Source organism: Nyctibius grandis, chromosome 5, assembly GCF_013368605.1.
Source record: "Nyctibius grandis isolate bNycGra1 chromosome 5, bNycGra1.pri, whole genome shotgun sequence".
NCBI classification, from domain to species: domain Eukaryota; kingdom Metazoa; phylum Chordata; class Aves; order Nyctibiiformes; family Nyctibiidae; genus Nyctibius; species Nyctibius grandis.
The window spans coordinates 27569355-27630302 of record NC_090662.1 but is presented as its reverse complement, the minus strand read 5'-3'; the positions used below and the strand labels follow the sequence as shown (position 1 = coordinate 27630302).

General features: G+C 40.5%; 1 protein-coding gene across 2 annotated transcripts; it reads right to left on the bottom strand.

Moving 5' to 3' along the window:
* Positions 1–1596: 1596 nt before the first annotated feature.
* Positions 1597–37240, bottom strand: FAM3C (FAM3 metabolism regulating signaling molecule C). Of its 2 annotated transcripts, XM_068400990.1 has the most exons (10): positions 37115–37240; positions 18415–18475; positions 15565–15669; positions 14504–14533; positions 13957–14080; positions 8902–8960; positions 7477–7527; positions 6873–6957; positions 4319–4445; positions 1597–3239 (listed from the first exon to the last, which is right to left on the bottom strand). In XM_068400990.1, exons 2-10 carry the CDS (start codon positions 18425–18427, stop codon positions 3150–3152), a joined length of 684 nt encoding a protein of 227 aa, XP_068257091.1. In that variant the 5' UTR covers positions 18428–18475; positions 37115–37240; the 3' UTR covers positions 1597–3149. The 2 variants fall into 2 exon arrangements, with proteins under 2 accessions (XP_068257091.1, XP_068257092.1); XM_068400991.1 differs by lacking the exons at positions 18415–18475; positions 37115–37240 and having other exon boundaries at positions 13957–14155; positions 15565–15612.
* Positions 37241–60948: the final 23708 nt, after the last annotated feature.

Genomic DNA, 60948 nt, shown 5'->3' with positions numbered 1-60948 from the left:
CATCTAGAAAGCAAAACATGCTGAGCAAAAGGAAGGCTTTTCCAAATTAGCACTCTGGAAACTAAAGCCATAAAAGGCTCTGCTGTTTCCAGAGGATAAGAAAAAACAGTTTGATTATGGAAGACACTAGGAAAAATGCAGAGGGCATGTCAAGGCAGAGAACCCCTTTAGCTTCTTTCTTAAGAATCCTATTATCCACATAAAGCAACACTAGCACAGCAACTGAGAACTGTGGTTTACCATGAAGAAAGCTTCAGGTGGCTGGGATTCTAGCTGGGTGCTCCTTGGGGAAAATGAAGGTACAACCCTCTTGTGTCCTCCCCCACCTTCTCACACCTGCACTTTTTGAGATAGACATCCCCCCATCTTTCTCATTCCTTCCCTCACTGCTCTGTTCTCAACAAGTGTGCAAGATGCTGCACATGTTCCCATCATCTTGTGTAGGAAAACATGCATCCTGGAGCTTTGTCACATACAGGTACTGTCACACGAAGGTACCTGTACAACATGCCTTTATCTTTGCAAACAACAACTTTCTATCACCACCTGTGGGAGAGACCAGAAAGGCCATAAAAGTAAACTTTGTGCTTGGTAACTCAAAGGAAATGCACATGGAATATCAGAAAGTCTCGCTTCTTAAGAGTAAGCATCAGAAAGTTTATCTCCACAGGGGGGGATACTGTAACTAGCCCACTCAAGACAGTAGAAAAGAGATGGCATGACTAGATCTTGTGACAAGTCAACAGACCAGGATGATTGACAAAGCAAGGAGACCCCGTTTACATGACCACTCCAGTATGAGTTTTATATACTTGAAGAACGTCTTATTAAACATGATATGATACAGCTGTGAGGGCATGGGTTAGAGAACAAGATTTCCATCAAAATCACAAGAATCAAATTATTTAAGGAGCTACAAAAATAATCCTACCATTTTATTGCTTTAAAATCGATTGTTTAAAAGGATTGTGGCAGGTGCAACTTTAAGGGGTTAAAAAAGTCATAATATATTTACTTAATTCAGATTGCTGAAAAAAAGGCACAAATTTAAAAGATGCAAGGGCTAAGAGGTCTGCCTTTAGTCTTATTTCCTCTCCATTTAATTTTGTAGAGGAAATTTGAACTTTCTAATTTGATGAAAGATGAAATAATCATTGAAATTCAAAATCAAAAGAATGAAGAGTAGTCCAGGGAAACTATTAATGCATACAAATGTTTTTCTCTCTTAAGACCCTGCCAAGCAGTTTCAAAATTATTCTGATACTATTCTGAATAGCAGCATAACCAATACTGGCCTATACACCAACAAACCTGTATTTCTGTGAAAATTCCAGGACTTAAACAATTAGTTTTCCACAAGCCTAATGTTATGAAATATAAGTTATTTTCTAATTGATAGAAACATGGGGATTTACTTCGATGAAAAAAATATACATGATTTTCACGTCCTCCTACACAAGAAGGTCTGAAAGATTTAACAAAAGCAGTTTTACTGTATAAGGTGCATTTATTGCTCTTCTACATTAAACTTGAGGGAAAAACACATTATTTAACAAGCTAGTTAAACATACAGAATAACTCAGAATTCAGTCTTACTCTGGTATCACAGGTTATTTATTTGACTTACAAAGTAATTCCCAACATTGCCTGAAATTTTTAGTGCAAAGAATTGAATTTCTCTCAGAAGACATCAACAATAATAGTATTTTGAGTGCCACTGTGTTCAACTTGCACTGTGGGTTCCTGAAAAATCCTTTGTGGCTTTTGCCCCATGGTACTAGCTATAAGTTTTTGAAGATTATACCAGAACTCATGACATAAAGCTCCAAGAGACCACACCCGATTCTGTGTCAGCCCTTATTTTGTGAATACCATCGGCTTTACCATACTAACTCTAGTTTCAGCAAAAGTTCAAGCTAGCCCTACTTAACGGAAGCAGAAGTTTCCAAAGAAAGCAACGTTTTCTGACAGCTCTGATATGAGCTAAACAATAAGGCCACTTCAACTTGGTCCATTTTTTTTCCATTTAAAAAAAAGATGAAGGAAATATTGTCAGTTAAGTTCTGATGTCACGCATTGCATAACCTAAGATACAATGCTTTCTCTAACATCTCCCTAAAAGAACAAATTGCGTCAGCTCGCATTAGATGTAACATAGGTGGTGTAAAGGTACACAACTGCATACCCTGAAACAACTCTCACCAGAAGGCAGACTGCTTTCTAACAGGCTTTTTGTGATGGGAAATTTATTCCTGATGTTAGAACTAAAAGACAAAGCTATTCCATTATGCACACTTACTTTGTGACTAGCCACTATAGCTGAACAGCTATAGGTAGAACCGATGGTTAAGCAGCAGTACAAAAACTGCCATAAAATGCGAACAAGTCAGCCACAGCACTGCTGCTTAACATGCCAAATCTCTCCTACAAAGTAAACATTATTTTCAAGTTAAGTACAAATCCTTCCAAGCTGCTTTTAAATACCATGCACACTATTTATATATTTACTTTTGTTTTTCCTAATAAAAATAATTTGTATTGTGCTTCTCACGGCATATCTGTGCTACACTATCATGTATTCTTCCTTTGCTGATTATTCAGTTTTCATGGGGGACTACAAAACAAATTGATGGAGTACTTGGTATTAGAATAACCAAATAGCTTTAATAAAAAGTGATGCTGCCATTAAAAAGGCAGAGGATAAAAAAAATTAAAGCTCTTTATTAACTTACCACTAAAATCTACAATATTCCACAATGGTTACATACTCACAGCAACATTACGCTGTTAAGAGGACATTACAACATTTGTCAGGATCTGGTTATTATCCACATATGCAATTTAGTAGCCAGTTGACATACAAGGTATTATTTACCACAGGCAAACTAAATACTGTGCTTTTCAGAAACCTGCATAGAAATGATTAGATGTTTCTTTTATTTTGGACTTATTTACAAGAAGGATTTCTATGTGTGTTAGCAATAAATAATCCCAATATTCAAAATGTCAGTGCTCATGCACACACCGACAAGATGGTTGCATGCTTTAAAAATATTATTTACAGTACAGTCTCCTTCATAGCCCTCTCCCTAATAATAGCAGAAAGTGCATTTTCTTCTATATTCGTTCTCCTTTCCTTTTGTTTTCATTTAATCTTGCTTCTGAGGGATACAGCCTTCCATCTCAACAACTTCTGGCCAGCCTTCATACTTGTTTGTGTCCTTGTTGTTCTTTATATGCTATAAATAGAAAACATAAATCTACTGTTAATGTAAAGTAATTTTTATCCTGTTGCTTTAACTCACAGCTTTAAAAGACATTTTCTTTACTTATTTTCAGGCCATGGACAAAGAGAAGACATCACTATTAGCCTCTTGTGCTTTGTATCAAATATAACAGTCTCTCAGTATTCACCACTTAATGTAACTTGCTCAGACGAGTGTATGCTAAGAACAGTTAAGCCATACTGGGAAAACATTTTAAAAACTTACTATGGATCTTTATTTAGGAAGAGAGACAAGCAAGAAAAAGACCAACAGCATTAAAACATGAAACACTAGGAAAAAATAAATAAGGATACTAAATTTACAAGGCACTGAAAATGAGTAATCAGAATGTTAAGAACAGTATTTAATGTGGAATGTTTGGGTTTTTTTTTTTTTAAATTAGGGATTTATTTTTCCACCAAGCAACTGTCTGCAGTCAGGTAAGACATTACTGCCTCCAAGAGTTTGCCACTGCTCCTGCCCTAGTTCCCACTCCCTTGTAAATCTGGCAAAAGAGAACACACCTTCCTTACTCTCCTAGTACAAAGCTACCTTTACTGGTAACTAAAGGCAACAATGACACATGTTGAATTGTAACAGCCAAAGCACAGGAACATATTCTATTTCACAAATTTTGCTATGGCAGCAATAATTTTTGCCAGAAGAGCAAAGTGAACAGCTGGGAACACCAACACCTTAACTACCACTTACCTGTCAGAGGTCTACCATTGTTAGTGCATCTAAAATACAAGTGTTAGGCCGTAAGATTTTAATTCTTCAGTTTAATTGGATTCCTTAAAAAGGTAAGTAATCTAGGTATCGGGATACTAACATCTACCCCATATAAGATTTTTTTCTTATTTGTGAATCACGAAAGAATCTTTTTTGTACATTTAAAAGGAGGAGGCTAGTCAAGGAATAAATTTGAAAATAACACTGTGTGCCACTACTGCAATAGATACCCATCTGAACAAATGCATGGCATTTATAAAACACGCTATGCCTTTATTAATGTGAGCTGTTAAACTCCAGTAAGTTACAGAACCACAGACCTGTTCAAATGGACTTTTAGTCTTAATTCCTTTTCCACCGCAGAAGACCCAGTTGTCTCTAAAGCCAAGATTAGCAATAGATGTACTTCCTAATTCAGCGATCAGTTTCCGTGCTTCCTCATTAAGCCTTGAACAAAACAGAAGTTCAGTATGTGAAGAAAATACATGTCGTTAGAGCTTTCATTGTTCAACAGACCACTAAACTTTAATCTGATTAAATACAGTTTAAGTCAGTCAATATTAGGCAAGATCTATCTTTCAACATCAGATAAGGCTAGTTCTGAAATCACCTGATCTAACGAGCTCTGCTCTTTAATATTACAATCTCAAGGAACCAGCATACAAACCTATCAGGACACCAACAAAAGCCAAGAAATCTCTCCTGTGAGAATTTATACATACATCTCAAGTCATGTTAGCAATTCTTCAAGCAACTAAAAAAGTCAACCGTTAAAGTAAACATTGTTTGCAGGCTCAAGCTGAAGTCTAGATAAAGTAAAAGCAATTTTAGATAAGAAGAATGACCTAAATATATGAAAGAAGTTCTTGTGTGCTTGGGTCAATTAATTAAAAATTCAGAATGCTGCCCCACAGCACGGTTCAGTGCCTGTACGTCCAAGTAGGATAATTTCAGATGGAAGGGAAAATGATTCTGTAGGATGATAAGTTATCATTTCAAAACCTCCAAATAATAGCCCTTTATTTCTTCCTTTCAGTTACTGTATTTGCCCAATTACTAAACAACACACACAACTTCTGATTATTGCTACTTACTGAGATATAGTTGTACGACTCACTTTAGCTACAATTATGAAAATAAGTACTTTGGAGATATTTGCACCACCCATGCTCCAAGTTTCTAGAGCATTAGGGCAGCTTATATTTTTTAAAAAAATTATCTTTTAAACATGTTTGTTCTTCACAATTTTAATTGTTTTCAAGAACTGGAATTTATGATTACCGTCAACCACCAGTAGTAAGGTTTTGGCTAATTATGTAATATGACTAATAAACAGCAGTTCCTGGCTGTCAGAGTGAATGGGACCAAATTCACCTTTTTGTTTAGCTGATATCGTATCTACGTATGAGCTTTCAAAAACATCAGCTGCAACATGGTTATTGAAACAAACTAACTGTATTTATTATCTAAGAAAGAAGAACGGAAAAAGAGCAAAGAGAAGAAAAGTAACAAAACAAGTGAACAGAACAAGAGACAAGAGATCCAGCCTTGGCATAAAGAAACATTCAATTGCTTTCTTCCCCTAAAAGCAGTGAACGTATAGACACTTAAACTATTTACTGCAAATATCACACACTGCAAAGTCAGGACTCTGTCACAGGAAAGCTGCTCCTATATAAAAAATACAGACAAGCTGTGGAAAACAAATTGAACCAAAAGAGAAAAAATGTACAGAACACATTAGAAAAAAGTTAATTATTATTAAAACAGAGGAAAAGGAAAAAAAAAAATCTTAATTTTCATTATGAAAAGCAATCCTTTGGACAGGATGACTTAAGTGAGGAGTAGATTACAATACAAATTCTACAGTAATGAAAGCTGACCAGAGTTGGGAAGGCTGGAAGATAATGCTTAAAGAGAACTAAAACCTCTGAGGCTATGTCTACGTTAATTAATTGAACATCTTTAGGGCGGAACAAAACACTGCGGCCAACAACTATGAGGCACACGCTACTAACCTCTCAGACTTCAAAAGGAAGGATACAGGCAAGGCCTATTGGGAATGGCCTCTGCACCCCTGTAACCACTGAACTCTGTGTCTTGGAGTTGATCCAAGAGAAGTGCTGGGTGGAACAGACCAAATTCTACCACGGTATGTTCTCACAGTCATGTTCCTATGTCTGAACATACCTGAATTTACTAGCATAAGACAGATTGAGCTATCAGCAATAGAAAAACCAGCACATCTCCAAAAAGATTATGTATCCTTAACAGCATACATTCAAGAAAAGAGGTGGGGACAAACTCTAGGAGCCAGGGCGGATAAGGGTATGGTTTAAAAAAAAAAAAACACAATACCTGACATGAAAATACATTCTTCATAGCTACAAGTAAGCAGTTTGTTGGACTGACTATATGCCCTACACTGTCTTCTTGTTGCATTAACATCTTTTCTCAGAGGAGCAAAAAAAACAACTATGTGTACTGATATAGCAATTGCTAATTAGTCAGCTATTAATCTCTAGCCTTTTCAGATTTTCAGACAACACTTGCGATATTTCTGCTAAAGGGCCTAATTTAATATCTAATTTATTGTTTCTCTGTTGTTGGGATCACAAAGTATACACCTAACACTCCTCTATGTAAATACACAGAGAACCCATTACATCTGGTTAGTTTTAATTTGATCCTCGTCATCCCCAAATCACATCAGCATTATAAAACTAATAAAGTGAAAGCATAGTTTCAAATCTATCATCTTGGAAGAATAAAACTTCATCAAAAGTGATTGTGTGATAAAGAAAGCCCTTTTTTTTAGTACAAAACAGCATATAAAAGTTTAAGCAATATTTACTGTATAAATCAATTACATACTTGGTTGCACCATCATCATATGTTGCCATTAACACTATCGTTCCATCGTGGATGGGCTTCAAATATTCAATAAATGGTGCCACATCTGAAAAGAGAGAGAACACAAAACTTTAGTAACAAGCAACTATTCTACATTTGAACACCTGCAATGCCTTCCTGAAAATGCATTCCTTTTAAGAATATTTGTAAATGTACTTATAAATTTATAAAAAGATGCTAAGTGGAAGAAAGATAAAATGCATCAGAGAGAACTCTTTCATTTTATGGAGAGAGTTTCATCCATATTGTGCAAAGACATAACCACTAGTAGGAACTACTCGGAAGAACAAGTGTGTTTGATTAACCATACCATTCCTCATTCCTCCCACCTCAACTATTTGTGTTTCTTTAAAGTTGCATACTCCTTGCAATTACAAAAGCTGGAGATGAAGCACTCCCTTAACTATCACCTTAAACCACCACAGCAAATGGAGCCTGGAGAAAGGGCACGGCAGGTTGGGGTGGGGGGGGGTGGGGGGGGGAGAGGGGAGGAGGTGCGGAAAAAGAAAAAAAAAAAAGGCATTTAAGTTGTTTCCCTCTAACCAGCTAAGGTAACTGCACCTACCTCCTCCCCACATGTCAAAGAACTTAGTGTCTAATGGTTCTCCTGTTTTACCTGGAGAAAAAGAAATATTTGGTGTCATCAAATATAGCAAAAAATATTTTACAGACAATATGCCCAACTCCTCTTAATTACTCTTTCAGAGAAAGTGATGCAGAAGACACCACACCAATCAATTACTATGGCAACTCTTATCTTTTATGAAGATTGCTCCTTAAACAGAAAAAAAGATGTAAAGATTTTGCTTCAAGTGGAATAAAATAAAACAAAAAGCCCACAGTTTCTAAAACCAATAAAGAGAATCCACTTTATATATTTGCCTTTTTTTTAAAGTTGCTTTTGCAAAAACAGTCAGTACAGCTATAAGTTGTCTTTATTGCCCCAGAGAAAGTAAGAAAGATTAAAATTACACTGTATGTTTTGCTGCAGACTGGAAATTCTTAGTCGATTTAAACATCCAGAACAAATAGAATAAAGTGGACAATATAGTAATCTCATTAGCTTTACTATTACTATGCTGTCTACAAAGGCAGTATTTGATGGAAGGCAGAGTTTTCTTCTTAATACATACATTCATTTAAAGTTTGAAAGACTGGCAGCTATATAATACAAAGGTAGGCATTTTGGTTTTGAACAGATTGAGACAATTTAGGAGGGGAAAATAGGATTAGGCAAGTATTGTCCAAGTCATGCTTTAGATGATGGAAACCTGAGTACAACCCAAAAATAACATGAATTTATATTGCAGTGAAACAACGAAGTGCTGTCTCAGTACTACGAGGAATTGCTTCCTATACATTAAGGACAAATCTGCTGGTACTGATGTTCAGCTCAGCTTTCAGGGTGACACACAGGTAAATTTGTTTGGTTTTAATGAAAGTTAAGAATCCTGAACACAATTACATAACATGATGTATTTAGGAACAAGATGTATTTAGGAACAAGATCTATAGATATGGACTAATCATATATACTGATTTCAAGCTAGGAAATAATGAACTGATCTTTCCATGTAGTAAGAGAACTGTTAAAGAAGTTTCACTGAAAATATAGCAACAGAAGAATTTAATCTATGGAGTTTTATTAGTGGTGGCAACACACGAAGTCAAAAGAAGTAGCATGCATCTCATGTCTTCCTCCATTTTATACATGCATTAGGAATTTATCTGATTTATCACAGAGATAGTAACCACAGCACTCCACATTATTATTTTTACTATAAATTTATAGAAACAAAAATGCACTTGAGTTTTTCTGCTTTCTAACAAAAAGGTGTAAGTGTCAAGTTCTGACACTATCTCAGCATAAATACGCTGAATACTTCCTTTTCTCCTCCTGCTTGCCTTTCACCATCCCTTAGTATTTCACCTTAAATTTCAGAAGCAATTTGAAAATGAAGACAATCTGCTCACTTAAGACATCACTTACCATTGACCAAGGCCACATTTATTCCTCTGCCAACGTTATTTTTAACTCCACTCATTAAACTGAAACAAAATAAAACAATTTTATTTTTAATAGGGCAGTCTTCTGATGTGAAATATTTCTGGTTTTTCAATAGGATCAATAAAATTGCAAGAGATACAGAGGTGAAAGACCACATATTCACGAGTACTTATTGAAGCAAAACCTTATCTCTGTGCTCTTATGGCACCACTGAATTGAGAACAATAATAGATCAAATATCCCCAGTTGTATCCATTTCATTTGATCGCTTAATCATCTTGGTTTCAAAGTATGTGTGTATATTAAAAATGTCACACAAAAAGTGCTACTAACGTATTTAAGAAAACTCCTTGCAGTTAAAGAGCCTGAAACAAATAACAATTTGAGGAGCTTAGCACAGTCATGTGATGAATATTTTAAGCTTTGTTGTAAGCACATGATGAACAAATATGTGTTCATGAGTTTAAAAGCTAACTGAACAGAGGTATTTAAATTTAATATTGCAGCATCACACTAAGAAACAAGAAAGTCAAAGCAGTTAGCTACTTGTACCTATATACTAGGAAACCTAAATCCAAGAAAAACAGTTCATACACTGATGGAACTTTAAACAAAAGCTGAAAATAATCTTGAAGTACAGTTACACATCCCAACAAAACCATCATAATGTATGACAGCAATTACTTGGCCAAACTCAGAGGCAAAGGAGCTGGAAAGTATAGACACGTTGTGAAATGGGAGCCCTTCAGAGCTGTAATGAAGAGCTAATGGGAACACCAGGACTGTCAGCTAGGGTGCTGTGCTGTCTTGGCCCATGATGGGTGCACCACTCCAGTGAGGGGAAGCTTAGAGGCCTCCTCATCCCTTTTCACTGGCACTGTATAAAGATCTCTGTTGCACCTCCAGGCCCCAAATATCCCAGCATTAACATTTTGAAGCTAGGAGTAAAAGAGTGAACATAAACAAGGAGAAACAGGAGTACGGGTTGAAACTATTACATAAATTAACATAATGAAGTCTTTAGCTGAGATTCAAGAAGGCACCTCAGCATAAGCATATAGGTGCATATATCTCATTAATTACAAACATGCTCTAACAGATGCTTTAATTCCACCCTGATCAGGATTTCTTTAACCTCCCTAGGCTGCTCTACAAAGGGGCTGCAGATGTGTACAACCATGTTATGTTCAAAAATGTTTTCACATTTCTTCTGCAATCACATGATTTTCAGGTCATGCCTGAACATCCATTCTAAGCAACGTTTCAGAAGGACCACATACTTACACACACGACTGCAACATCAGCTTTCTCATGCTAACTTATTAGTGATAGTCTAGAAACAAGAAATGGTCTATCACAGAAGTATGACAAAAATCTTCCTCTCAGATGCTATCTTTTGCACCCAGGATGAAGACAGAAGCCAAAATTTAGAGGAATGTCAAATTTAATAGATAACTATCAGGAACAGACTCAGTATTAGTTAGCTCAGAGAGGCCGTGAAAGACTACTGGTTAATGGTAACTCTTGGTACAGTGACTTAGGTTTTAAAGAACTAGTAATCAGAGATGAAAGAGTCCATATTCTTCTGTTAGCCCTCTAAGTTATACCATCTGCCAAAAATTCTGATTAAAATTAAAACTCTAATTCAATAACTTCTGAAACAGAAGACCTGCAATTTTCTGCTGAAATACAGAATTCAGTTCTGGTGAGTAGGGAACTCCGGAAGTATTTTAGCCACCGGAGGATCATTTCTTCTCTGATCACATCATTTTTGGGTCATGTCTGAGCATCTGTTCTAAGCAACAGAAACACGGCAAATAAAGACTGAAAACATAAATTAGAAAACACAGTGAAGTTCTGAATGCATTCCTTTGCTCATATAAAATTTAGTGGACATTTAATTTACCAGTAAGAACTTCCTTTTATTTTAACCACAGAATTCTCTGTAAATAAGTGCCAGGTAAAAATATCCAGTACTGGGGTGACTAGACACTGAAAATCCACACATACATAATGAAAGTTATAATGGATTTCAGACAACAAAAAAAATCCTGAAAATATGTATACAAGAAGTATTAGTTATTAAAGGAACGTAGTGTGACATTCTGCTATAAGGTTACTGCAGCACAAACATGCAACTGACTTGTTCATAAAAGGCATGGAGAAGTTGCTGGTAAAGAAGTATAGCAGTATCACCCCTTATTCTAAAAAGCCAGTGAAGCAGCAACTACAATAGTCAATATTTTGATGATGACTACAGTATGTTTTTTCTAATTTGGATTATGTCCTTCCAATATAAGAGAACAAGGCTATAACTGAACTTCTATACAGCAGAATTCCTATTTCACACTGAAATACCTATATAATTAAAAAGTAAAACTGAGAAATTAAATGCATTCTGAATTATATCAGCACCTTTAGTGCTCTCATAAACCAAGTGATAGCCTTATGTTTAATATACAGCAAAACACTTACATTAAAAATATAATTTTCAAATTATGAAAACTTGTCCCTGCTTCCCTGTCTTGGAAGTATGAAGAATACAAAGCAATCAGAAAACAGCATTTTGCAGGAGTGAGTTCACAAAATATCACTAAAAAAAAAGCTACTGAAGAAGAAACAAGTTCTTTCAGAGCTCTGAGACTTTACACTCAAGGCAGCTTGTGCACTAAGTCACAAGCACTATGGGCTGTAATGTGACAGTCTTCTCACAGGAGGGCAGCCGTTCATCAGTTTTAGAATTCTTCCAAAAATTTATAATCAACAAGTTAGGGGAGCTTTTGAAAAAGAAATCCAACGTCTTATGAGCAAAGCAGGAGATAATACAAAATTAATCAAATTTTCTACTGGACGTGTAAATAGACATCACAAATCCTCCTCAGAAGGAATTCAGAAGGATTTTTGCCAAGGGAAATTGGACTTAGACCCCAACACCTGTGCGCTAAGGTGAGCACTAGTATTAAAAGAATAGAGAATTTCTTGCCAGCAACTCCTTTCTTTTCATCACTTTCTTCACTGAAATATCCAGTAGAGGATTTTTTTTTTTGACAGGAGCAACAATCTCTTCTTAGTTAACCAGTAAGCAAGACATGTAAAAAAATAAAAAATCAAAAGACAAAAAAACCCCACCAAACCCTACAATCCTGAAGTTAAAATAATACTTGCACTCCCACAGCTTTTAATCAGTGAATCACAGATATTAGGCTCCTAGCAACCAGAATGAGAAGCTGGCAAGTTTCGTAACACAAACAAAAATACCATGCAGAGAGATTAGATAAGACTGTCCAAGGTCACAAAGGGAATCAACAATAAGAATGGAAAGCAAAACCTAGCAGCTTTTAGTTAGTACGTGCCAACGGTGAGCTCACGCTCGCTTTGCATGTGCTGCCCGACTACACTGTAATACTCCGCTGCAAACGCACTCCTACACAAGCGAGCAAGCTTGGGCTAAGTCGGCCTCACAGAAGAACGGCTTGAAATTTGAATGATGCTCGTGTTTCTGCTAATAACGCAAAGACACTGCACGTGTTTAGCTGTCAGGAAAAAAGCTCCCATTTCAACTTCACTACATCTTAATTGCTAGAGGTAATGCTAAAAATACAGGTTTCTCATGTAAGACCAGCCTTACAGGGTTACTTTAGAGACTAAAGTGATGGAAAATGTAAACCAACACTTTTTATTCTCTTATAGATTAATTATCCTATTTACATGGGGTTATGTTGCTCACAATGAAGTTGCCATTTGCTCTAGAATTCATTACACAGAATCACAGAATCAATCAGGTCGGAAGAGACCTCCAGGATCATCGAGTCCAACCATTGCCCTGACACCACCATGTCAACTTGACCATGGCACTAAGTGCCATGTCCAGTCTTTTCTTAAACACATCCAGAGATGGTGACTCTACCACCTTTCTGGGCAGCCCGTTCCAATGTCTAATAACCCTTTCTGAGAAGAAATGCTTCCTAATGTCTAACCTGAACCTCCCCTGGCGAAGCTTGAGGCTATGTCCTCTTGTCCTATTGCTAGTTGCCTGGGAGAAGAGGCCGACTAACTGCTGCATGTGCTATCTGAATCACTCTGTACTAGCATAGCATGGTCTGAGAAATAGCTAAACTGGAATAGTTTAAATGCAAATGAAAGGCAAAGGCTTGTTAAGTGTGGCTGATATTAAAAAATCTCCTTCCAACAACGCTAACATCATGTCTTTTCTGACATGTAAAATTGAGTGGATAGATTATGTTTAATGAAGCTGCACACTCTGGGTGACAATGAGCAGGAACAACCTAAAAGCAAAGAAAGTAAGTCTAAAAATAAATATTAATGTTCCCATTGTGGGGAACACTGACAGGTATTCAGTTAAATACTCTGGGCACAGTATCATTGATAATACTGTGTTAAAAATACAGTTATTAGAAATATAGGACTTAAAATCAGTTCCTTTCCTCATTTCACAACTATTTTAAGTTTATTAACTTTAGTTACCGTCAGCACAATTAAATAACTACTGATGATTAAAATACTGTTTTTCCCTTTTGAAGTCATCCTTTAAAGAGAAGTGGAAAATACGTTCTGACGTTGGTACTATGGAAATGGATCGTTTAAAAGATGCCTTGCAAAAGACAATTCCACAGCACAGTTTTAGCTGATGACATTCAGTTAGAAGTACCAAGAGTAATTACTTAAAAATACAGTTGTTCACTGAATTACTATTAGATGCAGAAGAACAAGTTACTTGGAGGCAAGTTTGCATCTGACTTGACAAAGTCTGGCTAATCCTTAAGTCTGTAAACCTGAAATAAAGTGTAAGCTATCTTGCATGTATTAAAATAGCATACGTTTCTGCATGTACTGCAGAGTATTAAGTGTACTTCATCAGAGATTAAAGTTATAATGCAATATAATTTTTTTCATGTGGTCAAACCATTGGCAAAACAAAACCTACAAAGAATCATTTAAATTAATGATTTTGCGTGTAAAATGATCCATGGCAGCATTTGAAAGAGATAATTAGAGACAACAGGTAAAAATACTTACACATTGTCTTCTACACAAATTTTAGGTCCAACTACATTCGCTGCTCCACTTGCCATTTTGAATGCAAAATGCTTTTCAGGACAAGCTTTAGAGATCCCACATTTGTATCTTGGAGGTTTTGTAGCTTTCAACAGGAACCAAAACAGGATTTTAGAGACAACACCACAGGTAGGCTCATATAGAAACATCAGTTAGTTTTCTGAAGGAATTCAAGGAAAAAAGCAAAGACAAACTATATCTTATCTGCAGTTTCATAGCAGCTTAAAATAATCTAGGTTCCTGCAGTACCTCATTATTCTACTTCTTGTCCTCACCCCTATGCTTGCTCTAGCACTGTCATCAAAAGCCACAAGACAAAACTACAAGTGACATGCTGGCAAAAAACAGACTTTACCAGAAATTTAGAAAAAATCAGGAAAGGAAGAAAATTAGTTTCTGATTGCACTGAAAGTATAATTAAGACTTTCTTAACTATGATAATTCAACAGTCTTTCTGTTATTAGTTAAAGCAAGTCACAGCAGTAAACACATGCATAGGAACACTCACAGCGTGCAGCTGCATCCAGTGCTGATCTAGCTAAAATGCAAAAAGAAAGTTTTACAAGATGTTACTATTAAAGTGTCATCTGCTATAAAATATGCTATAAATTCAAAACTTTTCTGTACCGCTATAAAAACAGGTTCATTGAAATGAAGTATCAAATACATCTGAACATTATCTTCCAATACAAAACATTAACCTTTACATGGTAGAAGAATGAAAGTGACCAGGGACCACACTTAGAAGCACTGCCTTAACTTATGACTCTCTGATTAACACAAAGATCCATGGAGATACATGGATAAGAAGAGACACGAGTGAGCTTATCATGGACATATCTACAATACATCTGTAATACTTAATGTCACCTGTGTCTCTTCAACGATTATTAAAGATGTCTCTGGTGACTGGTTCAGATGTCAGCTCACACTGTAGTAATCTGGAGTTAAATAACATGAACCCTACCCATGTACCTAAAATTGTTTTTTTTTTGTAATAAAAAGCCCCTTTAAAGTTGGTTCAAAACATACACTCTGAATTTTAAGTCACCTCAGCTGCTAATCCTTTTCTGTGTAGAACATGGACACATCTGAAATGTTTTGATTACTGCACATTCAATTGCACATGGTAGTGTACCTGTGCAAGCATAAAAGCTCACCCAAAGCACAAATTCTGAATTGCTTAAGCAGCAGAAAGACAGAGTACAGATTTCCAGAAACATCATTTAGGTTGCCTAGTTTACAACTCCAGACTAAGTACTAGTAAACAGAAAAAGCAGGTAAAACTATTCATCCTTGGCAAGCAAAAGAATGAAACTGATTAAAAGAGTAGGTTAAATAATTTCATACAGAAAATAATTTAATATACACATTATATAGTATATATAATATATATATGTATGTATAATATATATAAAAAAAATAACAAGTACACACATTAAAAATAAACACAGTATTCTTCTTAAGTGTAGGAACCTAAGTCAAGTTTAAAGTAAAATTAATGATATTCTTGACTATGGCTCAAGTAAATATTAATAGATGTCCATAGAAAACAAAGTCATCACTTACCAAATATATGTCCTAAGTTTGCATCCATTTTTATTTCAAACACTTGAGATATGACATAAAATGTCAATACAAATATTGCTACGACTACTACCAACTTTGCAGCACCTATTCAGAAACAGAGAAAAGTTTCAAAAAATTATCTGCAAATGATAACATTAAGTTTACCAGAATTAACTACATGAGAAATGTGTATCTAATTACATTAAGGGGAACTCAGAAACAGGATGATCATTTGTGGATTCACTAAACAGAAGTAATGTGCAAGAAATGGACATTATAATGTAGGATGCAACTGAGCCAGTCCATCAGGTTACTACAACAAATACACACTCAGCTTTCTCCAGCTTCACACTTGTCTGACACCACAGTACACCAACTCAGCTCAGCAGCCAGAAGAAACCACAGACTTTTCCATGGAAATCCAGCTTAACAAGATGAACTAAGCTGATCTAACTGGCTGCTCTCCAAAGGGGAAATTCCCACCTCCCCTCTTCCCACTTCCCTGTTCTTAGCCATGTGTACCTGTTTCCTCACTGTTCACAAATACTCCTCTTTCCCCACCTGCCCTCCTTCAAATTAAGCTACCTCTATTTTAATGTATGACCAAGTGATTAGGGATCTGTTCATATACCGTAGCTTGGCTGCTTGGGCCAGTCAGGTGTGAGCATTACATTAAAAAAAAAAACCAACCAAAAAACACACACACACAAAAAAACCAAACAAAAACAAACAAACAAAACAAACAAACAAACAAAAAAAAAACAACCAAAAAAAAAGCCTCCTCACCTCCTTTTCAACAAATTTAAATTACTGACCTTCAAAGTAGAGTCTGAAGACTCAAAAGAGCGAATTTAAAAAAGCAATAAAAAGCAGTTCCTCTTCCCTCCCTCTTTTAGCATGTTGAAGCCTCAGGTAGCTTGAAGTTTTCCAAGCCTAACTTTCTCCAGTGCTGAGCAGTCAAGCTACCTCCTGGGAGAAGAGCTAGAAGCACACTGCCAAAGCAACTTACATCTGAAATGGAAACTTGGGTGCATGTGGTGCTGCCATGAACCATTTTTTAGCATAATTTTCAATAGATTTTTACTGAATACTCCACTCTTGTCATAAAATACTGAGTGAGAGTAGAAGTTAGGTGAGGAGATACCTGATCAACATCCTGCCTTCCTGTCTCATCCCAGAATGTCAAACCATTTGGAAGAAGCAACCTTACAACATGCTTCTGTTTCTCAGATTGTCAGCCAAATAAATCCTTCAGAAAAAAAACCCAAACTTATGTACTCCTGCAGATCTCAGAGGGCTGTTCAGAAAACCTTAAAATAGACGGATTACTCAGCCTTCTGAAGGATGAGAGATGTTAATCAATCCTTCCATAGGCTAAAAAAAGATAAGGGGATAGAAAAAGAAAAGAAAGATGAAGAAAAAGATACGATTTGTTTGTAGTTTGGTCCTCCTCTTCCATGTTCCTTTCTTACATGTGTGAGCACATACATGCTATGTAAGAAAACACAGATGAAAACTTAATTTACAAATATTATGCTGGAACTCCAAAGATAATTGCACTTAAAGGGAAGTGAACCACATGTAAGCACGTGAGAAAACAGATGATTGGAACATATATTAAGAAGTGGAGAAAAGGTTTTCAAAGCAACACTGCTTAAAAAGACAAGATGGTACCAGATTTTGTAATGTGTCATCTAGCAAGTGGCACTTGGAGAGCATGTTGTTCCAGTAGATAGTAGGTGAGATGAACAAGAACTCAGCCTGAACACCAATCATCCCCTTCACTCAATATTCTGAGCCTTTCAACTGAACTGCGAGTGCTCCCTCTAAGGGAGAGGTAAGAAACCTAGAAAATTCTTTTAGCACTTGAACCAAAACCAGACTGTTTGTCACACGTTAAACACTCTACAGGAACTGCTATATCTTCTTTGTCTGTGGGTTTTACCAACAAAAGTAGTTAGATGGAAGAAAAAGAGGTTTGGAAAAGTCATTTTACCATCTTTAGGTCTAACCATCTTTAAAAATTGCATCATTTTCCAGTTCTTTATCAAATTTACTTTAGCAGGTCGCTCCCAGTTATACATATTGAGGTTAAGAAAACAACTTTAGAAGTAGTGACAAAAATCAGGACTAATGTCATGTATTAAGAAGGTTAACGTGCAACTCTTTTGGAAAAGAAGGTGTCATTCTCTCCTAGAAAAGCCAGCAGTTGCTCCTTCCGCAACATAACACTACAACTATTGATAAAAGTGCAATGCACCAGAAACTCTAAACTGTTCAATTGCCACACAGGCTATTCTACTGCAAGGAAATGTCTAAAATAATATCTTCTTGTAGTGTTATATTGGCAAAGATGTTATTTTTACAACCACTACACCTTCTGCCAAGTAAAATCAGTTTCGCAAACCCTGTACTACAGTAACTTACCTCTGTGAAAAGGCTTTTATAGCTTTCAAACTCCCACTGACCATCCAGGACGTTTCAGACACTACATTGTAATAGTGCCTAGCACTTTTGGTTGGGGTGTGAGGCAGGAAAAAAAATCACTTAAGACATCAATTGGCCATTTCTTTATTCCTTCATCATCTTACAGAATTGGCAGCCAAAGTATGTCAAGTCATGGCACCTTAACCAGTCACTGCAAATCAGCTGAAGCATTTTAACCAGCTGCTTGCTCTTAGACCATCCCAAATTCCAAAATTAGTTTAATCAAGCATCAGTTAAACGGAACAGCAATGCTTGTTATGCCAGTTAAGTTTATTTTAAAACCTTATTGTCACAACTTGTTAATGTTGTCTATAGAACTTATTTCAGAAGTGACAAAAGTCTGATTTTACTGAGTATATTTACCTGCTATTCTCATGTTTAGTCTTCAACCAGTTAATGACACTACTGCATTAAAAATAGCGACCTAGGGAAAAAGAAAAGCACATCATTGTAATTACAGCCAAATAACCACTTCTGTGACGAGTTAACAGTAAAAAACAACACAGATTTTCTAGCCAATAACATTAATGATGATTGTCCTGAATACCTAACTCTTAAAGCTCACAGTAAAGGGAAGAAGATTCAGGATGGATTTCTGATATATTGCTTCCATTTGCTACTCCATGAAGCAAGTGTTCTGAAAAACCATTAATTTAATTTCATCAAATCCATTACAAGTTCTGTTCAACTTTCAACACTTCAATCCGTGACATAAGTATTTATCAATGCTGTATCTAAGCAGTCTTCAATTTCCTAAAGCTACGTGGTAAAAGTCAACAACTCCACTGCATTGCTTCAAAGTCCTAGTAACTTTCAGGTGCATGTTGTTATTTGGCAACATAGCATAGCAAAATATGCTTTGGAGATAAAAGATTTAAGCATTTTAGCCTTTAGGATACTGCATAAACCACATTCAGTGGAACTGAAAGAAGGTTATTTTAATACTTTAATCTATGCATTACAGAAATATAACAACACATTTGTCACTCATAGCAGCACCCAGAAGATTCACTGGCTCTGCACTACAGTCATGGTTGGCCATGCTGGACCCATGCTGCACTGAGCCTGGACATCTGTGTCGAGTTTCCCCCTATTCCTGATGACCACGTACAGCCACTTGGCACCCCCAGCACTAACATGGTATCTGAGCAAATCAGGTTTGGCAAACATTGTAATCTTTACTAATGAAGTACTACATATCCATTAGAAACCCAGTAATTTATTTTGAAGCATTTAAATATAATAAGCATGTAAAAAAAATTTTTTTAATTAACTGAAATTAGAATTTACTTGGAAACTGAACAGTTCAGGTAGCGTACTATCTCATCTCTATTATCATAATAGATAAGAAAGAGCCCTCTGTTACTTTCAAAAATACATAGAGGCATTCAGACACCCCCATCACAAAAGCCACAGCATCCCTAACACTCTGCAGTCCTATGCCATGCTTTCGAAAACCATCAAACACATTATCTTTAGAAATTATTTGAAAAACTATTGTTATTAGAAGTCAGGAAATGCAAATCATTTGGAGATCACCAAAAGCCCCACGCAGTTCTCACAGTCTATGCTAGGGAGGAAAAACTGATACTACACAAACAACCTTTTGCCTTCACTTAACTCAGTATCTGTAAGTTCAGTGATTTGTGTCGAGATCCTCTGCCAAAGACACAGTCATCGTACTCTATTGCTTAAAGTTCCCAAGAAAGTGGTCAGCAGAGAAATAAACAGGAAAAACCAAACATAAGTATAGAAATATTTATTTCTGGTCCAGAAGACTTTGAAAACAAGTATCAACAAAGTCTGAAAAGCAGACAAATGTTTTTCAATGCTAAGGCTGCACTACAAGGGGAATCTCATAGCATATTATCGACATAATATATCCATTATATTTATAGTCACATATATTATACCCATATATAATATTTTCTTTCAGTGAAAGATTAGCATTTATCTGCGTTATAAAAAGGCAAAAAGAATCTGCCAGGGCAGATAGAATAATTCTGTTCACAGACTTTGAAATCAAATGAGTTTTTCTCTCCTCTCCCCACCCCCAGAAATATATCAACATTAAAATAAACACTGTCTGTAGTTTGAACAACCAGGAGCTTGTTTTAAGTCAGCACTGAAAAAAAAGTTTCCTCTTTTTGTTTGACTATAAACAAAAACACAAAAAAAATTCAAAGCATAAGAGTAAGAACATGAACAAAACCAAAAAGCAGAAACCAAGTGAAACGATCACATCATCCAGCCTTGACTGCAGAATGCCTTTATCTGAACGCCCGCATCCACCCATCTCTGTGATCATTATTTGTTGCAATCAACAAATATTCAACAGATAAGATGCATTTTTTTTTATTTTAAGTGTTTCTTTGATTTATAAAAAAAGTAAAAGTGAATGTTACACCTCAACTTGAAAGGAATTTTAGAAGTTATGTAGAGATTCTTTTCCTAAATTACACCACACCAAGAAATTGTGGGGTTTGATCTAGAGAATAAATACAGCAATGCTGCAGTACAGAAGAACACTGCACATCATTTTCCAGCCACAAGAAAACTTAATCTATGAATGCCAAGTCCTTTTCCTACACGGTATTGTCTTAATTTTTTTTTAATTAAAGACAGAACAGGAATAAAGTAGGACAGCCCATGAGCCCTTATGAATGCATACAGACCACTACTCCACATCTTTAGTATTAGACCTCATAATTGGAATTACAGAAGTATCTGGAATTTCTAATAGTGCTTAGTTTAGGATCATTTAAAAACAAAGAACACAGGACCACAACTGAGCTTGCTCAGACTCAGATGCACAAAAGCAGTATCAACAACATTCCTTCAATTGCTTTAGGAATGGGCTAAAAATCCAAACACTCTCTCTCTCCTCTTTGGCATAAGATTCCATCAGAGGCAGCAGAATTACAACCTAAGTATCTTTTTGACTTACCAATGTCCAGTAACATTAATAAGCACTTTATTAATACATTGGCATAATTCATCTCTGTCAAGCAGTACAACAAGGCTCACATTTATCACTTATTAGTCAGAGACTGAGGCAGAACATGCAGCCTACAGTAAAGTTTATAGGCAGCACCCTGATGAGCAGAGCAGAACCCTATACAGATGCAAAGGCCAAGGACAGCACCACGAAACAGGCAACAGAAGCAATCAATGTATAAGTCACAAAGTAAAACAGAGGGATTTGGGGAAGCATTATATCGTATGATTGTGAAACATGGGTTTTCTTTTTCTTCAGATTGTTTTCTTAGTGCAGAACTTAAGAGGTTTATCAGTCAAGATCTAAAATTGGTCAGTGGAAAGAAACCAAAAAATCCCTCACATGCAGCATCAAGTGCCTTGAAACAAGAAGCTATCCACAGAAGAACCTAAAACCTGTGCCTTCAGATGCTGGTTTTCCTCTGCTTCAAGAGAAAGGAAGTTGTTAGTCCACAGGACAGGCTATTGGAAGGAGAGGTGTGGCAAATTGCAGGTTTACATCTATCATGGCCAGCAGTAAAGGTACTCTAAGTCAGAACAAATTCTAGTTACAATCAGCAGAGTCAAATATCTGCATGTGGCACATGCATTCGTTCATAAGATGATCACAGTATTTCAGCTATTCTATTAAACTTCCAATATTCCTATTTGTCAAAGGAATCTCATGCAACTCTTCACGAGGCTGAAGGAGCGTGCTCTCCTTTTCCTATGATCTCACTCAATGCTAAAAGTGCGGACACATCTTCTCTCAGCAACCACATCCGAACCCCACTGCCCGTCATTGCCAATTCACAGGAGCCAGCATTCAGGAGAACAATCAGTGGCAAGACGTTCAGACCAGTGACCTCTCAACTACAGTAAGCCATATCCACATCCTGAATAAAGAGCATAAAACTACAAAGAGGTTGCGGTCTGCAGGCTGGTAGAGTCAGGCCTCTTGTCAGTAGGTGGTGGATATTTTTTTTATAAGACTTCAATGATGCTAACCTTCAGTCGAGCTCAGCCAGCCAGCCACGCTGGTCCAGCGAGATGGTAAAATTCCAGTATGCAAAGCCGTGAAATATTGAATAGTAGAAAATAAAGAAGAAGGGAATGCTTTGTTAGTTAAACTGATGCAGAAAGTTCTCTCTGAACTGGCAGAACATGATGGACTGGCCGACAAAAGTAAGAGAAAACCAGCAGACAGGCAGGAAGCTGCTGCTGCCAGATTAGTGAGTTCAGAAATTGCTCTTTCAGCACAGCCCAGCGCATGGGTTGCTCAATCCCTGAAGAATAGGAAAGAAAAGGTAGACAGCTCACTGAACCAGAGAAGACAAGAAGTTACAGGTTATAAATCCCTTTTGAACACTGGCATGTCATTGTCCAGTTCCCTGCTTGGAACTGCACATCTATTCGTGCAGAAGAGAGTTATTTATTCTGGATGCAAACTACTAGGGAGTGGAATTGTGGAAAGACAGTTGGGAGCTGAGGTTACTAGTTGCTTTTCTCTGCTCCACCCATCCTTGTGCATTGTATTTTGTCCCGAGGCAGGGGCAACTTCCAGATGCTGCGATTTCCAGTGCCAAAGCCATTCTAAGCAACCCCCATGACAGCCCAAAATGCTATACACAGGGCAACATAACAAAAATAGAAGAAAAACAGAAAACAGCAGCTTACAATAAAAAAAAGGAAGAGAAAAAAAGGACTTTCCCCCACTTCTTTACCACTTAGTTTCAGTCTTCAGTGGATTTTCAGTTTGCTGCTCCACTTGTTGATTAACTTGTGTGGGGATGACAGACTCAAAAATATGACCAATTTAATACCTACGTCCACATAGCTACTGCACATACTCTGATACATACCAAAACTAGATTCAATCAGTTAAAACCAAGTATCTGGTGCTCTAATGTGATCTATGTCTCTTAAGGAACCCTGTCAGGTACTTCACACAGGGTGCTTACATTATAACTTCATTTAGGAAAACTACGAGCCTATAATCCTGCCAAGCAAATCATCACCATGTTTAATTAGATGATATAAAGTTTCTAACACACTGAGTTCTTTCCACATTCATATATTAGATATGACTGTCATCAAGCAAGTTTTCTTCCTAGAATCAAGGTGCAAGAGGAAATTGTATTGAGGCGAGTACAGTAATTGACAAAATACACACATTTTTTATTAATACTGCCACACTGACATAACACTGAATGAAGTCCAGATTTCAGCCCTGAGCTGAGTGCAATTCAATTCAGTCAATTCTTTATCAGCCTTGCTCAACACTCTTGCCCAGAGACGGTGCCGTGGGACACATGACATCGGGCACATGTCACTCGGGCACAGCCTCTGCCCTACTTACTGTGCATGAAAGCTTTGGCTACTTGCAACGTACTTCTGCTTATAAGGGTTTTTCAAATATGATTGCAATAAATGTTTTTATGGATAATACTGAAACACGCAGATTAGTCTACTTCATTCCCAGGACAACAGTATTTCCCTTAGCGTAGATTATACTTATGAAATGGGCAAACAAAAATAAGCAGAGATGAGGTAAGAATTTAGAAGGTCAACATAATTTTGAATTCTGACCTTGGTTGATTAGAAAAAGGTCCCAAAATCAACAATGATATTTAATAAAACAGAAAGCAATACACTTTAAAAAAGACATCAAATCCAGCAAAACAGGCAGAAGTAATGACGAAAAGGGTCTGAGAGATTACACCAGCTCTCTAATATTGGGGTCAACAACATGGTACTGCTGCAAAAGTGTAACTGCTCATCATGAACTGTACCAATAGGATCGCTGTGTGTGAAACAAAAAAAACAATTATTCTCCTCTTCCTAAACAATCAAAAAATACTCTGCTCTATGTGCTATATGGACTTTTAACTGAGACCCATACGTAGTTTTTTCTAAGCCTATCTAAGCATAATCCCCAAATGGAAGAATCTAGATAACAATTACATGACCTAAATAAAACAACTAAGGGCTAAAAGAATCAGGTTTGCTTTGCAAGGAACTGTGAAAGCAAAGAGAGAGTAAGGAACATACGGACACCTTTGTCTCTTACCTCCAAGGTGTAATTTAAAAGATGCTAAGGCAGACTGTTCTCAATATCCACTGGTTGCTGCTTATCTATTTGCAGCTATAATGTTGAAGAAAAACAACTTACCAGCTACAAGGATAAACAAGAAATACAAAAGAAGGCTGTAAATCATCATAAAACTCTGGAAAAATACAAGAGACGAGTTTTCTTAACCCAGGTAGTCTGTAAGGTGTGAGTTAGTGTCCTCTTCAATATTAACCCCATATTTCTGCACTATTATATGCAAATCTGTACCCAGATATGTAATACTAAATCTGTATCAGCCTGAAATGCTTTGAATTAAATCCAGATGGAAATTTTTCCCCCCAAACAGGATTTAAAGGTTTGTATACTTTAAAAAATGGTCAAATAACATTATACTTGTTTTTATCTGTATTTGCTATCTGTTAATATGCATAGCATACAAGTACACTGTAGTTGAATTACATAAGCATTCAAAATTACTTAGTATGAAAGGAAAAAAAGGCTTGAGCTTTTATTTTTATTTCTGAATCATGAGTAGATTAGTATGGTGGTTTTTTTTTGTATCACAAACTACCTTCCTCAATGATTAGTAGACGCATTTTTTCCTGTCAGAAAACAGCTGAAAAAAAAAGCCATTTTACCTTTTCATACCTGGTAAAATGCAATCCGTGAAACAACATTTTGTTTAATCCAGCCTCTGTTAACAGATATTTCAGTCTGTTGTTTTCAACCAGTTCAGAGCAGTGGTGGTTTTCTACTCAAAATTACATGGTGAATCAGATATGCCAGGAACAGCATTAGCTATTCTTATGTGAGCTCTGGTTTTAAAATAGTGGTTGTGACAACCCGAATTACATGCCACAGACCAAACAGCTGAGACAGTCAAAATCATTCCAATTTTAAATTGGAGAAGGAATCTAGGGTTCTAATATAATAATTTTATTCAAATATAAGATGCATTCCCTTACCCAGATGATTGCTTACTCTTCTGCTAGGCTACACGTAGTTTTTCCACCATGTTTACAAAATTAATTTAATTTGAAACTGATGAATGGCAGACATAGAAAAGAATTACATGTTTAAAAAAGTAACAACTGTAGTTCAATTTTATTGTATCATCATGCACCATTTGTGTCTTCTGATAACCCAGGCTGTGTCCCAAGTAGTTGTTCCCTACATCCCTATGAATTCCTTGTGGTTATGGCAGAACTCCAGACAGGCAAAAGGTTTGTCCACACAGAACAACTTACAGACTCATGGATACACATTTTTTCATCATTTGAGACAAATATGACCATGAAGTATAATTATTAACTTCTTACAAAAATTATACCACCTAAATGGTATTCTGCCATATATGTGTAAGATTCAGCTCGGTATTCTGACAAGACTGAATGAGACCCAAAGTATTTGCTTCTTAAAATAAAATCTTATTTTACTGCTACCAACTGCAAGCGAAACCCAAACTTATTCCAAAATCAGAAGTAGTTAATGCTGCTACTGTTGCATGTGCTATGTTGCAAATAACTGCTAGCTACGTGGTTTCACTTCTAAAAAGGAAATATAGATGAGAAGAAGCATTACTCTGCCGGTGTTTTGATACCTGATGTGCAAAACAAACATTTCCCAGATGACGTGTCAAATTACTGACCATGCAGGCTTTTGCTAGTGGCATCAATCCAGTACTTTCACCTTAGGCAACACACAAACCTAGTCTGTCTCACAAACAGAAAAATTCTCCTGAATCCTGGGAAACCCAAGATAAAAGTACTAATGCATTCTTCCTGCTGAGAATTAAACTCAATCCACATTCCTTTTGCAATTAAAACAAAAACCAGACAAACAAATAAACCCAATAAACCAACGAAAAAAACAAACCTCATAAGACCTCCAGACCCAGACAGGCTGGAGAGTTGGGCAGGGAGAAATTTAATGAAATATAACAAGGGCAAGTGTAGAGTCCTGCATCTGGGCAAGAACAACCCCATGTACCAGTACAAGTTGGGGGCAGACCTGTTGGAGACCAGCGTAGGGGAAAGGGACCTGGGGGTCCTAGTGGACAGCAGGATGACCATGAGCCAGCAGTGTGCCCTTGTGGCCAAGAAGGCCAATGGCATCCTGGGCTGTATTAGAAGGGGTGTGGTTAGCAGGTCAAAAGAGGTTCTCCTCCACCTCTACTCTGCCCTGCTGAGGCCGCATCTGGAATATTGTGTCCAGTTCTGGGCACCTCAGTTCAAGAAGGACAGGGAACTGCTAGAGAGAGTCCAGCGCAGAGCCACGAAGATGATTAAGGGGGTGGAACATCTCCCTTATGAGGAGAGGCTGAGGGAGCTGGGTCTCTTTAGCTTGGAGAAGAGAAGACTGAGGGGTGACCTCATTAATGTTTATAAATATGTAAAGGGCAAGTGTCATGAGGATGGAGCCAGGCTCTTCTCAGTGACATCCATTGACAGGACAAGGGGCAATGGGTGCAAGCTGGAACACAGGAGGTTCCACATAAATATGAGGAAAAACTTCTTTACGGTGAGGGTGACTGAACACTGGAACAGGCTGCCCAGAGAGGTTGTGGAGTCTCCTTCTCTGGAGACTTTCAAAACCTGCCTGGACGCGTTCCTGTGTGATATGATCTAGGTAATCTGTGGAAAACAATAACTTAGAAGAGAGGAGTGAGTGGAGGCAAGTCTATGGCCGTGGCAAAAGACGAGTGTCCTCCTTGCCTACTTTGCCTCCACAGGTGCCTCTGAGCAATAGATATGAAGCCCTAGTGGAATACAGCCGGTCCAATGGGGATGTGGTGGAGAGGCAACCTATATCAGAGGTCCCACCACAGTCAGAAAAACCTGACAGGCGTATAGCTACCTCCTCCACAAGGAAGAAGAGAAGAGTTCTAGTGGTTGGAGACTCCTTCCTAAAGGGATCTGAGGGCCCAATATGAAGAGCTGACCCCCATCACAGGGAGGTCTGCAGCCTGCCTGGAGCCCGAATCAGGGATATCACCAGGCAACTCCCCAACCTGGTGAAGGCCACAGACTACTACCCCCGGCTGATCTTCCAGACAGGTGGGGAAGAAGCTGCATCCCGTAGTCTGAGGGGGATGAAGAAAGACTACAAGGCCCTAGGACGGTTGGTGAAAGAGTCTGGGGCACAAGTTGTTTTCTCCTCCCTCCTTCCATTTTCAGGTGATGACGTGGGATGGAATAGTAGGATTCTCTCTATTAATGCCTGGCTACGAGACTGGTGCTACAGGCAGGGCTTTGGGTTCTTTGATAATGGCTGGTTTTATAAGACACCAGGCGTGACGGTAATACATGGGAAAGGTTTATGTCGTAGGGGAAAAAGGGTTCTGGGACAGGAATTAGCAGGGCTCATTCGGAGAGCTTTAAACTAGATTCGAAGGGGGATGGGGTAGTAGCTGGGCTTGCACCACTGGGGCAACGCTCTAGTGTTGAGGTAGACCAGGAGGCCTCCCATCCCCCTGGGGTGAAATCAGTGTGCTCAGCTCGCTCCCTGAAATGCCTGTACACCAATGCGCGCAGCATGGGGAATAAGCAGGAGGAGTTAGAAATCCGTGTTCGGTCGGGGGGCTATGATTTAGTGGCAATTACAGAGACTTGGTGGGAAGCCTCGCATGACTGGAATGTGGTCATGGATGGCTATGTCCTGTTCAGGAAAGACAGGCCACTAAGGAGAGGTGGTGGAGTTGCTCTTTATGTGAGTGAGCAGCTAGAATGTATTGAGTTCTGTCCAGAGGCAGATCAGGAGCGAGTTGAGAGTTTGTGGGTGCGAATTAAGGGGCAGGCTGGCAGGGGTGATACTGTTGTGGGTGTCTATTACAGGCCACCGGATCAGGATGAGGAGGGTGATGAGGCCTTCTACAGGCAGCTGAGAGCAGTCTCGCAATTACAGGGCCTGGTTGTTGTTTGGGATTTCAACTACCCTGATATTTGCTGGGAGGCCTACTCAGCCAGCCATCCTCAGTCCAGGAGGTTCCTCCAGTGCATTGATGATAACTTTCTGATGCAAATGGTGGATGAGCCAACTAGGAGAGGAGCGCTGCTGGATCTGATCCTCACTAACAAGGAGGGTCTGGTTGAAGAGGTGAAGGTTGAGGGCAGCCTTGGTTGTAGCGACCATGAGATGGTAGAGTTCAGGATCTCATGTGGCAGGAACAGAATAGCTAGCAGAATCACAACCCTGGACTTCAGGAGGGCCAACTTTGGCCTTTTCAAGCAATTGCTAGGGGAAATCCCATGGGACAGGGTACTAGAAGGTAAGGGGACCCAAGATAGTTGGTTAGCATTCAAGGGCTGCTTCTTCCGAGCTCAAGATCAGAGCATCCCAACAAGTAGGAAGTCAAGGAAGGGTACCAGGAGACCTGCATGGTTAAACAGGGAACTGCTGGGCAAACTCAAGTGGAAGAAAAGGGTGTACAGATCGTGGAAGGAGGGGCTGGCCACTTGGGAGGAATATAAGTCTGTTGTCAGAGGATGTAGGGAGGCAACTAGGAAAGCTAAGGCCTCCTTGGAATTAAACCTTGCAAGAGAGGTCAAGGACAACAGAAAGGGCTTCTTCAAATACATTGCAGGTAAAGCCAACACTAGAGGCAATGTAGGCCCACTGATGAATGAGGTGGGGGCCCTGGAGACAGAGGATAAAAAGAAGGCGGAGTTACTGAATGCCTTCTTTGCCTCTGTCTATACTGTTGGAGGCTGTCCTGAGGAGCCCCGGACCCCTGCGGCCCCAGAAGAAGTCAGGATAGAGGAGGAATCTGTCTTGGTAGATGAGGGCTGGGTCAGGGACCAATTAAGCAACCTGGACGTCCATAAATCCATGGGCCCTGATGGGATGCACCCGCGGGTGCTGAGGGAACTGGCGGAAGTCATTGCTAGGCCACTCTCCATCATCTTTGCTAAGTCGTGGGCAACGGGACAGGTGCCTGAGGACTGGAGGAAAGCAAATGTCACTCCAGTCTTCAAAAAGGGCAGGAAGGAGGACCCGGGGAACTATAGACCGGTCAGCCTCACCTCCATCCCCGGAAAGGTGATGGAACAACTTGTCCTTGGTGCTGTCTCTAGGCACATCAAGGATAGGGGGATCATTAGGGGCACTCAGCATGGATTCACCAAGGGGAAGTCATGCTTAACCAACTTGATAGCCTTTTATGAGGACGTAACCCGGTGGATAGATGACGGTAAAGCTGTGGATGTGGTCTATCTCGATTTCAGTAAAGCGTTTGACATGGTCTCCCACAGCATCCTCGCAGCTAAACTGAGGAAGTGTGGTCTGGATGATCGGGTAGTGAGGTGGATTGTGAACTGGCTGAAGGAAAGAAGCCAGAGAGTGGTGGCCAATGGGACTGAGTCCAGCTGGAGGCCTGTGTCTAGCGGAGTCCCTCAAGGGTCGGTACTGGGACCAGTTCTATTCAATATATTCATTAATGACTTGGATGAGGGAATAGAGTGCACTGTCAGCAAGTTCGCTGATGACAGAAAACTGGGAGGAATGGCTGACACAACGGAAGGCTGCGCAGCCATTCAGAGAGACCTGGACAGGCTGGAGAGTTGGGCGGGGAGAAATTTAATGAAATATAACAAGGGCAAGTGTAGAGTCCTGCATTTGGGTAAGAACAACCCCAGGTATGAGTATAAGTTGCGGACAGACCTGTTGGAGAGCAGCGTAGGGGAAAGGGACCTGGGGGTCCTAGTGGGCAGCAGGATGACCATGAGCCAGCAGTGTGCCCTTGTGGCCAAGAAGGCCAATGGCATCCTGGGCTGTATTAGAAGGGGTGTGGTTAGCAGGTCAAGAGAGGTTCTCCTCCACCTCTACTCTGCCCTGCTGAGGCCGCATCTGGAATATTGTGTCCAGTTCTGGGCCCCTCAGTTCAAGAAGGACAGGGAAATGCTAGAGAGAGTCCAGCGCAGAGCCACGAAGATGATTAAGGGAGTGGAACATCTCCCTTATGAGGAGAGGCTGAGGGAGCTGGGTCTCTTTAGCTTGGAGAAGAGGAGACTGAGGGGTGACCTCATTAATGTTTATAAATATGGAAAGGGCAAGTGTCATGAGGATGGAGCCAGGCTCTTCTCAGTGACATCCCTTGACAGGACAAGGGGCAATGGGTGCAAGCTGGAACACAGGAGGTTCTGCATGAATATGAGGAAAAACTTCTTTACGGTGAGGGTGACCGAACACTGGAACAGGCTGCCCAGAGAGGTTGTGGAGTCTCCTTCTCTGGAGACATTCAAAACCCGCCTGGATGCGTTCCTGTGTGATATGGTGTAGGTAATCCTGCTCCGGCAGGGGGATTGGACTAGATGATCTTTCGAGGTCCCTTCCAATCCCTAACATTCTGTGATTCTGTGAAGCACCCAATCCATACCTTAAAGACTCTTCCCAAATATTACACAAAATTTACTGGTTTGTATGTTTAAAAACTGGGTTTAATTACGGTCCCTGAAATCCATACTATTTATATTTGATAAAGTAAACTGCAGCACTGCTGCTGATGTACCCGTTAAAGAGAATCTTAGCCCTGGTATTTCATAGGGTTGGATAAAATCACACAGAGAAATTCAGATAGATAAAATCCTCAAGGACAAATTGCTGAACCTCTTCACCCACTTGGTTTCCAGTTTCATCAGAGAACTACATAAATCTCACAATAGAGATTTAAGAGAGTGAGGTTTAACATTTCCTTCTGTCAAATGATGAGCAAACTATTTTGTAATTGAAGCACTCCTGCAATTACCACCTGTTGTTTTCTGTCATGTTTTTTTTTTTAACAAATCACCACTTCAATTTCATAAGAAAAGTCTATTCAGTCTTTCCACAACAGGAAGGAGTAAATAAGCTTTGCAATGCATTTATCTGCAAGATCACCAGGTCTCACTCAAGACAAGGTGTTGCCAGAATCCACTACACATTTCAAATGTACAACAGCTTTCACATCTTTGTATCAATAAAAATAATGACAAGCAGAATAATGCATCACTACCATGCATCTTATCCTGCCCCATACAGCAACAGAAATACCATACAGAGAAGTTGTGGGTCTAAGAACAATTAACATACGTATAATTACTATGACCTGATATAATCACACAGGACCACAGCAGAATTTTATCTGAGGCTATTGTTACAGTGTGTCACTTCACACTATGGCCCATTTTAAATAAAGTTATCAAGCAAGCAGAACAGGAAAGGAGTATTACAAATACTGCCTCTATAGAGCCAAGTTTACTGCAGGAAGACCGATCTGCTCCTCCACACTGTTCTTCCCCCCAGGCACAACTAGATTATAGATGGTAGCTTTAAGATGTCAGAATGAGATCATCCTCTTAGGAGTGAGACTCATTTACTGCACAGACCACCACATCAACCTCATCACAGAGCCGCACACCGAGACCGCAGACACAGCCAGGCACGGAGCTCCTACATACTTTGCAAGGCAGAGAGGATCAAGGGTAGCGATAGTAGCAAGGGACATCACCACAAGGCTGCTGCCAAAGAAAATAGTATAATACCACCAAGCATTTAAGCTTCTTTAACAAAGGCTCAGCATGATCTGAGGTTGCATGTCAGAGAAGAGTTTTAACCTTTGCTCAGTAGTAAGCTGATCTCACCAGGAAGCTGGGATGTGCCTCTGGGGAAAGTACTCTCCAGTTAGAGCCACTGCTCAGAGCACTGTTGGTATCTCTCCTTCTCTTGCTCTAAGGGACACAGAAACCCCTGTTCCACCACAGAGCCCGTTATCCACTCATCTCCTATGTCAGGCAGGGCTTTGGCCCTTTGTAGGATAGAAAGACAGTGCCACTGGCCGAGGGAAGTACCCTGCAGAGAAAAAGCATCATGCATCAGCTCAGGGCAGGGGGAGGAGGGCTACTAGCAGCAGCACAGGAAGCCCAAGACGCAGAGGGGCCATGTTATGCCTGCAGGCCACTGCAGAGTGGGATCATATTGCAGATACGAGACTGCTGTCAGTGACTAACAACCTTCACACTGCACGATGCACTCAGAATCGCAGTGCTCCTGTGGTACAGGCAAGTCATTGCTACTGATCCGTATTAGCACTGGACAGTCCATCATTTGTGAGTGATGTGGTGGAAGATGCTCAAAAATGGAGAGGAATTTGGTCAATCACGTGATCCTTAACAGCTCTACAGTGACTCACTTCTTAATATTGAAGATACAAAGAGACAGCAACAAAAGCTGCAGCCTATCGACAGGTTTCTGAGCATGAAGGGATTAGAACAAAGATCCATAACCTACCTCCTGGCTGGGTGCAATCTTCCAGCAACCAATACCAAACACATACACCATATCTGAGAAAAATTAATCTCACAGCAAAAAATAATTCTAGGGCATGTATTATTTTTATATTTTCACATATATATATATACACACACTCTATATACTTTAATTTTTAGTTAACAATTGGTACACACCACACTAAAACCCTACACAGCCATCTTCTATCCTTTGAGATTTTAAAATCTAAGGATCATCATAGTTGGAAAAAATTAAAGTTTGTGGGATGTATGTCATCACTTACGGAGAAATTTGCCACATTAAGTACATGTAAACTAATTTGAGGAACAGCATCCCTCAGTGACAGAAGGGTGCTTACCACAGCAAGCTTACCACTGAGACTCTATATGCAGCTGACATGAAGACACTGATATGCAATCATTGTATACTGTAACATCTCCTGATGCCATGCCTCTCTGGATCATGCTGTCATAAGAGAAATTCACTAATTATTACAGAAATTCCTGTAATAAACTTCTGCCTGAATTGACTCCAATGCAGTTCCAAAACCATTCAGGTGTCACCGATGTTCAGCTGACCAGCAACAAACAAAAAGCCACAGCAGTTCCCTCACCCACCTCACCTGATACTTGCAAGAATATCTGGGCTGATCCAAAAGCAGAAATAAGTGTCTGGGAGCAGGTCAGCAGCTTTCTAGAAGCAGTAGTACTAGCTTATACCAGCTTAAATGTTTGTGAAACAATGACTCAACTAACTGGTGATATCACAGAATCAACCAGGCTGGAAGAGACCTCAGGGATCATCGAGTCCAACCGTTGCCCTGACACCACCATGTCAACTAGATCATGGCAATAAGTGCCATGCCCAGTCTTTTCTTAAACACATCCAGAGATGGTGACTCCACCACCTCCCTGGGCAGCACATTCCAATGTCTAATAACCCTTTCTGAAAAGAAATTCTTCCTAATGTCCAACCTCAACCTCCCGTGGCGAAGCTTGAGGCTGTGTCCTCTTGTCCTATCGCTAGTTGCCCGGGAGAAGAGGCCAACTCCCACTTTACTACAACCTCCCTTCAGGTAGTTGTAGACTGCAATAAGGTCACCTCTGAGCCTCCTCTTCTCCAGGCTAAACAACCCCAAAACAAAATCCCAAAACAAATCAAGAAAAAAAAAAATGTCTTTGCTACTAGGAGATGGTTACTTTCTCCTCAGATAAAGAAAACTGGAGAGAGGGTGAGAGAAGGGAAGTCAGCCAGCCAGTCACAAGAAGAAAGCAAGTCTTATGAATAGAGGGGAGACTGTAAGTGCCATCTACTTTGATGTTAATTAAGATTTTAACTGGACTCTCATGAGACCTACCATGCTTTTGTACCTATAAACACATTGTGCAACTTTCTGCCATTAAAACTGACTCAATAGCAGCGCACACTAAATGCAGGGCAGAGTTTACTCCAGCAGCTCCCTCTGCCCCAACAGACTTCCAAAGGTTCTGCCCTCTCCCACAAAGTCTCTTCCATATCCTCTTGGCACTGAGCTCCAACAAGAGCTGGAAAACGCTAAGTTGCAGCTCTGTCTGAAAATGATGATACAAACTATTTTTGTATCACAGAAATATGGTACCATATATGGGGAGCAAAATAGTTGAACAATTCCAAAAGAATAACTATTGATAACTCCCTGTGAAAACTTAAGTGTGACTGGATTTCAGGAAGCCTGGGTAAAATAATATTTAATATTGTCATCAATGACTTGGACTACTGAATAGGAATAAGCTTTTTAATTTGTGGATAACATCAAGATGCAGACAGATGCAAGCAAATTAAAGGGCAGAATTAGAACTACAAATTATCAAGAAAAATCTTAAAAGAAAAAATAATCCTAAAGCCCTCTTGGGACGCATACACCATTAAGAAAAGCGCGAGGAGGCTACACTTGGATTCATGGTTAGACACAGCATTTTAGATGATGAAGCAGGAAGCCAGCAGCACCTATTTATAGATTACAGATGCTTGACCATCCATTCGAGTTCAATATTCTGGTGCTAAGAAATGAGGTTTCAAGCGGCGATACCAGTTTAAAGTTGATACCAGTTTAAAGTTATTTCCTCATCACCGCTCTTTTGTGTTCTCACTTCACTGGGCCTCAGGCCTGGATAGTACTAGGAAGCATGAAAATTCATGAGATGGGTGAGCTCACCTGCCAGGTTCCTCCAGCCCCACTTACCATTTCTCCAGCCCAGGCCACATGATTTTGCTCACTAAGGAAAGCTAACATAGTAAAAGACAATTAATATAATTTCTGCCAAATTATCAGACAACTTTTAGGAGTGTCAGGAGGCAAAGCACAGCAGCATCAGGCTGTTAAGATTTGCTCAGCCATCTCATCAAGTCTCATTGTAAGACTCTTAAGATTTCTGACACTATTGCAAATTACATTTTTCCTCAGTAATCCCGAGAATTTATTGACAGCCTTGGTTTCAGATCAATGTGAGATTTCCCAGAGGGATCCTTCCAAACCATGAAACAATTACAATAATTCCAGTGCTGTTGACAGCAAAACGATTGTCACAGGGTTGTGCAGCTGGCCACTGCCAGAGAAAAGACACAGGTTTACAATAATTAGGCCTTAAATTCTAAACTTTCTCAGCAGATTTTAGTGAAAAACTCAAAACTGAACATATATATCACTTACATTAGGGCTCATGGAGATACTGATCGCTGATGTAAGTGGTAAGACTTGCAGCCCTTACACTCACATGTCAACCCTCTGACTTCACTGGGACTGTAGGTCTAAAAAACAGAACCTAAGTTCTGTTTGAATAATAACTTCTCTTTGAACAATTTAAATCTTAAGGAACAAGTTCTCTGTGTCTGATGAAGATTCATCTTACAGACACCTAATCTTTTGGCTACAAAATGATCTGTAAGCAAACTGGTATTTTTGCAGCTTACATAATACCAATCCATCTTATGATCTTACAGAAAAAAAAAAATCCCTTTCCATATGGTATGCTAATATTCAAAAAAAACTTGGAAACTAAACATTCAGGAGTTCACTTTTTAAATATTAGCTTGCCAAAGATCCACTAAATTCTCAAATTCTGTCTATATTATCACTCTTTTATTAAAGCACTGAGAATTCTCATCAAATGTGGAGCACGTATGCCCTGAAGCACTTGGGCTGCACTGAAGAGGCTAGGCAGTAACTTGTGAGTACCATGAGGCAACTTTTATAACTATTTACTCTGCACTCTTACTGGGTGAAATGGCCAGGAAACGTTGGAAAGGAATGGAAGCAATGGCCTGCAACAAGCCAGGTGCCTCCTCCATCCCGAAGTGATTAGATGTTGTTACACAACAATACCAAGCTATTAGCTTGTGAAGAGCCTACCTGAAGGCTTAAAGCAAGTTACAAAACTTGTTCCTCCACAGACAGCTATGCAAACCAACAGATAAAAAAGATTTCTTCATACTTAAAAGAATCCCTGTGGCAGAGTATGTGCTAATGAAGACATTTATACCTTGATTAGATTCGCAGGCTTTAAAAAAAAAAACCAAACTGTCGTGCGCAGTCATTAACCAGCCATGTCTGTTTTTTTTCCTAAATAATTCTTCTATTAGTATTAAATAAATACTTTGTTAAAAGAAGAGGATCAGTCAGCTAAGTTCACCAGCAAAGAACCACCACGGGCTCTAAGCCTGTGAAGCGTTATGGGCCACACAAAATATTACAAAGAACACTGGGTACATACAGAGATCTTTACAAAAGTCTGGAGTTATTACGGCATCATTTAACCTCTTTTAAATGTGAAAAAAATTGAAAGATAAAGAAATCAGGTGAGTTACACAGCCCCTCAAGCAGCTCAGGCAAAAATGTAACTTAAGATATGGTAGCACTTAACTACCAAACAAAAAAAAAAATTGTACAGAATTACTATATTTTTTCCTACTTTACAACTCAGAGGCTAGAAACCAAAGGCACACAGGCTGCTTCGACAGGTATCTCTCTGCAAACCTAAATGCACAGCACATTCTTCCTCCTTATCAGTTCACGACTGTTCTCCATAACAGTGTACTTGGTGTTTTAGTTAAACAGGAGTTGAGCCTTACAACCCATCAGCCAACAACGTCCATGATCCGCTACTCAACAGCGAAGGAGAGGAGCACGAAACCACTGCGAAGCAGCACCATTTCCTTCTCACTGCGCTAAGTCGCTGTTTCAGCAGCGAGAGGCTGCTCGCACCCTAAACGCTTATTTAGCCGGACCGGGGCGTCCGGCTCCGCCGAGAGCCGCCGCCTCCTCCTCCTGCCCCGGCGGGGCCAGCGCACCGACGGCGCCGAGCGCTCGCACCGGCACGGGGCGGAGGCGAGGGGAGACCTCGGCTACTCCGAGGGGCCCCGGGGGGCGGGGGTGCCGCCCGGCTCTGCCCTGCCCTGCACCGGGAGCCCCAGCCCGCCTCCCCCCTCCCGGCGGCAGCTCCCCGGCGGGCCGTGGCCCTGGAGCCGCCAGGACCGCGGAGAGGTCGGGGGAAGGGCTGGGCGGCTCCAGAGAAGTTGCACGGCCGGAGGAAGCCGGCAGCGGAGGCAAGGCAGGCGGCCAGCGCCAACCCCGCGCAGGGGACCGCGATACGCGCCCGGGCGGCAGAGCCGGCGGCGGGCTCCCGGCGGGAGGGACAGGGGCCGTCCGCCGCCTCAGGGAGGGGAGCGCGGGCGCCTGCCCCGCCGCACAGCCCCGCGGAGAACGCGAGCCCCTACCTGGGCTGTGCGGGCACGGGCACGGCCACGTCGCGCAGCGTCCCCGCGTCCCCTCGGCGGCCGCGCCGCGCAAACTGCTCTGCCCGCCCGCCGGCGACGGAGCAGGAAGCCGAGCGGAGCCGCCGCCGCTGCAGAGGCAGAGGAAGGCGCGGAGGCGGTGCGCCCGCCCCCTACCGGTGGCGGACCGGTCCCGCGGCGGCACCGCCCCACAGACGCACCCCCGCCCGCCGCCGCCCTCCCCGCAGCCCCTGCCCCCGCCCCCAAGGCCCGCTGCTCCTGCTCACGGCCCCGCGGCCCCCGCCTCCCTCCCGCCGCACCCGGAGGGGCCGTCCCGGTTAGACACGGATGGGCTGCGCGCAGGGCACGGCGCGTCCGACCCGGCTCGGGGCCAGACCCCTTCCCGCTCCCCCCGGGGTTTTTCCAAGCGCCCCCCGCGGGTCGCCTGGGCTGGGCGGGCGGACACCGCCCCGCTGGGCCGCAGCGGAGAGCCGGCTCCTGCCGTGGTCCGGGCGGCCACCGCCGGTGGCTGCCGTCCCGGGGGGCGGCCGGGCCGTCCCTGCGCCTGCCAGGTGCCTTCGGGCCGTGCTCTCGGGGGCCCTCAAGGGCCCGGGCACATCCCAGCCCGAGCTGGCGTGGCGCAGTCGCTGCGCGGAGGAGGGGCGGTTGGCGACCGCAACTTTTGGGATCATTTAATGAAGGCCGATAGTCAGGAAATCCCTTACGTGTGTGCAGCCGCAGCCACGCACCCGCCAGTGAACCGCTGAGGGTGCGAGGTGTGCCCGAAAGGCAGCCCGGTGCCCCGGGCCGGGCGCGATTTGGAGCCTTTGGAATGTTCGTGCTTGTTTTCTTTAGACACCTTTTCTAATTTTTTCCCCCCCCCCAAACACGCCAGAAGTTATCTTCTGTTACCGAACAGAAAAGGCATCTTCTGCTTAAAAAAAAAAAATCTTTTTTTTTAATAAAAATCCTTTTTGATCAGTAGGACAGAGCTGATCTGTGTTATCACATAAGAAGAAAAGGTAATGCCTTTCTCTTCTTTATCCTTGGCTGTGCTCTGTGGCTGCTGTTTCTTTTTTTCCTTTTATTCCTTCCTTCCCCCCCCACACTGGTTTTCCTCTAACCCCACCATGAGCTGGTGTAGGTAGGGAGATAAGCTGACAGGACTCTAACGATTTTACTGTGTGGAAGAAGATTTCTCTTGGCCTAAGTCCCTCAGCTGCACTAGTGCTGGGGTGGGTAGAGAAAGTGCTGGGGCAGCAGCCAGACAGATTCAGCCGATCCCACTATTGTCACACCACAAAGACAGCATTTTTACAAAATCAGCGTGGCACTTCTCTTAGAGAACAAAGCTACAGCTAAAATATAGGGCATATGACACATCATCAAAGTCAGGTAGACAAAAGGAAGTTTCCATGTCTTATAACCACATGTGGTCAACAGGTCTTTCTTTTAATGGGTTTAAAATAGCACAATCTGATACCAACTGCTCCATGGTATGGGATGGTTATTTGAACATTAATCAAGTAATTTCTTTAGTAAATTCTCACAACACATTGAAGCTTCAGACATCCTGTAATCTCAAAATGAGCAAAGAAATACCCAGTGGGAGCATTGCTCAAGAAAAGAAAGACTTTATAGCTTTTACTTCTAAATGATGATCTAGATATATCTTAGTTTGGCAGTTATTTCAGTGCTTAATATATGAAATTTCACCACGTTCCCCTGATTACTCACTAGGTGACACTGTCTATGTAACAGGCTAATGAGGTCAGTATGCTAAAGGAGGTTGGCTCCTTTGATAAAATGTTTGCAACAGAAACCGACATTTTAAAAAGATTACGTAAGTAGCAGTATCAAATTATTAGAAGGAGAAATAATGCTATCTGCACAATAACCAACACCTCAGAATACATCTTTATCAAAGTCAAAGAAATAAATAAAACTTGAGAATGGCCGCGATTAAATCCAGTTGATTATTTACCTGGCTGAAAGGGTGCCACAACGCACACAGGGTGGAGAGCCACAGTTACCTGGAAACGTGGCAGTTGGCAGAAGCCCAAAGAAGAGGGGGTATGCCAGTCCCCACAGTGTCTCAAGAAGGCTCCGGGTTCCTCTTTTCCCTTTTTTTTTCCCTCTTATTTGCCTTATAATTTTTCCTTTTTTGTCATTTGCCTTATAATGAAATGGCTGTGGCAATTAAGTGGAGGTTTTCCATAAGAAGTACAAACAAGATCTATACCTGCAAGAGTTTAGTTTCCTTTTTATTATTGTCTATGATGAATTGACCATTTTTTCTTCTGTGGATTAAGTAGTTCAGTAAGAAACAGAATGTGTTTCATAGCCACATACATTCTAAATGTTTCATCATGACATAATATGTTCTAAATTTACAATTTTTAAATGCAAAATGCTTATATTTATTTAAAACAATAAAACAACAAAATAGCTTGGTTTTCCCATTAAACTGTTAAACTCTAAGAAAAGCATATACTGTAACTATTTATTCTGCAAACATCAGAAAACAAGGTGTCTTCAGAATTCGGGCATATTGGGCCTGAACAAAGATGACCTTGTTGGCCTTACCCACATCTTTGACAAGTTTCTTTGCTAGTGTCTCCAGCAGTTGACCTGAGCTTACTTTCTTGTCTCTCTCGTAACTACTAATTTTTACTAAGTGAAATTACAGCACTGCACTGTTTATTTTTTTTAGTTGAAAATGAAAGTATTTCCTTCATGTAATTACAGGAAAGCTAAAAGCTAAGTACAGGAAAGCTTATTTAGCATCCTAGGGCTAATGGGGATAAATAAAACCAAAGTGAAATACAGAAGCAAAACCTTTCAGGTGCATTATCTTTAGGCTGTTGATTATTGCCCCTGGTAACAGATGTTATGCTAATCAGTCATCAGTCTTGATTTCCAGTTCTAGTATCAAAGCAATTCCTGGTGGTTTTTAAAAGTAATTTTTTCCTGTAAGCTTAAGTTTCACATTTGTATACTGTAAACTAATACTTCTGCCCTAGCAGATCTTTTTGTGGAGTTTTCAATGAGGCAGCCTCAGACTGCTGGCAGAGACCCAGCTTTCCAAAGTCTGGGGAATTGGTGGCATAAAAGTTACTTTTCTCAACACAGTAGCACAATCACAGAAAACAGTTATCTTTGCATTTGGTAGGATCAGTATTACAGTGGATTTGAACACTTCAGACCTTTCTTGTCACTGATGCACTGATCCTGATCAATATTTCACAGATATCTCCTTTTTCTGTAATGTCAAAATAAACTCCATGTCCAAGTATTTCCTAACTTTCAGATTTGGGGGTTCTTTTCCCTTTATTTAGGTCTATTCTTATTTCAAGTTAATTGCATATGTTTATAAAAGGAAATCTGTATGTAAGTGAGCAAAATTCCACTACAGTTCAGTATAATTGCAATTACTAAAACAATGTCACATTTCGACCACAGGGTTCCTTGTTTATTTTCCTTGCTGTAAGTGCATCTGGTATTGCTTAACACTTATAGATCGACAATAGTAGAGAATAAAGTCCTCTGTAAATTATATATGCAGGGTAGGTTATAGAATCATATCACAGAATGGTTTGGGTTGGAAGGGACTTAAAGATCATCTGGTTCCCACCCCCCTGCCACGGGCAGGGACACCTTTCCACTAGACCAGGTTGCTCAAAGCCCCATCCAACCTGGCCTTGAATGCTTCCAGGGAGGGGGCTTCCACAACTTCTCTGGGCAACTTGTTCCAGTGTCTCACCACCCTCACAGTAAAGAATTTCTGCCTAATATCTAATCTAAATTTACCCTCTTTCAGTTTAAAACCGTTCCTCCTCATCCTATCACTACATGCCCTTGTAAAAAGTCCCTCTCCCGCTTTCCTGTAGGCTCCCTTCAGGTACTGGAAGGCTGCTAGAAGGTCTCCCCGGAGCCTTCTCCAGGTTGAACAACCCCAACTCTCTCAGCCTGTCTTCATAGGAGATGTGCTCCAGCCCTCTGATCATCTTGGTGGCCCTCCTCTGGACTCACTCCAACAGCTCCCTGTCCTTCTTATGTTGGGGGCCCCAAAGCTGGATGCAGTACTCCAGGTGGGGTCAAGAGGAAGAGGTGGGGTTAGAGGAAGCTTTCTTATCTTGTTTAAGTGCCTTAAATGTTACAAGGGCTATTTCTTGTGTATGATGTCCTATTAATTCCTTATGAAATATAATGGGTTTTTGTGAAACCAGGCAATTTGGTGCAAATAAGGACAGCTTATTCTGTCATTTAGACAGAAGAAGTGGAAAATGGTGATTTTTTTTGCCATATGGGATTCATAAATATTTTTCTTAACATCTGGTACATAGGTATCAGTGCAGATGCAATGAAATATTGCTGGCTGAGGTCCTATAAGCCATATGTAATGAGCTGAAGACCCACACGAAATCTGCGCGCAGTGATGAAGAGCAAAATCGCAATCTTTTGCAAAACCTACAGTCTATGGATTTGGAGAACTTATGGTTCCCGTATATAAGATTATTGAATCTAAGCAGTCTCCTAAAGAGCTTTAGAAGTCCTGAAAATCAGTGTTCCAGTTTTAGATGAGGAGTATCTGAAGAACACTTCCAACTGAGATTGTACCCATTCAGATCAAGAATAAGCATCACCAGCTGGAAACTGTAGATGTCCTGAGACAGACACACTACAGATAGTATTTTTCACGAGTTGCACTGTGAAAGGTCACGACCACCACTTTGAACATCTTGCGTTAGCATGAGAGGTCTTCTGCACAATGAAGCTCATCCAACGACAACTCTTCCTCATAGGAAGCATATAAAGCTTACTTCCAAGTTTATTAATGCTTCATTTCAGCAAGATATTGTTCCTGACCCATAAGCTCTCAACCAGCTCACACCTTTCCCAAGGCAGAGCTCCATGCGTCGCTGCTGCTCTCTTACAAAAAGAGCAATTCCTCCCCTTCCTCCCAGCCTGTCCTTGCTAAATTGCCTCTATCCATCCATTGCCCCACCCTTGTTGTGTGAGCTATCCCATGACATCACTGTGATCCCAATGAGATATTGTAGCCCTGCAACGGCATTCAGACCTCTGATTCCTCCCATTGGTTCTCCATGCTGTGTGCATTAGTGTACAGGCACTTCAGATGCAGTCGTGCTGATTTCCCAGAAAAGGTATGAGAGCTTTCCCCGTAATGCCATACTGCTGGCATTTGCTTATTGATGTGCATTTGCTTAAGTTGAGCTCTTTCACCCAGTTGTGTTGATTACACATCACCCTGCACCATTTCCTTGCCAAGCTGGTTCACCACTTCCTTGTTTGATTGAAGGTCGTCATCTCGCTCCCTTGTTATTCCTAGGTTAAAGCTCTCCTCACCATGTTGACCAGCCATTTGGCAGAGTTGGTTTTGCCCCACTTTGTCAGGTGGATCCTGTTACTTCCTAGCAGTTGTTGACCCTCAGATAGGGTCCGATAATAATAAAACCCACATCCCTGTTACTGCTGCATGATGCCAGCTAGTGATCTGCAGTGTCTGTTCACTCCTCAAGCCCTTCCTTTCCCTTCTCTGGTGGTTTTCACAAAGAAAACCTGTGGGATCAGGCTCAGCTGGTGCCACTGCTTTGCTGGACTGAGCTCCTGGCCCCTCAGCTGCTACCAGAGCACTCAGTCCATTTCGTAGGTGCAGATCTGCAGATAGAGCAGGAACCTTCCTCCTGTTGCTAGAAACCACAAGCCTACAGCCTTCATCATCATTTCTTTCCTCCCACCTGTGTAACTGCATGAGCAATGTGCTCTGTTTTTCACAACACAACTCAAATGATGAGAGAGGGACTGGTGGACAGTCTCTCCATGTCCACCCACACCTTAGTGCTTAATCAAGATAACTCTTCCTGTCTTACCAACATATAAACCATTGTCAGTAGTTGTCATGTCTGTGCTTTTCTAGTGGAAAGGAAAGAATCCCATCTTGTGAAGAAACTCTGAGGGTGATGGGGCAAAAAGATGGGGCAGCTCAGCAAATATCTGGAGCGTAAAGCCTGTACTCAACGGGGCCCTTAGGTGCTACTCTAATAAAAAAAAAATTAAATCCTATATGTCCAGGAATAGAAAGCAGCCTGTGTAATTAAGGATTCTGCCAGCTCACACAGTTGTCACCAGCATGGAATGTCCAGACCCCACCCTTCTAAGCCTCAAGTTATGAGTAAGATAAAAACTGCAGAGACATTGGTGATCACCCCATCCCAAGTGTCATGCTCGGCTAGACCACAGAAAAGAAATTGCAACCTTAGCTGTAGATTGATAGGCACAGCCCTGAAGAGGGGATTCTAGCTCTAACCACAGAGTGTTACAGAACTGGTAACAGGGGCATCTGACTGACTTTGAAAGTGAAAAAGAGAACTTGGACAGCAAACACTCTTTGTGTGAAGCAGATCCAAATGCAGCTGGTATTAGGCCAAAGGGATTTATCTAGAGACCAGACGAGGCTACATCATTGCCCAGATAGTAAAAGCAGCTCAACTATAATGAAAGGATTCCTGGCAACTATAGAAACTCCAGGAGCAGACACCTGGTGAGGCAGCAGAGCTTATGGCTCACCAGATGTAAGATCGTACTGTAAAAATGATCTCTGCAAGGACCAGGAGATACAGTATTCTGAGACTAAAATACTGAAGCTGTGTCAGGTTGGACACGGAGGTTGGATGGCATTACTTTGCAGATGTGAGGAAAAGAATCAAAACTGTGAGAACTTCTGGAATGACTTGGAAGGTGTCAACTCCTCAGTTAACCCATATGCCCTCTGATACAGTTCACTTGCCATCTTCCTATTGGTATTATGCCTCTATGGATCTCACTGCTGTTGCCGAGAGTCTCTAAGTAGCACAGTACCACTCATAGTGAATTGCAATCAGACTCCAGCTTTGCCTGCAGCTAACCAACTCCTGTCTCAAAAGCTCTTCACAGTCCAGCTGGGACAGAGGTTCAGCCTTGCTGAGTGATAAAACAAATGCAGCAGGGAGTTTCTGTTCATCTGGTCACAAGCATAGTGGTTTTCTGAGCTCGGCAGTTTAGGAGGAAAAAAATATTTCTCATTGGTTACTTCCTCCTACCACAGAGTTGAAATGGCCACTGAAACTAAGATGTCTTTGAAGGAAGCTTACCTCAATAGTCAAAGTAGTATGGTGTGAGAAGCAGCTGATTTTAACACCAGTCTCATTAAGCAAGATACCTTGTCAGAACTGACACCTCCTCTTTGTGGCAGGACACTCTCTCCTTACACATCAGCACTTTGTTTCTCATGCTGCTGGGTTTAATACTGTACAAACCTGATACCATAGATTTTTCTGACATAAGAACAATATGGCTTTCAGTGAATTTTAAAAATGTGTATTCCTGTATGGTACAACTATAGTTAAATTTTAGTTCAAATAATGACTTTGAGAGAATGCTTGCCCTGTTTCATAGTAATGTGCTGTACAAACAGCATAGGAAAGAAAGAGCTCATGAGGTACAGGAAGATGCAGCTTATAGGTAATTCAAGGCAGGCACCCTTTGGTGTCACGGGTTTTTCCCACTCTGCTTTAGCTGGGTCTGTTCACCCAGTTAGGCTTGTGTTCAAGTCTCAACTTAAATACTAGCTTGTGGATTGTCCAGGCAGCAAAATCTCCTAGATTCCCCCCTAAAAATGCAGAGGGACCCACCTTCACGAGGAAAGCGAGCTTCTTCAAAAAAGCATGAACATCTTCCTCCATCAGGCCTGCAGAGTAGGTCATGCCCTGTCTTTTGAGCCTATGTCTCTGTTGGAAATTTCACTGGTTCTAAAGGATATGAGATTGTACATGTGCCTGCCTGTGTAAGTGCACAAAATGACTTGCACTTCTTAAATAAAGTACTAACAGCCCTTTCTAGTAACACTCCCAAAACATAACGTAAGATAGCAATTTTGTTTTTTACCATTTGTATTTACCTCAGTGTGTTTTTTCCTTCTTTCTTGTTTTGTTTTGTTTTTTTTTTTTAATTTTAACAATACAGCTTGTCAAAAGGAAAATTTCTTTAGTACTTTTGAAAAAAATAATCTAGGCAAGACTTGAATTCTAAACTTTTATTACTTGCAATCAGTCTTTTATCCTGCAAATGGAGACAGCATGAAATGAAAGGAAAATACTGGAGGAGTGAGAGTCTGTTATGCTGTTGCACAGTTAGTTTCTAGACAGGACATATTGAAGCTAAAGTAACTTGATCTGCACCAGACAGAAGTGTTACTGTAACACATTTGTGTCACAAAGCATCCTTTTGATGTACTTTCCTTCTTGAGGTACTGTATTTCTGTTAAAAATTCACTGCAGATGTTTCTCCCAGTATGCTGATTTAAATTATCCCTAAATCCTTTCCTTTTAGAATACACCAAAACTGTTACTGGTGGATCAGATAAAGTCACACATATTTTTCATAGGATATTAGGCAGAAGCTAAAAGGGACCTTTAGTGGTGACCTAATCCAGCTTTCTACTTCCTGTCAGAATCATGAACCTTTCCTTACAATTGTTGCTTTATATTTATGTTATCTCCATCTGGTGATGGAGAATCTAGTTTCCATAAGTGATCCATACCATTACCTACCTATGCTTATGATCCTAAACCTTCCTTGCTGTTAGTGCAAGCTCATTTCTTCCTCTCATATACAGTGATGATGGAGAACCATGTATTTCCTTTACCTTTGCTATCAGCCTGTTATGTTTGAAGACTCTTTTTTCCTGTTTTCTCTCAGCCTTCCCTAACGAAACAGTCACACTTCCTCTAATCCTTGTTCACATGTCATGTCTTCCAGACTTGCAGTCTCCTCTGGATTACAATTTCTTTGAAACACAGTGCCCAAACCTCGACACAACTCTCCTATTTAGGCATTACCCATGTAAAATTATCTATGGCACATGGTACTCTTACATGGTGATTTTTTTTCCATTTTTGCCACAGCCATCTTGTTGAGTGATGTTCGGCTGTGGCTGTGTATGACCCCTAGATCCTCTTCTGTGGGGCTGCTACCCTGCTGAGAGTTTTTAGTCCTGTATTTATGCAGCTGATTTTTCAAACTCTAAATTGTAGCCTGTCTTTTTTATACCATTTCTGCTGTGTCAAGATCTTCTTGAAGTTAATCCTGTTTTCTAAAGTCCTCACAGGCTTTTGCAGATTGGTTGTATATGCTTATTTAACAATTAGATACTCCCATCATCGGGAGTGCTAATGGAAGTAGTGGACTGTACTAGAACCAGGACAGACCACGGTGGATAGCACAGCACAAAAGGATTTTGGCATTATACAGCTGAGTGCAGTTTTTTTCCATCAGTGTTGCACCCATGTCACAGCAGTTTTCTCTAAATCTTGTATGCCAAGATTGCTCCTGAAAATCTCATAAAAGGCAGAGTCCACAACCCTGCTACCATCAAGGTATCTGCCATCCACTGCTTTTCTTCTGTCTACATGGCCTGTTACCTTGGTTAGGTCACTCACCTAAATAATTTTATTCTTCTTTAGCATGGTAGGGCCTCTGATGATTACCTGAGGAAAGAAATCTGGTCTTCATGGTATTCGAAGTAACATTTCTCCTGCATTAACAGAATCTTCATTGATTTCACTGCAATGAGGCAATATCTGCCCCTCTAACCACAAAACAGATTTCAAGTCACAGAATGATTGCTATTTACATATTACCATTTTAAAATTGAAATTACTAGAAAACGCTACACTTTTTGAAGCTGCTTGAGGGGAATTAGATTTTATTTCTTGTAGCACTATTACAAGCTGTGAACAGAAACTGCTTGCAGAAATATATACCAGGATTTCCATAGGAAATCTTCCCTTCCTATATTTAAGACTAATCTGATATTAATGTGTATCTTTAATCAGAGGCAGGCCTCTAGTTCGATTAATTGTGCAAGGCTGTTCTGAACTTAAGAGCACTTATGGGCATATAAGAAATGTAGCTGTAGAGAGCAATTGCTTATCTTTTGGTAGCAGTGTGCTTCTCTTGATACAATTTTTCTAGGTGATGCCTGAATGATGGAGCTGGAACTTAGATTTCAACCAGAGGGAGGGGTTCCTGGAGTAAAACCTCAGAATCAAATGCCATTGCATGTCCAGAGTGCTTTGCTCATTGATCTGATCCTACCAAACCATGTGGGAGTGTAAAAAAAAAAAATCCATAAAATAGCTTTATCTACTTCCAGCAGTGAACAATCTGGCTAGAAAATTTCTGATGAAAAATTTTCTCATCAGGATATGCCATTCATTCAAATCAAAATGTTCCACAAGAGAACTTCCATTTTTGACCAATTTCCAATGGAATCCAGGCAGGTTTCCAAGACAACTGAGCCTGCCTGTTTGCCTGTCTGTCTTCTCAACAGCCCTTCTGGCTGGTTCTAGGGGATCTTGGGCTTATACACTCCTTTGTTTTGGGGCTCACAGAGTGCTGAGAGCTGGGAAGGAAGGACCCTCCAGCTTGTGGCTTCTTGGCAATTCTGACTACCCAGACATGCATGGAGCGAGGCTGACAGGCTATCCCAGAGCTGAGGCGTCATGCCATGAAAAGACTCAACACTCCTTGGTTTCATTCCAAATTTTGAAATATTAAAATCTTCTACTGGAAGAAAAATCTATATTTCTTCATGCTGCTCTGAGTCTGTATTCCTGATCAGTGCCTAATATTGCAAGAGAGTGCATATCTATTTTTACAAGCTGTTGTATAAAATTACACAGATATTAATGGGGCTCTGGCAGGCAGACTACACATAGGCATATAAATGATAAAGGTCACACCTGAAATAAGACAAGGCAGTAGGACTCATGGTAATGTAGTTATATACCACTGCTATTACTAATGCTTTTCTTCACAGGACTTAACAACTGATTAGTTCTTCCAATATATCCTTGAACTCCTAATAAGTAATATTCCATTTTAGAGGCAAAAACCTGACATGGAATTGTTACTGATTTGCTCAGAACCATAAAACATATTAATATCATCAGTTTTACTATTGCACAGTCCAGCATATTCTGTTAAGAGCCTTAACATAAAATATCTTGTTTTGTGCCCTACATGATCATCCAGTTCTGTCTTCAGCCAATGAAAACACCACCTTCCCTGCATGTTCTTTTCACTTTTCACATGCTAGTCTTAACAATCAAGACACTTACTACCCTTACAGCTCAGCTCACAAAAGGAGTATGTGGCTGTTTCTTATCCACTTCTGTGTGATGGCATTGCCTCTGTCTCAAACTTAGACTAACATGGTAACATGACCTATGTACTGACTCTGCCTTTAGCTTGGGGATCTACAGGAAAATGACAGTAGAAAACAACTACGGAGATGGTAACGTCTTAAAAGCCACACCAGATTTTTCCAAAAAGGCTACTTGCTGTTCATGTTATTCATGATTGTTTGGCATTCTCACACTAAATGTTTTGGGAAAAACTCCAATATCCCTTTCATGGTACACAATGTCAAATATAATATACAATTAGAATTACTAAATGTAATGAAAACTACTAACAGTCAGCTAATTTGCGGTAATGCGTGGCCTGCCAAATAGTAGAGCTTCAGCCCAGAAAGACCTTTGGGAACTTGATGTTTGGGCCAACAGAAACCTCATAAAGGTATAAGAGGGGAGGTGCAAAGTTCTGCATCTGGAGCAGGATAACCCCATGCACTGAGAATTAACTGGCTGAGTAGCAGAACTGATGACAAGGGCTGGTGGTGGGGGTCACAGTGGATGGTAAGCTGAATATGAGCCACTAACATGGTGAGGGGGTAGGAGCATGTGATGTACAAAGCCTGAGGGAGCTTGTTCAGCCTGAAGAGAAAGCCAAGAGAGTAATCCAATTGCTGCTTTAAAATGTCCAATGAGGGAGGGAAGGTTTAAAGATAAAACAGAGCTAGCGTCCTCAGAATTGCACAGCAAGTGGACAAGAGTCCACATTCAAAACCTTCAGTAAGGAAGATTTCAACCAGATAGACAGACACAAAGCCCACAGTGGGAGAGAGGCTGTGGAATCTCCATCCTTGGAAATACTCAAAGCCTGGTTGGAGAAGGCCCTGAGCATCTTAATCTAGCTTTGAAGCCAGCCCTGCTTTGCGCATTAGGTTGGACCAGGTGATCTAGAGCAGACTTTACCAATAAAATTGGAAATTATTCCATGCTTCTGTAACTGTGCTCTCATGGTGAATAAGACAAACTGCATACTGGACTCTATCAGGAGGACACTGGTCAGTAGACCAGTGTGAGCTGTTATCCCCCTTATTCAGCACTGGTGAGGCTGTCCCTGGGATGCTATGTGCAAGTTAAGGGTCACCAATTGAAGAAGGATGTCAAGGACTGGATAGGACCCACAACACAGTCAAAGGCCTGAGACACTTGACAGATAAGCCATAGATTATCAGCTAGCTGGTTAGGCTTAGCTTATCCCATAAGCCAGAGCTTATGGAATTTAAGTTTTTTCTCTTTGGAGAAGAGGAATCTCAGAGGTGATTTGATAGCAGCCTACAACTGCGTGAAGCACAGTTACAAAGACAACAGATCGGAACTCTTCTCAGTAGTGGCAGATAGCTTGACAAGGAGTGACAGCCACAAAATTGCGATTAGGCGGTTCCATTTGGACATTAGGAATAACTTTATCTCTAGGAGAAGGGCTCAGCCAGAGAAACTGGTCACCCAGAGAGACTCTGGAATCTCTGTCCTTGCAGGTTTGCCAGTTCTGACTAGACAAAATCTATCTGACCTGATTTAATGTTGGTTATAGTCCTGCTTTGAGTGGGAGGATGGACCAGTCAACCTCCATAAGTCCCTTCTAACCAACATTTCTATGATTCCATTAAAATTATATTTTCTAAAATTCTATTTGATTAACATTAAACACAATTTTCTAGCTGAAACCAAGTCCTCTGGAAGTTTCTTTATTGCAAATAAACAGGATATCAGGGTAGGACATACCATGAAAAAAATCTGTTATGTTGTACTCATGATTTTTCCTAACCTTTTTTCCCTTCAAGTACATAGCACTAACCACTATCAAATACTGACCTAAAGCGACCATTAGATTGACCTATCTATTAAGGAAGATACCAGTTCCAAATTCCTAAAGAAAAATATAATGGCTCTTTCCACATTTGTAGAATGTGAATATTTGCTGAAGGTAATAAGAAGTCTGACTGTCTTCCGGTCAACAGTCATGGCCGGTAGACACAGTATGTTCAGATACTGCCTCTGAGGGAGCATGAAATCCTGGTGCTATGCAACATCTGTGAAAGTTGTCCTCTTGATTTCAGTGGAGCAGGATTTCAAGCAGATAGCCTTAATCTGCCCACTTATGAGACTGTAAGACAGTGGAAATTTATCACTCACTTGACTAAAATTGAGAAGTATGTGTATTTTAGAAAGTAAACTAATCAAAAGGGTGTGCCTTGTATAAGGATAAATACGTGTTGGCAAAGATGAGGCACTGGATGAATTCACCTTTGACTACTTACCTAATACTCTTTGCACATAATAAACGAGTTTTAAAATATCCTTATTTTTGCTATCATGCCCAATATACTGCCATGTGATGAATATGGGGAAAATCCTGATTCCTTTGAAGTCATGGCAAACTTCCATTACCTATATTGGCCAACACCTTGTATGGACATGACTGTGTGAGGCACACGAAATTTTAACAAATGTGAGCACGAGTTGCTAGCAGAGTTGTATCTAAGACCAAATTATCTGTTATATAGTGATTAAACTTTATTTCTCACTTATTCAAACATCCAGTTGTGTTATGAGATAACAACTACTATGCCATAGATGGAAAACACAGAGCGACTTGGCAGCAGATGAAAGGCTGGTGTTTGAGCCTATCTCAAAGTTCAGGCTCTTCTTTCTGTCTGTTACAGCATTCTTAGGCTAACCCACACGCAAGTTTCTTGCCTTGAGGATGATCTTGTTTCTTGATTTTCTTTCCAAAATACTGGGGCCCCAATTTTTCTCTCATTGACTTCAAAGTGAGCAGATTCACTCCCTCTGTGGATACACTTTCATCTGCTCTATTGGAATATCTTGCATTTAATGGGCTATTTTTAAATGAAATTCCAAATTTTTGTTTATACAAAACCTCTGTGTGTTTTTGACTCACTCTGAAATTTATGTATCTCTGGGCTCTTGCTACTATTTGTCTTGGCTTGCTTTGACCATTCTCATTGCTCTGTATGTTGTAGTACTTGGGAACTGAAATGGTAACTATTCTTGCTCTTGGATAGGATTTTTCAGTCTTATAACCTAACACTTCCCCAGGAGACAAAAAAGAGATATTGGATGCAAGAGCAAGAGTTAACTTTCTTGAGTCTTCCCCTTCAATCCATTGAGTACCCAGCCGGTCAGAAAAACATAGCTTAATAGGCATATTATACAAGTAAAGTTAAGTACAGGTCAATTTGGCACAGAGTGGAGAACCCCGTCCAGAGAAGTCAGAGATACCAGTATAAGATTAGATACATCTATGCTTGTAATTTCTGACATGGGTTTCCAGTCCAATATATTCCCTCAGACTTTCTAGTCACAGTTTAGTTAATACACTGTCTAAATAGTTTCCAAGCTCTCTGAAATAATCTAAGAACCTAAACCAGTTTATTTGTAATGTAAATAGTCATCACACCCCAGTTACACTGTGGTCTGGCATTACGACTGAACTGGCATCGTGACCACATGAACTAGCCTGCAGCACTGCTCTGCCAGGTGTGCACACTCGTACTTCACCCGTTTTAGCAGTAGACTGCTGCTTTTATGAATCACCTTCTGAACTACTGCTCTTTTGTCACTTGTCAAGGATTCCTAAGTGTCTGAGCATCTGCATGTCCACAAGTCCAAGACATACAGACACTTCTCAAGTGCGTATGTGTTCTATAGCATATAGGCAGAACATGAGAGGTTTATAGCATGTGGGGCCCACTGTGCAACTGATTTGTACATGCACTGGAAGTAAGACACTTTTTGGACGCTGATTTTCAGCACATGCACTGAAGGTTCGATCTGCATGTGCACGATAGCTCTAATGCATCTGGGATACATCAGGCTGCATGCACAAACAAATATGTATAAACTGTGTTATTTTGAAAGAAGATTACAGGGATAGAGTAGGCAGGGTTGAAAAGATCACGGTCTTTCTCTGACTTCATTGGACTCACTAGCAGGGTGAGACACTGTCCAACACATGCCAGTACCATCACTGGGTTCAGGCAACACAGATCCTTTCCCCAAGGCTGCAAGACAGCGTGAAATCAGAGGACCAGGGTGCTCGTAGCTAAGCAAGAAAACAAGAAGCATTCTTGTCTCAGCCTCATACGTTGGTAAAACCTATGTAAAACTTCAACTACGGATTCAGAATTCATGGCTGTGCATAATTTGTTCCTTCATTAAAGCCTGTGGTAGTACAGCATGACCTCCCCCTCAACCTGCCTGGCCAAGATGGACAGCTGCCATAGGATCAGAATGAAAATGTATGGTGTATGAAGAGACACCACTGCAGCTATCTGCCTTTCATGCTTAAAGGCAAGTGTGTAGGAAACTTTCTCAGAAGTAGAACTGTGTTTCCTATAAGGACACGCTGCTACCCTTTTATCCCAGTGCTTTGGGAGTTCTCTCATGCAGCACAAAGCAAGGAACAAAACGTAAACCTGTAAATCAGGTACTGACTCAATAAACAAACCAACGGATTAGGCTTTCTTGCTGAAAGAAGACAGACACACAGCTAGTGCTTCAGTAACTGCTAAAAACTAAAAGTATTTTCTTTTCATATACAAGAAAACCACCAAACTTGCCCACAGAGGTTCCTGAATCTGAGCAGGCTGCGCACATGTATGTATGGTACAGTATATTTCCACTGCAGTCACTCCCATTGCGTAGAGGGGCTAATTTTGAGTAAGTTAGCTTGAGCAATAGTAGAGGGTCTTATCACAAACTAATATACTTACTGCTTCTTTTTTCTCCCTTTTTACTGCCACAGACCTGTGAGTTCAGTAGTGGTACACACAATCACACCTATACTCGAAGATAACACACTTTCTGTTGCAAGACATAGTTACTACAATGTCAGTAGATACCATATTATTTTCCTGGTCAGCTTGTAAGGCAAACTATGAAGCAATATCAATTCGACCCTAACTCAGTATAATTTTTTTGCAAAGATACTATTACTATAGGAAACATCTGAGTCATTTTGCTTTTGAGAGCTGAAAGCTGGTGCTGATCTAAGTCTCTGTAGGAATTGTACCCTGACAAGTAGATGAAATGTGGAAAATTAAGAATTATTTCTCTAATTCCTGCATTAAAATACCATTTTTTTTTTCACAGGAGTAGTAAGAAATATGGTAAATCTAGTAAATTCTCTAAGTGTGTACATACTTATTATTCATCCTGCACTTCTTTACCCATATTTTGCTCCATCATGTGGGAGCATTTAAATTTTGACTGTCAGTAACGCCTAGTAACACCTAGTTTGAACAAGGAATACTCTAAGCTGCTGGGGAGTGACCTTCACAAAGACTCCTGCTTCTCAGAGACAGCCTGCACAAGTCCATCTCTAGTTATTTCTGAGAATAGTAGTTTATTACTCTCTCTTTAGTATATTTGATCACTCGAATTAGTGATCACTTGAATTTTCCTAGTAAGGGCAGAAATACCAATTTAATGGCTGATTAAACTGGCTGTAGTCATCTTGAATGAAATCTCAAGGGAATAAAAAGCAGATGAACAAAACACTGATCACAAATAACGACAGCATTACGTACTTGATATTGTCATATTCAAGCAATAGCATAGGGTTTCTGCCAACATGCCTATAATATACTAAGCAATTTATATTGTCTTATTCTTTCTTAAAAAATAATACGTGCAAAATATCAAATCTATAAAATATGTCACATCAACAGGCCCAGAGGCTGAAAACCTCTGCTCACCCCAGGTGAAAGTCAACCATTCCTGAAACGAGCCTCAAGAAAATGGCTTAGTGCCTAAGGACTGTGGTGAGAGTGAGACTACCTTTTTTCATATGTGCTGATAAGCCATTTAGCATGTTCACCTCAGTTCTTCATCCATTTGAAAGCAAAACTTTGGTGCTTCACAAAACATATTGGTGGGTGTGTGGGGGGGTCACTGCTCAAGTAATTGAGTGCTGGTAGCTGTATAAGGATAGATAAGTGGCCATAAGTGGGACTAGAGGAGGCTGAGTGCCCCTCGCAGGGCAGGGGGAGCTTCAGACTCTCAGGCAGTGCATTCAGATGCTCACTGCTCTCTGCTCCTGAGAATGTGTCTCAGGCTTGCCCTGAATGACTGTCCCTAAGGAGCAGTAAAGATCTCATTCTCTACCCTCTGGCAGTGCTTTTAGCTCTTCTGTTGAAATTACCAGCACAGATGCTGATTAGTGGCAGGAGCAGTGATGATTTTGTGATGAAGATGTGTCACTCTTGGGAGCTGGATGAAATCCATCCTAACTTATTTTGCAGGCCTTATTTCAGTAGACTGTATTACTGCCTCTTTCAGTCACCATGAGCCTTACTTGATTCAGATGAGCAACAGATTCAGAAAATGAAGAGGAGTTTAACTGCACTTTTGAAATGGTACTACCATATCTATTCCTGTTTCTACAGGTCATCATATTTTCTTGACACTGTTTCTGAGCCATAGAGATTTTTGACAGCTTGTTGTCTAATTTGCTTCCCCAAGAAGAGACACAAAACTGGATGGCAGATGAGATGCTTTGATTAGACACACTCGTGTCCATCAATGTGCTGGGAAGGAGCAGGCAATCAATTCTGCTTTGCCCTTGCCCTTCCAGAATGTTCATTGATAATGGCCACAGCCACAGAGCAGCCCTGTGGGAGTCACTGGTTAATTTGTCCATCTCCCCATCGCTCTTTGGATGAGCCTATGTGTTCTCTTTATGTTCCTCCATATACAGACACCACAGAAAGTTTTAGCTTACAGTCTGCTCTTCTTGTTTCACACCAAGGTTGATGTGATATTCTGTATATATGCATTGATTTACTGTAACTGCAGTGTTGCCTGCTATTGCTTATTAATTTAATAATTAATTTAATGGAGAGAAATTTAATGGGGAGAAATTTAATGAAATATAACAAGGGCAAGTGCAGAGTCCTGCATCTGGGCAAGAACAACCCCATGTACCAGTACAAGTTGGGGACAGAGCTGTTGGAGACCAGCGTAGGGGAAAGGGACCTGGGGGTCCTAGTGGACAACAGGATGACCATGAGCCAGCAGTGTGCCCTTGTGGCCAAGAAGGCCAATGGCATCCTGGGGTGTATTAGAAGGGGTGTGGTCAGCAGGTCGAGAGAGGTTCTCCTCCCCCTCTACTCTACCCTGGTGAGGCCGCATCTGGAGTATTGTGTCCAGTTCTGGGCCCCTCAGTTCAAGAAGGACAGGGAACTGCTAGAGAGAGTCCAGCGCAGAGCCACGAAGATGATTAAGGGAGTGGAACATCTCCCTTATGAGGAGAGGCTGAGGGAGCTGGGTCTCTTTAGCTTAGAGAAGAGGAGACTGAGGGGTGACCTCATTAATGTTTATAAATATGAAAAGGGCAAGTGTCAAGAGGATGGAGCCAGGCTCTTCTCAGTGACATCCCTTGACAGGACAAGGGGCAATGGGTGCAAGCTGGAGCACAGGAGGTTCCACTTAAATTTGAGGAAAAACTTCTTTACTGTAAGGGTGACTGAACACTGGAACAGGCTGCCCAGAGAGGTTGTGGAGTCTCCTTCTCTGGAGACATTCAAAACCCGCCTGGACGCGTTCCTGTGTGATATGGTCTAGGCAATCCTGCCCCGGCAGGGGGATTGGACTAGATGATCTTTCGAGGTCCCTTCCAATCCCTAACATTCTGTGATTCTGTGATTCTGTGATTCTGTGATTATTTGCATAGTTACTACAGTGGTTAAGGCTTTAGGCTTGCCATGAGAGCCATGATGAACAAGTAAATCTCCAAGCGTGCAAAAGGTTTCTGTGTCACACAGCCCACAGGAGGAAAATAATACAAAGTTCAGAATAAAGAAGACCCCATTTGCACAGTAGGTACCTCAGCACTTTCATTTCTTGCTTAAAATAGAGGGACATATTGTGATACCCAAGAATATATGGAACAGTAACTATGGGCAAAGAAAGACTTTTTAATGGCAACTTTTATCCACAATAAGTTATGAACATATCATGGAGTGTCATGACTGTGTTATGGAAAATATTCAAGTTTTCATATATGATAAGGGTATAAGATAGTAAGTGTTCATGCTCTGCTCTGCTAGTCATCTCTTAACCTTTTGAAATTCCTTGTCTATATTTACTATTTTGCAGGCAAATGAACGGAATGCTTGTGAAGCAAATGGAGTTGGACCTTCTTGTACCAGTGGTCCATTTGGCCCTGTACAGATGGTCAGAAAGAGTTGAGCTACTTTCTAAATGTTCAGTACAATGCGTGATGCTGGACTATAGTTGAGATAACTAATTTAACACAGCAGTTTCTGTCTTTAGTTTAAAGCAACATTTAAGTATTCTACCTGCATCTGTAATTTGTGTGTATATGACTCGCTATGCAAAAGTACCGTAACACATATGGAGTTGTGTCATGTAGAAGAATAACGCTTTACGCTATGAGACTGGATGAAATAGCACAGAATAGTATAGTTACAGTCAATCTGGTTTACAGATTATTTTTATATTATCATATATTTGTTTGTAAAATTGCTTCAGGACCAAGAACAGGGTGTCCTATATCCCTGGAAAAGTACTACTACGCAAAATAAGAACAAGCAGAGATGGGGTCTGATTATCTGTGGCCTGACTGTACTTACAAGGCACTCTGTGTACAATATGAAGTTTCATCAGCCCCATGACACCTCTGGAAATCATAAACATGTTCCAAAAAACTTTGGTCCCTTAACAGAATTGTCCAACAAACCTTCTCTAATCAATGAATAGAGATAGGCACTTGCAGTTGGCTTGGCTGAATCACTCTCTAAAGGTGTATCTCTGTCACCACTGGCTGTAAAATAATGTCCTAAGCAACAAATAAGGTACTGCAGTTAGGAGCCTAAAATAAATGAGATGAACTGTGCAAATGGCTGTCCAAATTTTGCAACATCCAGGAAAATGTTTGCACTGTTATATTTGAAAAGGACATTTTTTTCATTCTGTTCTGTGTCCTTCTGTGATTGCAGAAGGGTTACTAGAAGGTGCTCTGTTCTGCACTGCTAGGACGGAGCTGACCATTTTCTCAAGGGTAACAAATACTGGCACTGTAACCATTTCCCATGCAGAGTATAAGGGAATGTCTTCTGACACCATTTCACCTTCTTGGATATCTACAGAAAAAAAATCCTGATCTTGCTCTTTGTTACTGCTCCTTAATTGATTCCAAAAACAAACAGCACTTCAGGCAGAGCATTTCACAGAATCACAGAATCACAGAATGTTAGGGATTGGAAGGGACCTCGAGAGATCATCTAGTCCAATCCCCCTGCCGGAGCAGGATTGCCTAGACCATATCACACAGGAACGCATCCAGGTGGGTTTTGAATGTCTCCAGAGAAGGAGACTCCACAACCTCTCTGGGCAGCTTGCTCCAGTGTTCGGTCACCCTCACCGTAAAGAAGTTTTTCCTCATATTTGTGTGGAACCTCCTGTGTTCCAGCTTGCACCCATTGCCCCTTGTCCTGTCAAGGGATGTCACTGAGAAGAGCCTGGCTCCATCCTCATGACACTTGCCTTTTACATATTTATAAACATTAATAAGGTCACCTAAACATTAATGAGGTCACCCCTCAGTCTCCTCTAAAGGCTAATTCCATGTCTCTAGCAGTCAGTCACTTAGCATGCAGCATCATGGCTTATAACATTCACTACCTGAAGTGTGATAATAATTACTCAGAAATAGACTTGTTTATTTGCCTGAGAGGAAGTCTTTACTCTTGTAGTTGTCTTGATAGGAATGTCAACAAAAGCCGCAGGCTTCCAAGGATGGACTGATTTTTTTTTTTCATATCAGCATAAACAAGCTCTGCATAATGCAATTTCTAATTGAATCACTCATCTCAGTCATAGCTGCTTGGCTAATTACTCTGGAAAATTAATTATATTAACTTGACTGGCTTTTAAAAATGGTTACTTCTGTGATACTGCAACTTAAGGGTAATTAGTTATCTGGGAGCTGAGGTGTCTTTGTGATCTAATGACTATGAGAAAAGAGAAATCTCCACGCTAGCAAAGTTTATTTTTAGTGCCATGATTTCTACATTTACCATAAGATAAATGCAAGCTTGGCACATCAGATTTTGAAGCTTTTTAGATAGCTAATGCAAATTTATGTAATGTGCCAGATTCATCTCTGTCAACTCTCAGTCAAAACCAGGATGTCTATCATCAGTTTTACTTATTGGAACGCAAAAATTTGACTTCATAAAGCAGAAGGGCTTCACCTGGGTGCTATTAATAGAAGACAGATTGGTGGAGATGAGGTCGTTCAAGAGAAGGAGGAGTATGGTGGAATAGTGAAGTTGATAGAGGCCAAAAGTTGACCCTAGCTCTGGGACACGACCTCAGCTAGAGACGAATGAATGGGCTTTTAGAAGTGTATGTAGACTGAAGGAAAACTCAAAATGAATGAATTATCTATTTTTATTTCTCTCCTCTTCCTCAGTGCAAAGGTGTGGAGCTTGGTACATGTTTGAAAATAAAGAGAACATTAACAAAGAAACACTCTGCCAAACACTTTTGCTTCTAGGTAGAGTAGCCAACAACTCCACCATTTTTGGCTAGCTGCTAAGGATGAAGGGAATAGCAGTATTATATAAAAATGCTGCTTTGTCAAGAATATTTTGAGTCCTATTATGTTAGAACAACATTATGGTTTCATGAGTTACCAATCCCAAAGGAAGTCCAAAGCAAACGTTGCTGCGTAAAACTTCACTACCTGTCTCCTACAGAGTAAAGCATCAGATAGATACTTTTAGTGCAACATGACAGGTGGGAAGACAGGTGCAAGCATATCAGCAGATCAATAAGTGCAGGTGCAGAATTTTGGTAGGATTTCTCCCGTGCAGCATGTTGTGGGGACAGAAGCCTAGCAGGACCCTGCATGCTCTACCACTATGGATCCTAAGAGGAAGAGCTTCTTCAGCCTCTTGTGCAGTCCCTTGTGACTTCATGCATGGCTGCTAGTATTAGCTGTTAAGATTATACAGCATTTTTAATGATCATACTTGTTTTTCGGTATCTAATTTTTAATTTTAGATGCTCAGAGCCCATTAGGGTTGAATTTGTTGAGAAACATGGCTAAATGAGAGAAGAATCTGACACAGAAGTTCATTAAAGTTGGGAAAGCACCATTTACTATGCCTGCCAAAGTCTGGCTGCATTTTAAATCTCCAAATATTCTCAGCTCTGGAAGTGAAGCATGACTTTTTCTGTAATGCAGTAAAACAGAACACTGCTGTCCGTTTTTAAGTTCTTTGAGGGCCTTTGGAAGCTAGGGAGGAATTAGGGAGGTAGAAGATTAATCTGAATGGCAGAAGAGCAGCAGACAAAAGAAATTGGTACGAAAGAGACTATAATAACTAACATAGATATATCTTAGTATCAGAAAACATCTTTTGATCTTACTGTAGCATTTGTGACTCTTCTCTTCCTAGCATAGCATCTTATTATTACTATCTGCTTTTCCAGAAGTTCAAGTGATTAAGTGGGCACTGGGAATGAAAGTTAAATGTTAAAAATTAGGTTCAAAATTGCTGCATTAAAATAGATAAAAGATTTTAAATTCACATGTTTAGAACCTAGAACATGACAGAACTGGAGATGTCTGAGCAATTTTAACTTACTCCTTTGATGCACAGACATTGTGATCGTCTTTAATAATATGACACTGTACTACCATTTTTCAGTAGCTTCCCATCTCATCCAGTGATTGCGATTAAAAAGAAATCTCATTTTCTTTACAGAGTTTTCAGGAGTGCTATTAATAGAATAAGCTAAACAATTCAAAACCATTATTATAGCTCTCTCCACAATGCGACTGTTATGTTATGTGGTATCATTATTCTCATTCTATAGGCAGAGAAATGAAACCCAGAATTATCAATACAATACAATACAATTATCAATACAAAATATGTGCAAATTTCTACTTCCTTTCCAAAAAAAAAAAAAAAATCAGGGCCCTAAATTTTTGAAGTATGAGGATCACTGATTGGCCAAGACAACAGGTTAAATGTAAAAAAAATTGTCTAGAATCATAGAAGCAGTCCGTAGCTGAGGGAAGGTAGAAAAGCGCTTAACTATCTAGTGTTAAGGTCATCACTTGCCATCCTGCTTTTCCCTGGCTTATCCACTTCATGCCTACTTACATCTTTAAAGGAAGCAGCCTACAGTCTCTACCCTTACAGGCTCCAGATCTGTCCCAGAGCATCATCCATTCCCTTTGTGAATTTGGAACATCTTGTAATTAACTTACAATTAAATATGATACCATAACACTTATGCACAAGGAAGAGCAAACTGAGACAGCATGAAGAGCCCTGACTGGGTAATCTTACAGGCTTGTGAATGCTTGGCTTTACTATCTCTTTTCTTTTTTTCCATGTTTGTATTAGAGGGAGGAAGCTAATTTCAAGCATGTTTCCAGAGAGGGCATGATCATCAGAACGCTGGGGTTGTACTGATTTCTGGTATTAGTAACAAAGCAACCAGCCATCCCAATAATCTTACAGTAACTACTGTGTACTGAGCTGCTCAAACGAGTAAAAAGAGAAGGAATGATTA

Bases quoted from the DNA above. Each gene is read 5' to 3' on its own strand.
- FAM3C (XM_068400990.1), bottom strand. The intron at 14,081-14,503 runs GTGAGTGTTCCT...TCCTGTTGAAAG, and splicing joins ACTGGATGCAGCTGCACGCT to CTACAAAACCTCCAAGATAC. The intron at 4,446-6,872 runs GTATGTAATTGA...GTTTTGTTCAAG, and splicing joins TATGATGATGGTGCAACCAA to GCTTAATGAGGAAGCACGGA.